At 44.4% G+C, this 71,071-nt stretch overlaps 5 protein-coding genes and 1 long non-coding RNA gene across 9 annotated transcripts; 2 read left to right on the forward strand and 4 right to left on the reverse strand.

Moving 5' to 3' along the window:
- Positions 5,465-7,319, forward strand: LOC110430514. Of its 2 annotated transcripts, none has more exons than XR_002447857.1 (2): positions 5,465-5,860; positions 6,425-7,319. It is a non-coding gene; the product is annotated as an uncharacterized LOC110430514 (long non-coding RNA). The 2 variants fall into 2 exon arrangements; XR_002447858.1 differs by having other exon boundaries at positions 5,465-5,749.
- On the reverse strand, positions 15,227-19,342 carry LOC110430171 (BI1-like protein). Its single transcript, XM_021447294.1, has 4 exons — positions 18,918-19,342; positions 16,033-16,146; positions 15,787-15,944; positions 15,227-15,662 (listed from the first exon to the last, which is right to left on the reverse strand). Exons 1-4 carry the CDS (start codon positions 19,225-19,227, stop codon positions 15,450-15,452), a joined length of 795 nt encoding a protein of 264 aa, XP_021302969.1. The 5' UTR covers positions 19,228-19,342; the 3' UTR covers positions 15,227-15,449.
- LOC8085104 lies at positions 24,414-28,640 on the reverse strand. Of its 2 annotated transcripts, none has more exons than XM_021447175.1 (6): positions 28,396-28,640; positions 27,478-27,575; positions 26,971-27,393; positions 26,798-26,883; positions 24,976-25,366; positions 24,414-24,858 (listed from the first exon to the last, which is right to left on the reverse strand). In XM_021447175.1, the coding sequence occupies exons 2-6, from the start codon at positions 27,533-27,535 to the stop codon at positions 24,704-24,706; spliced, it is 1,113 nt and encodes a 370-aa protein (XP_021302850.1). In that variant the 5' UTR covers positions 27,536-27,575; positions 28,396-28,640; the 3' UTR covers positions 24,414-24,703. The 2 variants fall into 2 exon arrangements, with proteins under 2 accessions (XP_021302850.1, XP_021302849.1); XM_021447174.1 differs by having other exon boundaries at positions 27,478-27,579.
- LOC8085105 (probable manganese-transporting ATPase PDR2) lies at positions 30,584-47,049 on the reverse strand. 2 transcript variants are annotated; one of them, XM_021447255.1, is made up of 22 exons: positions 46,862-47,049; positions 46,499-46,779; positions 46,297-46,389; positions 46,001-46,203; positions 44,406-44,478; positions 44,164-44,336; positions 43,922-44,087; positions 43,307-43,411; positions 43,136-43,246; positions 42,967-43,053; positions 42,673-42,855; positions 42,550-42,600; positions 42,352-42,477; positions 42,163-42,242; positions 41,845-41,953; positions 40,510-40,638; positions 33,869-33,934; positions 33,686-33,757; positions 33,339-33,487; positions 32,807-32,918; positions 32,594-32,710; positions 30,584-31,915 (listed from the first exon to the last, which is right to left on the reverse strand). In XM_021447255.1, the coding sequence occupies exons 2-22, from the start codon at positions 46,745-46,747 to the stop codon at positions 30,872-30,874; spliced, it is 3,498 nt and encodes a 1,165-aa protein (XP_021302930.1). In that variant the 5' UTR covers positions 46,748-46,779; positions 46,862-47,049; the 3' UTR covers positions 30,584-30,871. The 2 variants fall into 2 exon arrangements, with proteins under 2 accessions (XP_021302930.1, XP_021302929.1); XM_021447254.1 differs by having other exon boundaries at positions 46,499-46,787.
- LOC8085106 (basic 7S globulin) lies at positions 50,203-51,969 on the forward strand. The gene has a single exon (XM_002439723.2). It carries the CDS (start codon positions 50,220-50,222, stop codon positions 51,801-51,803), a length of 1,584 nt encoding a protein of 527 aa, XP_002439768.2. The 5' UTR covers positions 50,203-50,219; the 3' UTR covers positions 51,804-51,969.
- Positions 52,923-56,836, reverse strand: LOC8076878 (aquaporin SIP1-2). Its single transcript, XM_002441023.2, has 3 exons — positions 56,381-56,836; positions 56,018-56,290; positions 52,923-53,340 (listed from the first exon to the last, which is right to left on the reverse strand). Exons 1-3 carry the CDS (start codon positions 56,681-56,683, stop codon positions 53,185-53,187), a joined length of 732 nt encoding a protein of 243 aa, XP_002441068.1. The 5' UTR covers positions 56,684-56,836; the 3' UTR covers positions 52,923-53,184.

Raw genomic sequence — 71,071 nt, forward strand, 5'->3', positions numbered from 1 at the left:
TCGAAGGTTTTTTGTTTGCGTACCGTAGTATTTTTGTTTTTATTTGATAATTATTATCTAATTATGGACTAATTAGGCTCAAAAAATTCATCTCATGAATTACAGGTAAACTGTGCAAATATATTTTGTTTTCGTCTATATTTAATACTTTATGCATATGCCGCAAGATTCGATGTGATAGAAATCTTGAAAAGTTTTTGGTTTATGGGTGAACTAAACAAGGCCTTAGCTTTTTTTATGATAATAACTATGACAATATATTTCATCTAGCCCTTGTTTAGTTCCAGAATTTTTTAGAAAATCGACACTGTAGCACTTTCGTTTGTATTTGACAAATATTGTTCAATCATGGACTAACTAGGCTCAAAAGATTCGTCTCGTCAATTCTGACCAAACTGTGCAATTAGTTTTTATGTTCGTCTATATTTAATACTCCATGCATGCGTCTAAAGATTCGATGTGACAGTGAATCTGATAAAAACCCTCGTTTCGTGGGCATATTTGAATGCACCAACTAAACTTCAGCTAGCTAAATCTAACTGCTAGGTATCCAAATAACTCAGCTAAAAGATCAGCTTAAGTTTAACCGAGTTTAGCTATTTTAATCCAACTAAGCCAACTAAAATTTAGCTGAGTCTATTAGCTGGAGCATCAAACATCTAGCTAAAATTTAGATGGGAGAACTTTTAGCTGTTTAGCTTTGAAATTTTTTACCTAGCTAAAATTTAGTTGGGTGCATCCAAACAGGCCTTTAATCTGCCATGTAATCAAATCTGCTAATGTATTATAATATTAAATACAAATGAAACTCGCAGTAAGGCTTCTCAGAACTGACCCAAATCACTAATTATAGCAAGTTTACTGAGATCCCAGAACTGTCCCTTGGAACTAGTTGTAGCGTTGGATTGGTGTAGGAGTACATATCAAAACGGGAAGTAAAGAAAGAAAAGAAGGAAGGAAGAAGAAAAAGAAAGAGAGTGCCCACCAGACAATCTCCCTCGAAATTTTAACCCAATCTTGCTACAAACTGCAGATGACCAAACTGAAAATGACACTTGCACATTTTCGTACCATCACACAGACAGAATTTGGATTTTTCATTTAATTCGTGTCGAAGTCTCAAATTGAGTTTCAGTCCAAATTTCTCTTCCACAGAACGTGCCAAAGCGTCTCAAGAAAAATCCAAGCCGTGTGGGGGTCACCTGAAGATTGTCCGTCACCCAGCCATCACCTCCTGAAGGCAGCAATTGGGAAATGAAGTCCAGATTTTAGCCCTCACATTATGCCCAGTTCCTACCATTGATTCTGCCATGATCGAGATGATGATTATTTTCCAGAAGATGATTATAACGATGCTGATGATGCCATGCTAACATTGGCGATTGGTAAATTATAAGACTAACATATGTGTTCCCGCTTGTGATTTTTTATTTTACACCATCACACTTTGACTTCACCCTTGAATTACAAAACATCACTACTAAAAAAATTATTTTGCAAGACCTTTTGAAATAGGCCTCCGAGGCGGTCATTTTTTTATTAACCAAGGCGGTTAGAAAAACCGCCTCGCAAAATCGATTAACCAAGGCGGGCAGCTTAGAATGCCCGCCTCGGTTAATATCGATTAACCGAGGCGGTTGTTCTAATGCAAACGTCTCGGTTAATACATTAACCGAGGCGGGCATCTTATAAGGCCCACCTCGGATAATAGTGGCCCATTTCAGAGCCCAAACAGTCCATCTTGATCCGTTTGGGCCCGATATTTCGCTCTGAGTATATATTAGCGACTTAGTTTCTCCACTCCTCACTCTTCCCTCACTCGACCTCTTCCCTCACCCGACCCCTCCCCTCCCTTCTCCCGGCCGAAGCCCCTCTCCTTCTCGACCGAAGCTCCTCTCCTCCCGGCGCTCAGGCGAGATCCACCCGACACCCTCCCCTCCCATCCCCGTCCCTTCCCTCCCGACGACGCACGAAGCACCCCTCTCCTTCCCTCCCGACGGCGCGCGCAACACCCCTTCCATCCCTCGGTCTGGACAAGGCCAGATCCGACGTAGTGACCCACCCCTCCGTCGGGCATGGCGGGTGGCGTGCCCCTCCATCCCCTCACGGCCAAGCTCGCAGCGACCCCCTACTCGTCCTCCACCACCTCCGGCGTCCTCCACCTTGCGGGCTCGTCCCGACGGATCCGGAGTGGTGGCGCCCCTAGCGGCGGATCACGGGCACCACGTCCTCCAGCGGAGGATCTATGGTGGTGGCGCCCCTCGACGGCGGCGGATCCAGGGGTTGCCATCCTCCAACGAAGGATCTAGGGCACCACTGTCCCCTGATGGGCTTTGGCGGGCTTTGTCGATGGACTCAGCAGGCCCTATCGATGGGCCTAGATTTTTTTTTATTTTTTTATTTTATCAACCGAGGCGGGCATCCTAACCGTCTCGGAAAAGGTCTGATTTACCGTGACCTTTCGTCCGAGGCGTTTTGGATGCCCGCCTCGGTTAATCCAAAATGCCCGCCTCCGTTAAAATTATATGTAGTAGTGCATCGAGCACTCCTCAACCAAACAATCCTTGTTTGTTTTTGCTGATATGGCATCAATGGTCCCACAAGTCAACACCCCACCATTCTCCTCTCTCATTGTCCTACTTTTCAATCACTACCTATCATGGTAGTTCATTCTTTACTCTTAAATTATAAAACTATATGCGGAACACTTGCCTACTATCGAAACCAAATAACTCTTGTTCGTTTTTGCTAATGTAGCATCATGGGCCCCATATGTCAACACCCCACTGTCCCTCTCTCGTCGCCTTATGGCCCCCTACTCAGCCATCCTCGGTGCTCGCGCCACTATAAGGCCTTGTTTGGATGTTGTTGGATTCACCTCAATCCACATGTGTTGGAGTGGATCGGGGTGGAATTTAGTTCAAGTTCCACTCCAATCCACCCCAACACATGTGGATTGATGCGAATCCAACTACATCCAAACAAGGCCTAAAGGATGTCAAGGAACTCTCGACAATGACAACCTTAAATGCTGAATGAGGTTATAGATTGCCACATTAACAAAATCACCTCTGGAATACACTTTGAACCGGTTCAGAGGAGAGGTATTTGGTGTGGTTTTGGTTGTTGTGAAGCGTTGGGTGTTTGATTTTATATTTCAAGAGTTTAAAACCATACTATCACGGTAGGTAGAGGTAAGATGTATTTTATCCAATTTTAGTAAAAAAAAAATGTTTCATGTTAGTATGCATCGACAAGTTCACCTAAATGCAAAGCAATCATCTCTGACCACTTATTAGCCATTTAAACCTTATTCGCTTGAGCTTATCAACTGCTACTTTTCAGCTATGGAACAATATTTTCTATTTCTTAGAACAAATCAGTATCAACATGAACCGCATAAACGACCAGCCGCTACTAAGCCGCGTGTAGCGCGTTTAAACAGGCCCAATGGGCAGTTTAGGTGGACAATAACGCAGTGCACGGCCACGGGTGAGAAAGTTGCATTGTTTTCATCCAAATGTGTACTTGGACGAAGGTTCTTTCAGCTCAGAAATCGACATGCACTGATTGCAACCCTAGAAGAAAAAGCTAGTAGTGATTAATTGTACACACAACAGTGTCTAGCTAGGTAGTTAGCTAGATGCTTCTCTTGTTTCTGTCACAAGCACGCCGCATGACTATTCCATTGCCTGCCGGTCGATCAAGCTTGCTCACCCACCCAAAGATTGCGCGCTTTGAGGGGCTCTTCACGTGGCATGGATCCACGATCCGCATTGAAAGCGAGAACAAACTGCATGCTCAAGTGGGGGAGAGAGGCTTCAGCTTCACCATCACTCTCTCTGAGCCTCAGGGAAGAAGGCCGCTCGTCTTTAAGCGTGGTGGCTCTAGCTACTTTAGTTTTTTTGAACTGCTGGTGGTAGTTTCCCTAAAAGATGTTCTGGTTCTTTGCTAAATTAGTTTTTGATTGTGCTGTTCTGTATTTAATCGCAAGATAAGTCTGTGGCCAATTAACCCGGTGTTGCATGTTTCTGTCGAAGTAACAGTAAAATTATTCTTCAGCGTCGTTTAGACGTGAGATTGTGAGAGTGAGGGTAGTATATCCGTGCATTTAGATTTGTATATTGGCCCGATAAGAATCGAACATATATAATACATACGATCTTGCTGTGGTTCTTCAGTGATAAGCAGGTGAAAATGTTTGCCGAAAGATTTACCGTGGTGACCACAAATCTAAGCCCACTTATTTCTGTTGCAAATTCAGTAACCCCCTTTTTTTTCACGTTTCAGTTCCACGTATAACATGAAGAATCCATAGGTGGTGGTGCCCCTCCTTGTCTTAAAACTTTGTGTAGGATGTATCTGATTCGGTTTTTAGTTGCTAGCTGCTCACTCTACAGACATGATAATTTACTCTAGTTTCCTCATAAAAAGATAATTTAATCTAGCCACAAGAATTGCATCGATGTAACCGTAAGATTTAACAGCGAACTAATTCGCCCAATTCAACCTCGACAAACAGGCATTACTTTATGCGGTGCCTGCATAAATCAGCTCCTGCTAGCTTTTGTGTAATCATCGGAGCGAATCAACTACAGTATACGATCTGCCCGCGATTATTATGATAACAGTAGTTTAATACCGAATTACTGAAATATAAAGTGTTTAACCAGTGTTGAAATATAAAATTTTTTTCTAAGAAAGTACGACAAAAGCTTTACCGTAACTTTTATTAGAAGAAGAACTAAAAAAAAAGATGACAGTCCAGTTTTTTGAATGGGAATTAGACCAACAAATAACTGAAGCACGAAGACCGACTCCTACAACTTAAACCAACTTCTAGTGCACGAGACAGCACTAAAACACAATTCGGTCATTAACGACAAAACAAAACTACCAGAGCTTCTTTTTCCCTATAGCAGTTTTAGCTTGTGGATTGAGCTTCTTCACCACCCTAGTATAGCCTGAAATCGGTCGGTCCTGCATCATGGGGGGCATCGTCGTCTGCCTACATTATCACGGTTCACGGATCCGTGGGCAGGCACTGGATGGACGCCGAGACAGCAGACAGTACACCAGGCGGCTGCCCTACTACCCCCTACGGACAGGATCGGACTACGTACAGTGGCCGCGGAATGCGCGCGGGCACCCGGAATCCGATGCGTTTTTTCTTTCCATCTGCGCCGCCCGTGCAAAGAGAATGGATGGATTGCCCGGCCGGCCCCCAGCCTGGTGGTGATATCGGCTAGCTGATGAGTGCACGCACACGGGACTGCTGACAGCCGGGCGCTAGTGGGATCCCGTTCCCCATCGCATTCGCATTATTCATCCAGTGTGATGATGATGACTGCTACGACGACGCCCTCGCAGTGCACAAGGACAAGGCTCCTCCTGCCTCCAGGTACTCGAAGACGATCGCGACGCCGGGCGAGCAGCGTACGTACGTGTCCTGCTGGAGGCGGCAGCGCAGTGCAAGCGAGCGAGATCGAGCTCTTCCATGATCGAGTTTGGCGTAGAAATGTCCCAAGGAAAATGACATGCAAGGTTGGAGTGACTGCAATCGATCGGCAGATCAATTCGCTTCCAATCAGTTACTGAACTACTGATTTATATATCACAGCTTACCAATCAGTACTGGTATTAGTCATGGGAGACGATGAGATTGTCCTCGATGGATCGATATGATCATTGTTGTACAGTATGTATAGCGCATCTCTGCTAGCTGCAGGTCGCAGCAAGAAGATACGAGGTAAATTTCCCGAGAAAAGCCATAGCAATCAATCAATCAATCAATCAGTGGAGGGCGAGGCGCGTGTGTGTATACATATACATATACTTTATGATATATATTCTTGCTAAGGTACGCATCGGATACACACACAAATGCCATATATTCCCCCCTCGTCTTTAATCTGTACTCGACCCAATCCAAAGCCTACTACGATCGAGCTCGATCAGCTTTATACTATACCGGTGGTGGCCCGTAGGTAGCAGCACTATCAGATAGTTCTGCCTGCCTGTCTACTTTTTTTCCCCCATCTTTTTTTGCATCTTCAAATATCTTGGGCTGCCACTTACGCTCACCCGTTCGTGAAAAGTGGACGCCCTGTATGATGCTGCTCATATAGCCCGTCGAAGGGTATGGGTCGTCGCGGATAGAATAATCTCTGGGGGGAAAAAGTGTGGCAAATTGGTGATGGTGCAATCTTTCAACCACGCTTTGGGCATCCTCAACCTGAATAAGTTCACGACAGTACTTGTTCGACTATATATGATAGTCACCGAGGAGCTCAACTCTCATCAGCTCATCAAGTGTAGCCTGCCATTTTCATCACCTCTAGCAGCAATGGTCATGTCTCAGCTAGCTTTGCGTCGTCGACCATCATTAGCAGCAATTGATCGATCCTTTGCCTTCTCCGAACAGGTCTTAAGGGGGGAGAGACAAGACAAGGCTCTCCTACAAGCTACAATGCAAGTACTACGACGACACATGAGCTGACATTTGCTTTCGGGGCTGATTGTAAAGTAGGATGTCCATTTGCTTGCAGGGGCATGGCATGATTGGGAACATGCGCAATTGTGACCACCAATGGCAATGGGCTTTTTTAGAGTTATGAAATAAAAAAAGTTGCCACCTTTTCCCTGGTATCTTCTTTATTCTTCTTTTTTTTTGTGTGTGAAATATACAGTACCTTTTCCTGATGATGTCGCAAAGAGGCTCTCTGCCTCGGCTATATACGAAAGTAAGGCCATATATATTAGGATAACGACGATGAATTAACAGGATCCATGTGTACTACGTACGCTGCAAAGGATAATAGTGATGCTATGCTATTGGTTTGTTTATAGAAGGAAAAAAAAAACAGCTAAAGATCAGGGTTGATGAAATTTATAAGAGCTCTTTTACAGTGGTTGGGAGTACCTCTTAGTTCCTCCTGATTCCTAAGTAATTAATTAGTGATAATTATTTTTATGAGTGGAAGGTTAACATGGTAATTGCGGCTCCTCCTCCACCCCTTCTCCACGCACGCCTCGCCCACACGCACCTGAAGGACACAATCTCGTGTCTCCGCCTGACAACAAGCCGGTTACTCCGATCAAGGAATCAGCTAGGTGGTTGAGTATACGTGATATTGGAGGGACCGGCTATAGAGGACAGGTAATTATGGATCAAATTTGCGTCTCCCTATGAGCTGTTGCTGTGGTTGAGGTCACACATTAAGTTCACAAAAATTTCTCTCTGGTTGTATGGACTATATCTTAGTGAGTTCGAGTTGCTGAATTGCAGAAGGGAGTTATATATGGTTGCCCACGTATTACAGGAATGTGGTCGCATTTTTTATGTCAAAATCATAAGCATGAGAATTGTTTCTGGACCTGAGACATGATAGACTTGAACAATTTGTTTTTGCATTCATTTCACATTACCTCAAACATTGGTAGATTGGGGAGTAACTCAGCAAAAATTACAAGCAGACATCAACTTAAACTGAAGGTATACACAACTAAGAGGAATGGTTCGCCTGATGATCTGAACCTTTTGCTCATTTGCTGCCCATCGTATATCAATGAGTAGAGTTCCTATATCAATGACTAAAGTTAAAGAAGAGACTGAAATATTAATTTCCAGTTGAAGGCCAGCAGCCACCTGCAGACATCTGATATGCAAGTTCCTTAGAGGCTACACGATGCCCCTGTTCCTTAGAGGCTAGTGAGAAGCAATCGCATTCTCTGTCCGCTGTGGCAGAACCTCCTGAATTAAGTGGCCCACATGCACACATCATTGTCCCAAAGACTTCTGATCGACGTGCACGAGTTCCAAATGACTCAAGAAGTCTGTCGGGTGTCCTCGGGAAACCCGAATCATCCACGTAACAATCTTTTCAGGAATTCCCTCATCAAGCATCACAGTATTACAACATTTCATAGATAAGAGAAATCAGAGTAAAAGCGGAAAGGTTACATAACATATATTGAAACTTAAGTTCATAGTTTACAAACTATAAGTATTTGATACATAAAAGCTTCGGAACTTTATATTACATAAACCATAGATCACACAACAAGTTTTTACTTGCCCAAGGTCACACATCAGGTTCATCATCATCACTCTCCTCCACAAGAGTAAAATAACCATGACCAACAAAAGGATTCTCAAGAGGTTCACCTGCAACAGGGGTTAATAAACCCTGAGTACAAAAGTACTCAACAAGACTTAACCGACTAATAAAGAGGTGGAGACTCAGGTATGCAGGCTATAGGGTTTCAAGGTAAAGCTTTATCAAGATCAAGTATTTCTTTTGCATAAAAGCTTACTAAGAGTAAAGCCTACTTTCAAGTTTTAACTCAAGATTATCACTTATAACTAGCCAAGATCATTATCAGACTTTCATAAGCCAAAAATCTCTTTCTTACACCAAAGATTCACTTATTACTACGATGATGGTACGAGGATTGAGGCTCCATATCCGAGGAAACACGGCGATTCGAATCGATTAAACCCAGCTGGGGATTCAGTACCACACGACATATGTAGAACTTAATCTTGCATATGTCAACCTTTTCTATAGATCCTCCCATACAAGAACGGGTCCAGCGTCACCCGAGAGTACAGTACACCACCATCCTACAGCCAATCTAGATGTTTTCCGGTCATCTCAGATCCGTAAGGTGGGTACACGCTACTCTCGCCATCTCTCCACTCCCAGTACGCGGTTAGCCGTTCTCAAGTATCGGAATAGCTATAGGTAAGGCTTACCGCCGCATGTGGGCTGTACTCAAAGGTCTCAATCACAACAGGCCAATCAACGGTACGGTCCTTAACCGACACAGTTGGAGACACTACTTTAAGACTCCATTCTTAAAGCAAGTCCACCGACCGGTCTCAAGTTGAACATTATTGACCTTAAAAGTATTCCACAACAACTCTTCAAACTTTTCTCATTTGAAAACTTATCTAATAAGCAGGACTAAGCATATTAAGTATTTTCATAAAACAGGTATCAAGGTTAATATGGAAATCATCAAGGTAGATAATGCAGCAAATAGGATTCACTCAACTCCTATTCACCTAATGCATCATATTAACTCAAGTGATATAAATAACTTTATGAAAATACAAGGATAGGGTTTAATGTCCGGGGCTTGCCTTGGCCGGAAGGGAAGTTCGGCAACTCAACAACACTCGAAGGATCCACAAACTCGGAAGAAACCCACCGAGGATCAGATTCTTCCGGAGCGTATTCTATACGTAAAAGTGCATATGCATGATTATGATATACTTATGGCATGATAAAGACAGGTTACATGTTCTTGGATGACAACCATAAGCATGACTATCTCAAGTACAATTTACCTTCATGATAGAGAAACAAACTAAACTATCTATCAAAGCATGGATTATTACTAAATCAATTTTATTATCTTTATTAAGCAATGTTGTGGACCTATCATATCATAAGGATCATGTACATGAATTAAACCATAACCAGGGAGCATATTATGCTAAGTAACCACTGGTTGCCAATCAATCCAAAATATCACACAAAGCCTAAAGGAATAATTATTTCTATTTCTTTTATAATTATTTTAAATAGCTTTATTAAGAGACAGAGCATACTTTATCAAACAGAGCTGAAATTATTCATGAAGCTAGATAACAGTTACACAAAATCACATATTAAATTTCATGATTTTTGGATATACCCATAATTGATTAAAAATCATGGATTATTTATTTATTATTAAATAGAGGCAATTTTTGCATACATGCAAACTACCAGAAAATATAACCAAATATTTTTCATGTGTTCTACTCATTTTAAGGAAGCCATACAAAAATTCTCATAATTTTTGGATCAGCACAAAATTTACTACACAAATTCAAATATAAATCAAAAACTGCATAAAAAGAAAAAGAAAACAACACTGTACCCCTGCGGCCCAGAAGCTTGGCCCAGGCTCGCGTGAAACTTGGCCCAGCCGGCCTTCCCCCGCGCGCGCTGACGGTTTTGCAGAAAAGCCCTCGGCTTTCTTTGAAACCAACCCGCAGACCAGGCTACTATTCATATGAGTCTACGGCTTTGCAAACAAACCCCTCCCCTTTCTCATCTTTACAACCACGAGGTCCTCGACGCCCCGGCCGTCCAGAGCGCGACACCGCGCGGCGGCGCCGCTTACGCCGGCCAACTCCGGCCACCCCGAACCAAACGGAGGCGAGCACAAGCACCAGCAAGCAACCCGCAACCGAACAAGCTAGCAAACCCGCACTCTACTGCTCAAGCGAGCTCTGGCCACGAGCGGCGGCGGACATGGCCGCGGCGGTGCTTTCGCCGGTGGCTCTAGACCGGTAGAGATAGGAATACGAGGTCAGGAAGCATCGGCGTCTCACCCTGGGTGTGCTGACGCAGAGAGAAGGAGCGAAGAACAGCCGGGTGTTGCTCGTCCACGCGACCAGTGACTCCGGCGGCGAGCTCCGACGAAGAAGAAGATGTCCCGGTGACAGCTGCGAAGCAACGGAGAAAAGAGCGAGCCGATGAGCACCACAAGGTCATGACGAAGCAAAGACGAGAGAAAGAGAGAGCAGAAAGTTGCCCGGATGGGCTGACCACGACGAGCTTGACCACGGTGGCGCTCTGTCGCCGGCGGGAAGGAGAATGGTGAAATCCGGTGCTCTGGTGCGAATGAGGAAAGAAGGGTGGGTTCTGGAGATGCGCAAGGAAGTGACGGACGTAGAGGACAGCTCAATTTGATACGAGGAGGATCGAGCACGGCCAATTTGGATGGGGACGGGGTACTGCGCTTCGGTGCCCCGGTGGCGGGAATGGAGTCGACGAGCGCAGCAGAGAAGGGCACGTCGCGCCTCTGGTTGCCAGCAGCTGCTCCACATCGTCACAGACGTGAACACGCGCGTGGACGAGGTAAAACGGTGGCCATGCGCTGGCATTCACCGATCCAGACTCGGGTGTCCACCGCCATGAACAGGAGCCAAAGCTTATCCCCCCCCTTTTTGTCTGGTTTTGCAAAAATCGACCAAAGAGTGAACTGCAGTCAACTTTTCACCAAAAAGAAACTTGTGCAAAATTTTGTGAGCTACAAAACATCTTTTGGTGGCCAGAGCTTATTCTGGGTGGAAAATAGCTAAATTGGCCAAACAGTTTGAAATTCAAGCTCAATTCCAAATTTTTGAATTGGGGTAAAACAGAATTTCTAAAATTACTTTTGATTTTGTATAACAACTTGAAAAACTCCCAACATGAAAGTTGTTCAACTTTTCAAGCCCTTCAACTTTCATGTTGACCATTTTTCAAAATTCCAAACAGATTTTGAATTGGAGATTTAAGTTTGAAAAGGGGACACTTTCCGGAAATCTGTATTTTCAAAATTACTTTGAATTTTGTACTGAATCTTCAAAAACTCAAAACACCAAAGTTGTACATCTTGACAAGATCTACAACTTTGCTTTTAAACTCAACTTCAAATTTTGCTTGGTTTTTGAATTGCACAAAAGGGGGCAAATCTAAGGTTTTGAAAACTAGGGTTCCCCCCTAAGCTTTTCGGAAAAACTATCACCCAAGGTTTTTAAACTCCAAAACAAGCATCCATACATAAAATAAATACACTTTAAATTCCTAAACACATTCAACCAAATTTAAACTTATTTTAAGTTAATGCATCAGGGTTTACTTAACAATAAACTATGCAATGCTCATGATGACATGTCATGTTTTAGTTCGCTTAACACGAGAGTGTTACATCCGCTCTCGCCCTCGCCCTGGTAGCCGGCACCGCCGCAGCCCTACCTCACCCTCGCCCTCGCCTTGGCAGCCGGCACCGCCGCAACACACACTCTTTGTGAGAAGGAAGAACATACAGACGAGAGAGTGGATAAGATTGAATTTGAGAAATAAACATGTCACAAACTATACTACTTCAATCGTTTCTATACTACTCAAACATTATTTTTTATTATAAATTTTACTATTGTAACCTTAATTGCATAAAATAATTTCATAAATAGAATTATCTCAATTTTTTTAAAGGGTTGATCCCATCAATTTTAGTATACACTTGGTGCATATGGTCCCACCATTTAATATGCACTAGGTGCATCTCTAATTAGTTGCTCTTGGTTCCTATGTATTTTTAGCCGTCGGATTGGTCCTCTTAAGCCGTCCATTTTTTAACAACCATTGTAAAAATTCTCAATTTATAAAACCAAACTGACGTGGGATTCTGCTTGATATCCAGAACTGAAAAAAAAGAATAATTTGTTTTTCTGATCATTGCATAAACTAATGTGGCTTTACAGCGTAGCACATGGAGCCAGCCAAATGAAAGTACGTTTACGTTGTTTTTTGTTTGTCCTTACCACGTTTGACATTTCCCCCCCCCATTCTCCGTCGTCTTCCCTTCTCCTTTGTCCCCTCCTTCAATCCCATACCGCAAGTGACCTAGACTTGCTTTCCTCTGTGATTTGGGTAGGTTAGTTCAAATCCTTCACATATCATGGGTCTCCAAAGGTTCTTAATTTGGAAACACGACACGACAAGCTATGATTGATGTGTACTAATAAGATCTTAGAATGCTACAGCAGTAGAACAAGCTCGAGTTGCTTGCGTAAATCGAGCAACTTATAGCGACGCAACCTCCATGATCCATGCCCATCAACTAGAGAGAGATTCGGTGCAATCCTTAGGTAAAATCCATGACTTTTGTCCCGGAACCTTACCACATTTGACATTCTTTTTTCCCCATTCTTCGTGGCCTACTCCCCCTTCTCCTTTCTCTCCCCCCCCCCCCCCCCCTCAATCACATCCTGCTTTCCTTTGTGATTTGGGCAGGCTAGTTATAAACCTTACCATATCATGGGTCTCGAAAGGTTCTTAATTCGGAAAGCACAACAAAACGAGCTATGATTGTTGTATACCTCTGTGCCCATCAAGCAGAATGCCAATTTGTTTGCTTGAGCTTATTAGCCGAATCTACCAGCTATTCAACAGTGTTTTTCTCTCACAACAAATTAGCTAACGGTACTTTCTACCATGGCTTATCAGTCAAACGAATAAGACCATGCAACAAAATGAGCGCTTAGAATGCAACAGCAGGTCAGCAGCAGGACAAGCTCGAGCTGCGTGCCTAGCTAGGTGAACCGAGCAACATACAGCGATGATGCAATTAACCTCTCTCTCTGTTCTGTGCCCCATCAAGCAGAGATTGCGACCCATGCCGTGCAATCGTCTTTTAGACTTTTCTCTCTGAACTGAACCTGCCTTGCCTACCCGCCATACCCGGCCACATGTGATGAGGCGGGCATCAGCGCGCACAGTAACAACAGTGTGGCTTCGGCGCGAGTGGCAGGCAGCCCGGCCGGCACATGGCACACGGGAGGGGTGGGTCGACGCGCACGCTCCACCCGCCGACTAGACTACCTATCCAGCCATGATCCATCCATCCATCCGTGATCGACAGACAGCTCGAGACGCTTTGCACGAGTGGCTGCGAATCCTCGCCCGCGCCGGGCGCCGGCACACGAGAGGAGGGGAGGCGACGGGCGGCCACTCTGCACCTGCATGCATGCCTTTTGCCGCTGGCCGAGCGAGCACGGGGCCCATGCCGCCTGAAAAAAGGCCGATCGCAACGATCGGCGCGGGGTGGCTCGCGGTCACGGGAAAAAGCCGGGGAAAGTTGCCGGCCGTTTCGGCGCGCGGGCGTATCATTTCATTCGGGGATTGGCCAGGTCCCGACGCCGGCGCGCAATTTCCCGCGGGGGGGATGGAGTGGATCATCCGGTGCCTGATGACGCGGGCGACGGCCGGCGCCCAGACAAGTTGTGGGATTTCGCTTCTCGAGGGAACGGAATTACGGGAAGCCAGCGTGGGGATGGGATGGGATGGGATGGGATGGCCGTGTGCCCCGTCACATGGCACTAGCGTCGAGTCTAGCTTTGATTTGGCCGTAACATCCTATAGGTTTCGTCTGGATCTCAGGCAATCGGGCGGGGTGTCCCCTCACCTGACGGAATATTGTTTTGTTTGATAAGTGAGGAGAGGAAATTGGTGATGGTTTCTTTCGGCGAAGTTCTCGAATCTCGAGCTCTTGCGAAGTGTAGACCGAGCCTAGACGAGCCCACAAGGCCACGACCGAGATGAGCGAAAGTTTGTTCTGTCCTCATTCAGTCCAATCGTTCTTCAGTGTGGTTGCAGCATCAGTACCGTGTGCAAGGCGGATGCACACGTCGGTGGGCCGGTAGCCCAGCACAAGTCTTTGGCATGATGAATGTGCCCATTTTCAGAGCCAGGGGATCCACAGCGAACACTGGAGATATGTGCACAACGAATATAATAACTCACTGTTTCTGTTGTTACTGTTAGCTTCAGGGATGTTTGACCTCTGTACACTCTCCTTCAGTTTGGAAGTTGAGAATGCCACCTCGTGTTCAGATTTCTATGTGGCTTTTAAGTAACAACAGAACTCTAACTAGAGATAATTTTAGCAAAAGAAGCATGCGGAGAACAAATCCTGCCTTTTTTTTTGTTCAGAGTTTGAATCAGTGAGTCATCTTTTCTTCTGAGTTGTTGTGTAGCTTCAAATATTTGGCAAGTTATCGTAAGGATTTGTGGTAAACGGATAGGTTCAGATTTTGTATCTGTTGCAAGATGGTGATTATAATTAACAAAAATATTGATGTTCTGAATATGTGCACCTCTGTAGTTAATAAGTGGAGTTCTATGTTTTTAGAGTCACGTGTGGTCGAGTATGAAGCCGGTGTGACAAAAAAAAAAAAACTAAAGCTGTATTGCTGGAAGAAACTTTGAAAGAAATTTGGATCATTACATTGTAACTGGTGGAGAACGCAAGGTTTACATGGATCCAACGGGACGGAACAAGGGGGCGATGATGCTTATAGGAGCGCCATGAGGCCTCTTGGGCAGTATAGAATCATTGTTGGTTTTAGCGCGGATACATTTACATACACTAAATAACGACCTAAGATACGCTTACGCTAAACAATATTGGATGTTATCATGTTTTTTTTAGTTCATTCAGGTTGTTCAGCACAAGCGTAACGTATACTTCCGTATCTCAAATTTCTGCAACGAGCGACGACCAACACGTACGACAATTGAACTGTAAATAAACGCCATTTCCGGCTACGAATGAAATGCTGTGCACCTTTTCCCAAAGCAAAATGAAGAGTGCAAATAACACGCGCAAGCACAAGCACAAGCACAAACGATACAAGGTACTAACAATTATTGGCAGTATCGCAGAACATATTAGGTAACAGGTACGAGACAGTGTGAAATTGGCAGACAAACTATACATTACGTTGCACTTTGATCCCAACCTCTAACTAGAGTACAGGACCACATTACCAGGGGTATACTGTGTTCAAAACATCACGACGCTCTGACAAGGTTGGCACAGGGTACATCTTGTTTGACCCACTAGTTATCGGATTGCATGCTCCTGAGCATGTTTAGGATGGAAAGGAATAGGTTCAGGATGTCAAGGTATAGCCCAACTGATGCCCAGATGTACTCATCATAGGTGTGGCGCCTGATCAGGTTCTCGGTGTCATACAGAATGAAGCCTGCGAAGACCAACGCTCCTAGCCCACCGAACAAACCAACAGACACTGGTCCCAATGGGAAGAAAATCTGCAACACACAATGCCACGGAACAAAACGTTAACGCAAACAGTGGATTGCTCATCTGGTAACAAAAACAAAGACAGCATTTGCAAGTAGAGCCCATTCTTTCAGAGTTTATCATAGGCATTACCTGAAGAAAGCTAGTTAGGACAAGGATAGTAAGCGCAGAAGACAGAATAGGCCCCAGATACCCGAATTCCTTGCCCTTCTTTGAGGCCCAGAAAGCATAGGCAGTCAAAGAAACCACCACACCAGCTGTCAATACTAAAGCCTCCAGAACAATTTTCCCTGCAATAAGTAAATGATTGTTAATAAAAAACTAAAAGGAAGCATCTGCAAGAAACAAATCAAACTATTTGAAGAAAAAAAAACAGACCTTGAGTGTTAGCACAAGCCACACCAATGCTGAAGCTCAAGCACAAAGTGAACAGACCCAGGAAAACGAAATTGTGTGGGTGCTTGTGCTGATAATGATACAATGGGATCATCACTGCAGCAAATATCATAACAGAAGTTAGTGAACAAAAACCAACCTACTAATAGAAACTAACAGCAACGAAGTCCCTCATACTCAGATTTTAAGCAAAAGAGAAGGGTATATTTTGGTGTTACAACCAAAGGATACAATTACAGTGGACAGCTTCTGATTAAACCCAAAAAAAAAAATTCTTGCACTCTCAATCTAATAACTGAGACTGTTAATACACAGAAAGATAAATTTATTGCTTTCATTATCAAAGCTTTATCCTATGCCTATATGCCTGGTAACAGCACACCAAAAACTCTATATTGAGCTAGATAACCAAAACTCTCCAGGGAAGTTTGGATGTCTCGCCATGTTGCCTTGCTTTACATGACTCAGCAAAGCCAGCCTTGCCAACACAGGCGAGCCGGATTGGCTCTCTCCAAGGGAAGGAGAAACCTTGACAGCGCGAGAACGAGGTAGGTGGTAAAGAAACCAAACAGTCTAAACTTTGCTCAACATGGCAAAGCGAGCATCGGCGAGGAATACAAACGGGCCCTCAATTTGGTCAAACTCAAACCATATATTAAAGTACCTACATTTTCATTTACTTGACATCATTGTCTTTGACTGTTATACTTTTTTATTAACCACCAGATAAACTAGTAGATTCAAATGCAGATTGGTAGCAAGTACCTTTGATTACATGTCTACTATACCCACTTTTATGCTGATACTTCAAACAAATTATTACTGGCCAAAAACCTTGATCAGTTAAATATGGATGGGAGTATGCATACAACTGATTCAAAAAGGCTGTCCCCCTACCTCCCTCTCCGAACTCCACAGTCCCACTTCTACTCTTTTGTATGAACGATGGAGAGGGTAAGATACTAGGGATAACTCCGTGAAACTGAAAAATAACAACTCAGTTTCATGCCTCCTTAAGGAGATGTCATTATTTTCTATTTTTCATGTTCTCAAATCATTTCTCAACTCAAATCACACTATCAACCACATGGCAGTAGAAATACTGAATCAACCTTCTTTGTAAGCCTTCATTATGCAATTATCTTTTATGTTGTATATGGATTTCTTGTGTGGGCAAGCAACTAAACTCAGGTCAATTAGAATTTAGGAGCAACTCCTATTGCTAATTCTAATTGGACAGGGAAGCAGGAGGTCTCACTGTTGACAAATAAAATATAACAATAATAACAACATTGAGATAAAGCACAGCACTACATCACATATCTCCTGTTCAAGTTTGACATTAGTATTTCTTCATCAGCAACATGATCACAATACAACAGATTATCAGCACAATAACACACAACTAAGTTTCCTGTTAACTTGATACAGCATGTGTTAAATCAAGGCAACTTGCTGTGATGCTCGCGTGAGCCCTTCATCATGTTACTAACGTGCTGCAACATCATTAATGAGCAGCTGACAATCAAGCACTCAATCACATAAATATTAAACAAAACAAGAGACAAAGGAAGTAGTCTGCAATTGGCATTGTCTTAATACTGCAATATGTTTTTTCCTGGGTAAACAGTTTAGCTAAACTAAGGCCCATTAGAGGCAACCGGCTACAAACTGCTTCTTCTATTGCAAAGGGAACCTCTACATCTCCTTATAGTTTTCATAGCAACCCCTTGTACAGAGGCAGGGGATCTCATCTACATGCAATATCAAGAGCATAAACAAAGTTGAGATAAAGCTTGGGACAACAACGCTTCTCTCTTATTTCAATTTATATTTTCATTGAGTCATCAGCAACATGACCATATCATCACAACACGTTATCAGCACGATAACAATCTCATATCAACTTACAAGTAGTAAGTCAAACATGTTAGATGGAGGCAGACACCAGGAGGCCTATGTGAGACCATTATCATGTTGTAACGTGTTGCAACATTATGGTCAGGTTGAAGATGGTCAAGGAAAATATTAAATTGGAACAAGAGAAAAGGGTAGCAATCCAATCTCAACTTTGTTGTGCAATTTTCCAATTTTAATGTTGTACCAAGGGTTTAACTGCACTAAAGCTCATGAGAAGCAAATGGTTCCCATATACTGCTTATTCATTTAATATTGCTGAATGGCTGAAAGATTCGGTAGATAAGCTCAAGCGAACAGGGTAAAAAATATAGTTGAGAGACATTTTTGGACTACAACACGTTTCTCTTCTCCCAATTTAATATACATTTGATCATTGGTAATACAACCATGAGTTGAACAACACGTCTTCAGCACAATAATGCTCATGTAGGCTTGTTGGTAACTTGACACAAAACATGTTAGACCAAGGCAGGTTACCATGAAGCCTGCATGAGATCATCTACTCATCCCGTGTTGCAATATCATGATTGAGTTGCCAAGGATCAGTTGTACACAATCATATAAATATTAAACTGGAACAAGAGATTAAAAAAAAAAGATAAGTGCAAAATAGCATCCTTTAGAATCCATAAATAACATGTGACTAAACTAAAGTACTAGACCTAGCATCTTTCAGGCTCAAGCTTAGATCGGCTATATCCAAGATCTACATGCCAAAGTCCTGATCCAAACAGTTATTCATCATAAATAACGAGAGAACCTAATAGGAACAGCATCGATCTGTCTAGAATCTGGATCCAACCAACTCATCTAACTTATCGACAATTTGTGCAGTTTCAGCAACACATCTCCCTAACCAAGTGATGACGATGACCAGAAAAGAGTAGATTTTCCCCACCCAGCACATCAAACCCCGACACCGGCAGATGGAGAACAGGGGCGCTTACGGATGAAGGGCAGGACGGCGAGCACGAGCGCGAGGCCCGCGGAGTCGGAGAGCGTGGCGTTGAGGGTGGGGTGGAGGACGGTGAGGGCGGAGACGGCGGTGGTGAGGAGCAGCTGCGCGGCGAGGATGCCGTAGACCTTGCGGACGAAGCCCCAGCGGAGGGCGCTCTCCCCGCGCGAGATCCCCGGGTACAGCGTCTCCCCGGTCCCGGCCTCCAGGTCCACCTCCGACGCCTCCACCTTCTCCTTCATCTCCGGCGAACGGCGGTACCCCGCTGGCGCGAGGGGCTGCATCTCCGCCACCGACGCCATCTCCCTCTCCCTCTCTCTGTCTCGCACTCCGACGGGGATGGGATTGGGTGCGGTGCGGGGAAAGGGAAATGCGGATTCTTCGCACGAGACGCGGGTTGCGCGTCGCGGTGTAGACTTTGTTGGGGGCGGTTGGGGATTTTTGTAGATTTGATTTGCTACGAGCACTCGTGAATCCTGCCAAACTTGTCCTCGGCCACTGAAAAGTAGGGCCAAATCGGGAGGAGGGGGTGGGCGGAGCACTCAAAAACTCGTGTGCACTAGGCCAGCTTATTACAAATTCATTATTTTTCTGATGGCGAGAGAATCAAAATATCGACATGCAAATGCTCCTGTAGTTTGACTTTTTTTTAGGAACCTGTAGTTGACCTTTGCACAAGTACTACACCCTTTTTGATTGAAGAAAGATGCGTCGCTTTGATTTCCTCCGTAGAGTTTAGATTAGATTGAGCTTTGATTGATTTGATCATGATCAATATTTTTTCTATCAGTCATCAGTGTTTTTCTCTCATAATATATTAGTGAACAGTATTTTCAACCACGCATCAGCGAACAGGCTATAGATTGACAATAGTTATCAATGTTTTTCTCTCATAATATATTAGTAAATAGTATTTTCAACCGTGCATCAGCGAACAGGCTATAAGATTGGCGATATGTGGATGCCGCATTACCACTAGAATAGTAAAGTACTTTTAAAATATTTATTAATTACATTTGGCTGAAATGTTTTATATTTCCATCAATAAATCGTTGACCAAATCAGTTCTTTGATATGTTATATTATACTCCCTCCATCCTAAATTATAAGTCACTCCAAAAATCTTAAAGAGTCAAAACATTTTAAGTTTAACCAAAATTATATAAATAATTACAAAAAATTATAAAATCAAATAGATATACTATAAAAATATAATTAATGAAGAATTTAATGATACTTTATTGATATCATAAATATTATTATCTTATCAAATAAATTTGGTTAAACTTTGGATGTTTTGACTCTCCAAGAATTTTAGAATGACTTGTAATTTGAGATGGAGGGAGTATTAGGTAGCGTACTCGTGCTTTGCTATAGGATAACTAATTTTTATACTAAAAATACTGATCGCATGATAACATAACAATACTGTAAAAAAATCAATGTTAAAGTTAATCTAAAATACAAAGTTTATGGACACAATCACCGAGAGTGCGGCATCGCAGGCTCATAGACTCTACTGTAGAAACCCTTCCATGATGCGGTTAAGATTTTATATTAGCAGAAAAAATCTTCGATATTTATTTCTTTCGTGCGCTAATAAATTCACAAATAAATTTCGCTGCATCTTCGTACCATTATGTACACAGCTTTGAGTATATATATGTAAATATTAGTGTCTGTCACATGAATAAACTATGCTCTTGGAGTTTAGTACATTTAATAACGGAAGAGAGCATTATGGCAAGAGCACATATGAATCACTTCGTCAAAATTTAAGTTAAGTTTCTTTTGCCATTTTCTCTTTTCCTTGAGCCGGTTTCCGTACAGAAAAAGAGGAACTACAGTTGCAAATAATGTATCACATAGAACAATCCTAGGCAATAAAAATAAAATTATTTACCCAATAAATTCTAACAAATTACTCACCCAATATATTTTAGGCAAGAAAAAAATTATCCAAGAGTAATGCTTGTGTAATTGCTTCAACAACTCATCCAAGAGCTTCAAAGCCTGACTTATGGTCTCTACGTTAATCATGACTTGAGCACTCTTCAAAACCTGAAGGTACTTCGAGATAAAAGAAAACTTTAAAGTTAACTCGGTCAAACCTACGTCAACAGAAAACAGGTCTCGCCATCCCCGCACGACTCAAGTTGCATCCTATCACTGCACCACCAATTAAATTTCATTTCATACAATATTCAATAAGTGAGGGCTCATTCAGCCATTCACTGTCAAAATGCAGTACTGAAATGTTCTGGAATATTGTATAATATTTGGAGTCATACTGAAACTAATTAGTCACTTACCACTGCTAAGCAATCTTTTTTGAACTCTATAAAATAATGAGCCGCAATCACAAATGTACCACCTAGTGGTAGTTGGACATCAGTTACATGGGTTGGATTAAAATCCATTCAGGCTTTGTTTGGATGTTGTTGGATTTACTTCAATCCATGTGTGTTGGTGTGGATTGGGATGTAATTTAGTTCAAGTTCCACTCCAATCCACCTCAACACATGTGGATTGATGTGAATTCGACTACATCCAAACAAGGCCTCAGTGAATCCAGGACTGGACATGATAGATATAGCCTACAAAAATACAGTGAAATACAGAATGGGACCAACAAGATCATTTTGATAAGAAAAAGTATTTCGATTTACTTGAATATAATGAACACCCTACACATTTTAACAAGAAATTTCTGGATTGCATTACCTGACCCAATGCCTCCAGACTATGCTCAAATGTGGAGTTTAGAAGACAAGTGAATTGAACAACTTTTATAAGTCCAATGTAACATGCAGTATTCTTCATTAATTTAATTTTATAAGCATGCAAGTATAGCATGTACCTCAAAATGTTAGTGTCATCTGGTTCTTGGTAGAATAAAGCAGTATACTAAAATATGGCAAGGTCAGATTGCAGATAATGTATGGAAAATTGATAATACCTCTATCTCTGTAACTAATATAAAAAACACAATTTTAGGTTATATTAAGGATAAATGGATCTAAATTGTGATATATAAGTTTTTCTCCCTTCCAAGTTGATAACATTTATGAGAACATTACTGATAGTTCTCAGTGCTTATATTATAGAGTTTGAAACTCATTCTGATTGCTTCACCTCATCCTCATTTTTCTTAATCCAAATAGGGTGAATTCATCCTATGCCCTTCATTCCTAAATAAATTAATTTCTAAAATTTTCTTAAATCAATTTTTATAAATTTAACTAAATTTATAGGAAAAGTATAAAAATTTGTGACACTAAATGAGTATATTATGAAGTATTGTTTATAGTGTATCTGATAATACTAATTTGGTGTCTTAAATCTTGGTGCTCTTTTTTTTATAAATTTAGTCAAACTTAGTTATTGTGAGTTGTGTGGATTGTGAAAAAGCTGTTGTAAATTGTGGGCTATAAAAAGTTGTAATTTATTTGGTTCAAACAAGTATAAAACTTACCTCTTATCTCTGTTTTCCGTGAAACAACTCTCTATTTTTACCATTTCAAAAGGCAGAAGCCAAGTAGTATCTAAGGTGCTTTCAAAACTGTATTGCTCAAAGTTGTACTGTCAAAAAGTGACTATTTCTGAAAAACCAACTTCTGGTTTCCACCCTTTGTTTGACTTTTGTTTTTTTTAAAGAAAAGGCAACCTCAAAAGACCAACCAAAGGCACCCATAAACACCATATTCACCTATATAAAAGCATGTATACATCTCGTCCCTACGAAAACATCTAAGAGGTTGTGTTGATACATCTTGAGATTGATATCTGAAAGAATAATTAACCCTAATAGTGTCTAGACTGAGTTGACTTCATCGTAAAGAACCTAAAAAGCTAATATGGTGTTTGGTTCAGTGAATGGTAACACAAAGGAAATGAAATCGGATACCACGGTAGTCGTCGAGGTTCAATCTTTATCTAGAAATAGTAATAGGATCTCTGATAATACCGATTACAAAGTACAAACAGTGGGAAGCAAACATATGTAACGGTAACACATAAGGGCAAGTACATAGCTCGAGTGTTGTGGAGCTGGTCGAGGGCAGTGGTGGACTTTTGGGCCGAATCACGTAGCTCCGTTCTCTTGTACTCCTAAAAGCGTACGCGCATTGCGGTTGGGGTCTCCTGTTGTTTGTGTTTGGTTTTGGCCGTGAGCACGACGATACGCCCAGTGGATGACTCACGAAGAGCAATATGAATCTGATCCAAATGGGTCTCCAGTATTTCTTTGCAGCTCACCGAATCAAGCAATCAACCGAAACATCTGGCTTCACAATCTCTCACTCCAAATGGATCTTGACTATAGGTCTGTTTGATACAAATGTTAATTACTAGCTAGCTAAAATTAGTCAAAATTAGCTCCAGTGCCTGTAAACAGGAGGGATAATATATAGGTTTTTTTGGGGGTCTAGTGTTCAACTAGTTGGTAGCCAACCATAGTTAGTTTGGACTAACTTTTAGCCCCATCAGTTAGTAACTAGCCAATTAGCCATGTGTATCCAAAAAGACCACATATGAATATGTCCATGTGTAGTACATATAAATATATGACTGCAGAGAAATACTCTTAGGGCCTATTTGGATACTATGGGCTAGCTTAAATTTTTTTGAAGAAACTGGAGGGGCCTAGGCCCCTACAGAGATTTATTACTAATTAAAAAAACAGAGTTAAAATTACAAATTACAGAAGGAGGGCAGTCCATGAACTGCTAAAGGGGGGTAGAGGAGACATCTAGGAAACATAGAAGGAGAGAAAGAAAATTAACTCTAAAACAGCAACTAAAGAGGAAGAGGAGGAACTAAGTTCTGAATCCATTGGTCAAACTGAACAGATAGGCTGGGCTTGACTCTCCACCGAACAAGCTTGATTTCTTTTAGCAAAAAAACTTTGCAATCCAAGAGGGTCATCTGAGTATTATTGAAGATCATACTGTTCCTTGCTGTCCAAATTGTCCAAGCCACCAGGATGAAAGCAATCATAAAAAACTGTGAGTTCAGCTGGGTTTTGAAAGCATCACATCCTTGAAAGATTGAGTCTGTATCTGGTGTAATTAAATTAATCATACCCCAGCACTGAAGTGCAAAGGGGCAACTGAGAAAGAGATGGTTGCTGGTTTCCTCAATACCTTGACCACAGAACTCACAGCTTAAATTAGCTCTAGTTCATCTGTTTGGGTGGGTTAATGTTTTAGTCTTCAACTAGTTGTTAGCTGACTAGCTAGCCAATGACGGCTAATTTAAATTAATTTTTAGCCCTAACTTAAATAGCCATGTACATCCGAACTGGCCTTTAGATACGACCTCATTTTCAAATCTGAGCATCTTGCCCCTGCAATTACGAGGTCAAACTTCTTTCATGTGCACAATTGCACTTGAAAGAAGCCTGCATAACACGGACAGATAACTAATGGATATTTTACTTTTTAAAAAATATATAACCCCCAAAACTCCAAAAGGCTAGTAAAAAACATTTGCTCTGAACTGCAAAAGATTAGCATAACTAATCTGTACTTTCTATTGTGCATCAACGGATACTCATGCAATTATTAGCTGATTCAGGACATCAACCAGACAATATCACTTGCGGAGGATGTTTCAGGAGACCTGTTGGGGGCACTGACTCATCTTTCAGCTCAAACTACATAGTTTGCTACAGAACAAGCAACACGTACTAAACTTCATACTACATAGATTGCTACAGAACTAGCAGCATAAACGATAGCACAGGCAGAGCTTTCAGTTTCGTTGGGCATAGATTCTTCACTTTGCTCCAATATCTGAAATCACTGGCTCATCTTTCAGCTCAAACTTAACAGGATTGTTGTCCAGAAATGGGTAGTCGTCAAGCTCCAGAAATGGGTAGTCGTCAAGCTCATCATCAGTAGGAGAATCTTCAACCAGCTGTGCTTTGTCACCTGCATGGGGAAGTGTATGTTACATTACTGCAAGTAAACTGAAACATCTCGAAGAGAAGAAGAAACCATGTGCTTACTGAAGAAACCAAAGAGGAATCACAAGACTTAGATTCTTACGTTTGTCTTGCACATCCTTATCCAGCTTCTGAGGATCATTTCCTGTGAAGTGAGCGCCCTCCGACATATCATTAGCCCATTCATGACATTTTTTGGTCTCTTCAACAGTGAATATTTTCACTGGGTTCTTCACAGCTTCATGGCTGCGCAGAGCAGGTTTCCCTTTGACAGTGTTGGACAAATCCTGAAGACCCTTCCGCTCTTTTAGGGTGTTAGATAAATCCTGAAGAGCCTTCCGTCCTTGAAGCTTAGGCTTCAGTAAGGACTTCAGTGGTTTGGCCCTTGGTGCATCATCCCTCTTGCCTGAGGTAGAGAGACACCAAGTGATGTCTGGAAGAATCTCTGGTTCCAGCTCCAGCTCTTTTGGTTCTTCAGAAAGCTTGGGACCCTCCTAAATCATAAAGAGAGAGATTATAGCACATTTTTTGTTTAAGTGTGAGTAGAGAAAAATGGAGAAGTCAAGAAATGCTGTTTTGTGGGATATTATGCTTCCACTTGTGCTGATCACTTGCTTAAAAGTTTAGAATTCAAATGAATCAGACAGCGTATAAACAAATGGAGCTATATACAGCAAGAATAAATCATATGATTTATACAGAAGTTTAAACTTTAAACAGTTACTGATCATTTTGTATGTGTCAACACAACCACAAAAATACACTGAGGACATAGAGGTCATCATTGGTCATAAATAAAAAACAAAAAAGGTAAAGAAACATAGTACAACCAGTGCGACAATTGTTTCAATGCTCTTAGAGAAAGAAAATAAACCAGAAATGTTGTTGACATGTGACATGATTATAGACACAATTGAACTTCTATTGATGGTACCTATCACTATATCAGCGTGGCCATTGAGCTGATGGAGGACAGGGTTTTCCCTTACAGGGCAACATTTAGAGAAAACAGACCAGGACCCCAAAAAACAAAATTATACCAACTGTAGTAGGTACTAGCAGCACTGTCATACCAAATAACCAAATGACAAGTCAGATGTGCAGGACTTCTTCTGATGCCACAAGATATTATTTGGTGACATAAAATGAAAAATCTAAACCGGGACAAGATGTCCATATCTTGTGATGCAATACATATCCATAGATAAGCAGTATGTTTTAGTACTACTACTGGCAACGAAAAAATTCCAACATCTAGAAATAGGGTAATTACATTCAAAGACATTATACAGTTCAGAATATGCTTCTTGATAAACAAATGCTGCAAGTGCCCATTTCTGAATCTCACAAGCTATATTGTCAAAATAAATATTACCGGCAACAATATCAAGCTTGTCAGTCCATGCAATATATAACCTTACATGACAAAATACATGATATAGCTCATGGTAGACATGGATGAACCATCAAAATTAAGCTCTTCTAATCAATTTATCAACCAACGTAAGCTAGCATAAGTGCGGAACAAGTGAAATTTATCGCCACAAGTTCTTCTTCGTTGCTTATGGCTAACGGAACATATTAGGCCAAAGTATTATATAACACACTATGTTGGCACTGGAAAGCTACATGATAAATGATTTTACTGGCTAACCTACAACTCTAGCCGTCTAAGAACCATTGCATATCTGCATCACTTAGGCAAACTAAGCAACCAAATAGCAAGAAGATATACTTTTCCAATTTCCTATTTAAGAATAATAAGTTTTGTTTGCCTGGTTTGAATTTGAACGTCATGGTCTTATAGAAAAAGACATGACTATTTCAAAAGTAATACCGATTTATCGTCTAAATCTCTGGAAAAGTACTTGGACCTTACAGACAGCCTGAATTAACTGTGAATTACTGTACTGTGGGTCACATACCGCAGCTGGAAACATCACAGGATCAAATACCTCATGCGACCAGCCATGCAATGCTGATATAACTTTCGCCACTTTCTTCTTGACACCTATATCAAATGCATGATTAGCCATACGCAGCTAAAAAATATACCACCCACATATTAAAGAAGTAATTGTCAGACTTTGACTCTTACGTTTGTCTTGCGCATCTTTATCCAACTTCTGAATATCATTTCCAGTGAAGTGAGTGCCCTCAATCCCATCCTTAGCCCATTCATGACACCTTTTGGTCTCTTCATCATCAGCAAAAATATTCACTGGGTTCTTAATCGTTTCATGGCTACGCAGAGCAGACTTCTCTTTCAGGATGGACCTCTCGTAGTGGGTGTTAGACACATCCCGAAGAGGATGCCTCTCTTTCAGGATGGACCTCTCTTTGAGGTTGTTAGACACATCGTGAAGTGCAGGCCTTTCTTTCAAGGTGGACCTCTCTTTGATGGTGGATCTGTTCTTTAAAGCAGTGCCTTTACGAATGTTAGACACATCCTGAAGAGCCTTCCTCTCAGGTTTTGCTGATGATTTCAGTGGTTTGGCACTTGGTGCATCAACCCTGTTTTCTGAACATGTGGATCGAACACGTTGGTTATATTTTTCATGAAACTTACTAGTCACAAAACAGTTTCCAGGGAAAACAATCTCACCTTTATGTATCTGCATGTTCTCATCAAGAAAAACAGCTGCTGCAGCTGGCAAAGCCATGACCGGACAGAAAGGTATCTTTCTCTACCTCGATGAAAACCTGACTGGAGATCAATTGATTGGTAAGGGGGAGATACTCAGAATATAGAAATACTAAACAACAACGTCCCTACACTATTAAGATGTACAGAAACTGAAAAGGATTTCGAAATGTGCTAAGCAGATGCTAATTTAAGACAGACTAAACATTTCAACCGAATTAACTAACGGGAAAAGCACAAATGCTGCAGAGTTGCATTACGTCTTACAGAGATAGATTCTGAAATTCTTACAGAGATAGATTCTGAAATTCTTATAGAGATAGATTCTAAAATTTGATGCAGCAAAGTTATACAGCTGGTGGCAGAGCAATCTTAAGACTATATAATAGCAATTCTCATGGGGAAGCCTTGAGGGTTATCATCAAAGCGCTTGGACCAGCGCCAGCCTCTAGTCTAGATTAGTTGAAACTCTAGCCCAAGAACATCAAAACGCACATCTCGTCTAGAAATCAGGCAATATCACCCTGAAACTTTGCATAAACAGCCTATAACAAACTAACAACGGAAGGATTTCCTTTTGGCTTCCCTAACTGTCATAGGATTAGAAGATACAGGACGCAACTAGAATCCTTCAGCAAAACAAGAAACGAGATAAATGGACGGAATATCTACCACGTAGCAACAGTGAATAAGAGCGAACGGATCCCCAAACGAGGCATCCCAATCCCTAAAGTGCGCGGTTACATGAATTAAGAACGAGACGGGACATCGCGGCAGCCTTAGGGTTTCGATTTGGTTGCGCACATCATAGCAAGGGGAGGGCGAAAAGAAATCAGTGCAAAGTCGAATCGATGCAAGCCAAGAAACGGTAGGGTTTACCAACGCAGGAGAGAAATCAATCGGCCGGTTGTATCTCGACTCAACTCCGCTCCGGGACGCAGCAGCAAGGAGGACGCGGACTGGAAGAGAAGGGACGACCTCTCGGTGGCGGTTGCGCTCGCTATTTCGCCAGGGATCGGCACGCGCGGGAGTTGTCGGCCGGGAGTATCTCTGAGGAAGGATTTTGGGGCGGCGAGAGAGAGAAGACGCAAAAAGGCAGGCAACGGTCGGATTTTGGGTCAGTGAATGTTTTGTCTACGGAGCCATGAGGCGGCAAAAGGCCTTTTACGGTGAATCTGTCACGGTGGCACTTTCTTTTGCATTCGATAAATATGGTCAAATTAGAACAGCAAGACTTATGACAGAGTTCAAAACAATTAATTACATACTATTATTTATGGTATTTTGTTGATGTAGCAGCATATATTTATTGAAGAAAGAGGTAGAAAAAATAAGACTCCAAATCTTATTTAGGGCACTTCTAATGCTAGAAACGTATTAATTTTTATAGACACTATATATAGAAACTATGATCCTAATGGATAGTTTCTATAGAATATTTTTTTATCCAATCACATTCATTCTCTCTTCATTCTTAACCAATTATATTACTTCATGTCTTGGATTTTTAGACATGGTTTCTAACTTAGACCCAGTTTTTATGATTTTTTCTCTCTCTTTTCAATAACTCTCTTGCCATATCAGCAAAATGCTTAGGTGGCACTATAATTAATGTCTATAGAAACCACGATGATTTCTGCATTGGGAGTGCCCTTAGACTGTTAAGTCCATATTGTTCGAGGTAATAAATAACTTTAGACTCTATGATAGAGTCTGTATTGTGAGTGCCCTTATAAACTAACTAGGCTAAATAAATTCGTCTCGTAAATTATAGAAAAATTATACAATTAGTTATTTTTCAATTTATATTTAATGCCACATACATGTGCCGCAAGATTCGATATAATTTGGAATTTAAAAAATTCTGCAAATTTTTTTAGGAACTAAATAAGACCACGGTGGTCAGATTGTGTGTATATAAATAACTAAAATATTGCTTTTCTTGCCAACCGTTTCGTTTTATGTCATGCAATATTAATAGAGTAAAGTCCATCAGCGGTCCCTAAACTTGTTCGTATGTGTCATCCCGGTCTTTAAACTCGCAAAATGACCGTTTAGGTACCTAAACTTGTTCGGTTGTGTCATCCTGGTCCCTAAACTTAAAAATATCTCATATAGGTCCTCAAACTTGTTCAGTTGTGTCATCCCGGTCCCTAAACTTGTTTTTAAGTCTTATCTGGGTCAAAACAGGATGAATCTAAAAACTTTATATTGAAAAATAATTCATAACTTTTTCATATGAACTCAAATGAAGATAAACTTTATATCAAAATTGTAGGTAGCAACATGATCTACAACTTTGCAGTTGAGAAGTTTTTAAATTAAAATCGTTTAGGTTCCCAAAATATTTTTTATAAGTTTATAGATTTTAAAATTTAAAATTTAAAATTAAATTTTATAATACTAAACGACTTCAAATAAAAAACTTTTCAACTACAAAGTTGTAGATTGTGCTGAGGACTATAACTTTGGTATAAAATTTGTCTTCATTTGAGTTCATATGAAAAAGTTATGAATTATTTTTTGATATAGAGTTGTTAGATCGCTTTGTTTTGACCCAGATGAGATTCAAAACCAAGCTTAGAGACCAAGATGACACAACTGAAGTTGATCTAAACGGATGATTTCTAAGTTTAGAGACCGGAATGACACAATTAAACAAGTTTAGAGACCGAGATGACACAGATGAATAAGTTTAAGGACCTAAACAATCGATTTGTGAGTTTAGAGACCTGGATGACACGACAGCACAAGTTTTACTTTTCTGTTATTGTCATCATCAATCGTCAATCCACTAAACCGAATAGAATACTGAAGAACGGACCATAACAGTCGATCGAGCTCAGTGATTATTTAAGCACGATCAGAAGCTTCTTTGTAGTCTGTATGACTGTTACCAAGGTTAATCTGTACTGGATCAAGTTATCAATCAAAGCTTTCACTAAATTATATATATACAATAAGGTGCCGCAATGCCAGGTTTGACGACTCAGGGAGCCGTACAGCGATTCCATATCCGCAACAGATCAACTATAATTTTAGTCAAGAAAGTCGGAATAACTTATAATTTGTGAAACAGAGAGAATCTATCAAACTATATTGATGCCATCTAATATCAACCGATATTCATGCCAACTTATATCAGCTTACATATGGTAACTGAAAATTTTAATAATCCTGACAAGTATGTAAAGTGCCGACCCTGTAACCTCCTATCATTTAGGGCCTACACTCCCAAAATTCCCCTAGGCTACAGATTAGATTGCAACTATGCCAAAACATGATCAGTATGTACTGCCAAGTAACCAATGGGCAGCAAAGGGTAAAGAATAAAGTGCAGACAGCAAAAATGATTTTAATCTCGCTTTTTCTCCAAGTTTGCAACTGCCTGTTTCTGGCGCTTCTCCCACGCAGGCATCTTTCCTGGAAACATCCATCGCAGAAGCCGCTCCCATCCGTAGCAACCACAAAACATTAGAATAGCCCACAACATCAATTTGCCACGCATTCCCTCTGGCAAGGGTTCAAGCTTCATGTAGTCATTCAAATCCCTGAACATATCTGATGTAATCACTGTGAAGAAAGCAACCGCTCCATACAATGCATACTTGAAGGGCTTGTTCTCGGATATGCTCTGATTAAATGGGTGGCCCATGTAGTTTACAGCAAAGGTTGCCACCTGGATCATCATGTTCACCATGTATGAAACTGTATTCACAAGGTTTGGATGGAAATTTGAGTCGGGCTCAATGCATTCTTCTGGCATATGTTTTGATGCTTCATTGACAGCTGTGACAAGGAAGAATATGTGCATGGCGAACTGGCCAAGAATGGAGAGCAGGACGTATGCACAGAATATGTTAGGGTGAGGCCGCTCTGCAGAGAGTGTTTGGAGCGGCCGAGCATGGGAGATGAAGAGGAAGAAGGCTGCAGTAAAGACACCACTGATTGTAGCTTGAACATCACCCAGTTTGACACCATCCAAGTACATGACACTGAGAACGTAAGCCGTTGCAAGGCAATTGAGCCCAAGAATCTTGAACATTTGAAGTGTAGTGACTAGCGTGCTTCTCCCCTGACGGATGATGTCAAGAGTAGGGGCAACAGAGGCATGCTTTGCTGTGAAAGGTGAAGCCATAGAAGCATCACCAAGCTTAACAATTGGTGCTGAACGGCCATCAGTTTCATCATTCATTTCATCCAACATTTTCTGCAGCTTTTCTCGCTGCCTCTCAGCAGCAGTCATGGGGCGGCTGCTCGATGCTTTAGCAGAACTATTAGCTGCTGCAGTCACTTGTGATGATGCTTCATTAACAGGCTTCTGTTTTTTCAACTTCCCAGATTTTGAGTCGACTTTCTGAACTGGTTGAGCATTCAAAAGAGCTATGCCAACATGTGCCTGAAATATTTTAAAAGATCATGAAATGAATTGCAAAAACAATGATATGATAAGGTGGTTAACAAGAGTCCTACATTTCAGTAAACAAATTCAAAGTGTCAGTAGAAAAATAATAGGCCTAACAAAGGCAATGTAGAATATACAGTTGCCTGAGGTCCAGAAATGTTGAAATTACTATCATTTAAGTGGTTCACTCTATCACCGTACTACAGTTATGACTTATCAAACAGGTAATGGAAAGAACAAAACACCAGGCTAATATTGGTCAATTTGCATATGAGTATTCAGTAGCATGGACCTCTGCCACTGCCACTCAGTTACTGGCTCAAACTTCTTCCATGCCATACTTCTAGCATAGTATAAGCCACCTCTTAAGAAAGTGTAAAGACTAAAGAATGTCCAGTTACATTCTATTATATATTACATAATAGGTGAGAAGTATTTACCATGATGCCCTCAACTAATAAAACAAGAAAAATGAATATAAGGCACAAATTGTAGAGGAAAGTCTCTACACAATCAGTGTCAGTAAACATTTCCAGGATCAATGCAATAATTGTTATGGTAACAAATAAAATGCATGTGTGGAATAAGGTCATAGAAATAGAAACCAGAGTAATAGAGTAGTTTTCTATGTAAATTGAGCAAAACTAAGTGGGATACAGGACAGGTAATCACCTGCTTCAGTGCACCAACATCATTGGTTCCATCTCCACACATCAGTGTCACCCTCCCAACACTTTTGAATGTAGTCAGTACAAGTTCTTTTTGTTCTGGGGCAACACGTGAAAAAACCTAAAAAAATGACAATATAAAAAATATAATAACCACTTAGCATACAAATGAAAGCTTTCATATTTTGTACAGGGGATGTAATCTGTTCACGCATACCTTCACATAAGGGATAACCTGGAGAACAGCCTCAGTACTTTGTAGCATTTCAAAACAGTCCCCATTAATACAAAGGTCATGAGATTCTGATAACACTGCAACCTCCACAGCACTGAAAAACAGCATATACACAATATTAAATCGAAAGGACTCAAACAAGCCACAAACTGTATGTGATAACAATGCCAGAAGAGATGCTAAACGACAGACTTAATATATCAACACTAAGTCTGAGAGATTAACAAAAGAAAAGAAATTATATTGTTTGTTAACTAGAAGAAATGCTTGTAATAATAATCGTTTTCCTGGACAAATGGGACATAATTATAATCTTTATAAAAACTTAGTCTCTGAAACACAATGCTTTGGCATAGACCAGATGATAAAACAAGCAACATAATATGTGTTGTGAAGAGAGAGATCAGACTACTCTCAGTCTCTCACACTGGAACAGGGTAAAGATTTGCCAGGAAAGAAAACGAGGTATGAGCTCAACACAAAAGAATCAGCGAAACTGTATATAGACAGTTACCTGTACGGAGCTCTATCAGTTTCATCTGGCGAAACCCACTCAAAACCGCCAGTCTTTATCCGTGTCAAGATCAAAACAGGTTTGGAAGATATATGTACTTGGCTAGCAACATGGCAGGCAGTCAATGCTTGGTCTCCGGTGATCATGACCTAATAACACCAGCGAGCCAATAAGCACATTAGTCAAACAAAACAGAAATAGCATTACAAATTTTCTAAGGTACATGTTTGCTAGCCTTGGGCAATGTACTTGTATATGTATCACATTACTGGCACGAAAACAAGTTTCCGGCACAGCTGAATTTATTACCAATAATAAATGGTTACAAGATAAATAGGAGGATATACCAAGTCATGGGAAGATTGTCCCAGTTCTTTTAAGACAGCACCAGAGTCGCTCCTTATAGGACAGTTGAAGACCTGAGTCCACCAAATCCAACACAGCCACATAATTAAGATAAACATGTCATCCAACATAACTAAGATAATGTTGAGAGAGAAAAAAAGATGCATAAGAGGAAGATTACATACTGCAAAACCAGCAAATGTTAGGTCGCTCTCTACTTGATCCCGTTCCAAACTTCTAGCCTCACTAACCTGTTATTTAAACACCAAGAGGTCAGACAAATCTAATCAGATACACTTTTCGTAGAAAAAACAAACAAAAAGATATGAACAAAATGCAATAGCTGTAAAATTTGAAGGATAATAAGTTATGCAGATAATAAACTCTGTTCGAAAGTTTGAGTAAATAAATAAGTTAATGAAATATGTTTCACGAAATCTCACTTCTAGACCCCCAAGCCAGTGAATAAAATCAAGGGAAATGTATTTTATTTCAAAATACATCATCATCTGACCTTTCGAGAATAAATTAGCTCAGTGTGACAGATATCATGGCACGGATCAAAACATATCAAGTAGGACATAAACAGTACAATTATGAAACTCGTATAATGATTGATTTCCTAGTATTAACTTATATCCCATTTTCGTACAGCAACATTTTTTGAACAGCAACCTTTCAACTAGCACATCAGCACTGTCAAAGTTAATAAAAAACACAGGATTCCAATTTCCAGTAAATATTCCATCAGAGTATCACATCAGCATGTGAAGTATCATTGGGGATTCCAATTTCCAGTAAATATTCCATCAGAGTATCACATCAGCATGTGAAGTATCATTGGATTATCACAAAATCACAATGTTGGTACAGTTGGAATTTGGATGGTCCCTTTGCATTAATCAAAAAGTTTTGTGCTTTGTGTTCTGGCTCGGGGAATTTATAATTCCATCAGATCATGGCACAAGCTGCATGCATGTGGAGTATCATTGGATTATCACAACCACAATGCTAGGACAGTTAGAATTTGGATGGTCCTGTTATGACCGGCGTCTCTTATCAGAGGAAAAAGCCCATTAGTGGCTAATGAAGGAGCCGGCAGTAGACAGGGCTTAAGGCCCAAGTTATTATTATTTCCTAGTTGAGAGATAGTTGTTTCCTAATATAGGGAGAGGAGAGTTATATATACTTGGCTGTAAAGACTTTTTGGATTTTAAGCAAGAGCAATCTATTATTGCTCGGCTTCCTGTAGGGAGCCGGGAGACCTAATTGTGCCCTAACCGCCACCTCCCTTCCCTCATCTCGCTCAGCCACGGCGCCCAGGCGCCGACCTCCTTCCCCTCCGGCAGTTCACCACTACAATCTCAGGTCCCTCGCCGGTAGACCCCGAAGTTCTACCAATCTGGTATCAGAGACCTCAGGATCGATGTCTCAGCCGCCTGTCTTCCCCACGCAGCCGCCGGCTACCTCCCAGCCGCCGGTGCTGCCCACCACCACGCAGCAGCCGCAGATCACAGCCACCACCACGCAGCCGCCAGCGCCTCCTTCCTCAACATCAGGCTTGGTGCTCGCCGGCACGTCTGGGTCCCCATCAGCACCACCAGCGCAGTCCCCCGTCAGGCCCCTAACGTTCGAGCAACTGACCATGGCCGTCCTGGACTTGGGGCAGGCAGTGGCTGGTATTCGCTCCTTCCTGGCGGGATCCTATGCGCCGCAGCCGCCCCAATTCCCGCATCCGCCGCTACTGTCGCCGCCATACTCACAGCCGGCTGTCACCAACGCCTATGCATATGGGATGCCCTATGAGGGATCGTCCTCCTACTACCCGCCGGTGTCTGCCCCAGCGTCGCAGGGAGTCCCGATCACTCAGCTCAGGTTTCCTGCGTCCCCCTCGCCGCTTCCGGCTTGGCTTCTCGACTCTTCGGCACCGCCCGTCTACACGCAGGCGACCACGGTCCATGAACCGCTGCCTGCGTCAACATCCAGCGTCATGCATGGTGGCGTCCCTGCACCGGACGTCCTCTACGGCAGTGTCGACGGGAGCCTCTTCCATGGGGGTACGCTACTGCCGGCATCAGCACCAGCAGGGGGCGCCCCATACGCTGCTGCCCCTGCGCACGGGCCGCCCTTCGCCGCTGCACCATCTGCTGCGGGGACAGCAGCCTACGCCGCCGCTCCGGAGCCTCCACCGCCGAAGTTCTACAAGCTGGAGTTCATGACCTATGATGGCTCCGTCGATCCCCTGAATTGGCTCAACCATTGTGAGCAATTCTTCAGGGGACAGCGCACCTTGGCGTCTGACCGCACCTGGCTCGCCTCCTACCACCTCAGGGGAGAAGCACAGACGTGGTACTACGCCCTGGAACAAGATGAAGGCATGCCGTCATGGGAGCGTTTCCGTGACCTATGTCGTCTTCGCTTTGGTCCACCGCTGCGGGGTAGTCGCTTGGCCGAGCTGGGCCGGTTACCCTTTCAGTCTACTGTGCAGGAGTTTGCAGGCCGTTTCCAAGCAGTGGCCTGTCATGCCCAAGGGGTGTCGCCCCGCCAGCGCGCCGAACTCTTCGTTGGGGGGCTGCCTGAACACCTTCGGGTGGACGTGGAGATGCGCGACCCCCCGGACCTGCAGACAGCAATGTACTACGCTCGGGCCTTCGAGCGCCGGGCGGCTGCCATGCAAGCGCTCCCTCCGGCGCGTGCTGCTCGGCCGCCTCCGCGCCCTGCAGGCCGCGCACCTGCAGCGCTGCCAGCACAGGACGCCCACGGGGCTGCTGCGGGCAATGCAGCCCCGGCACGTCCTTTCCGCCGCCTCACACCAGCTGAGCAGGCGGAGCGTCGTCGCCAGGGCCTCTGCTACAACTGTGATGAGCCTTATGTGCCCGGGCACGTGTGCCAGCGGCTGTTCTACCTCGACGTCGACGACTATGTAGTGGAGGACGCCGTACCGGTCGGCGACGCGGCAGCAGCTGCTGCACTGAGGGAGGAACCTGCCGCCCCGGAGCTACCTAACGCTAATGCTTTTGTCGTCTCGCTCCATGCTGTGGCAGGTATCCGGACAGAGAACACCATGCTGCTCCCTGTTTTGGTGAAAGGGGAGCGCCTGCTGGCCTTGCTGGACACAGGCTCCACCCATAATTTCCTCCGGGGCACGACAATGCGCCGCCTCGGTCTCTCTCCGGCGGGAGGGGAGCAGCTCCGTGTCACTGTCGCCAACGGCGACCGGCTGCCCTGCGAGGGGATTGCCCACGACGTCCCTATCAGCATCGCGGGCGAGGTCTTCTCCATCACCTGCGTCGGTCTGGACCTCGGCAGTTTCGACCTTATCCTTGGGGTGGACTACCTCAGGACGTTGGGTCCCATCCTCTGGGACTTTGGGGCCATGACGATGGCCTTCTCGCGACAAGGCCGGCGCATCCTGTGGAGGGGTGTAGGCGGCTCTGCTGGACCAGCACACACAGCTGCTGTCACCACCGACATCCAGCAGCCGCTGCTGGACCGTCTTCTCCACCAGCACGCTGCCATCTTCGAGGAGCCGCAAGGTCTGCCACCAGCCCGGCCGTACGACCACCGGATTCACCTGCTGCCAGGCACGCCGCCGGTGGCGGTCCGGCCATACCGCTATCCCCAGCTGCAGAAGGACGAGCTGGAACGGCAGTGCGAAGCCATGTTGACCCAGGGTATCATCCGGCCTAGCACTTCGCCGTTCTCTGCGCCGGTGCTCCTGGTCCGCAAGGCGGACAAGTCGTGGCGTTTCTGCATCGACTACCGCGCCCTTAACGCCAAGACTTCCAAGGACAAGTTCCCCATCCCGGTGGTGGACGAGCTGCTCGATGAACTTCACGGAGCGCGCTTCTTCACCAAGCTCGACTTGCGTTCGGGCTATCACCAGGTGCGCATGCACCCTGAGGACGTGGCCAAGACGGCGTTCCGCACCCACCACGGCCACTACGAGTTTCTGGTGATGCCGTTCGGTCTCTCCAACGCCCCCGCGACGTTCCAAGCATTGATGAACGACGTCCTGCGCCCATACCTGCGCAGGTTTGTGTTGGTGTTTTTCGATGACATTTTGATCTACAGTGCCACGTGGGCGGAGCACCTTCAGCACATCGCCATCGTCCTCAACGAGCTTCGGGCGCACCAGCTCCACCTTAAGCGCTCGAAGTGCTCGTTCGGGGCGACGTCCGTGGCCTACCTAGGCCATGTCATCTCCGCCGCCGGCGTCGCCATGGATGCTGACAAGGTGGCAGCCGTGGCTGCTTGGCCGGCGCCTCGCTCTCCTCGGGGCCTCCGTGGTTTCCTCGGGCTGGCGGGATACTACCGGAAGTTCATCCGGGAATTCGGCCTCATCGCGGCGCCCCTCACACGCCTCCTGCGCCGCGACGCTTTCGCCTGGGATGACGATGCAGAGGGGGCCTTCCAGGCGCTCAAACGCGCCCTCACCACCGGGCCCGTGCTCCAGATGCCCGACTTCGACAAGCTGTTCATGGTGGACTGCGATGCATCCGGTGCGGGATTCGGTGCCGTCCTACACCAAGGTGCCGGGCCCCTCGCTTTCTTCAGCCGACCGTTCGCCGCGCGCCACCTCAAGCTTGCGGCATACGAACGGGAGCTTATTGGACTGGTGCAGGCTGTCCGCCATTGGCGCCCGTACTTGTGGGGGCGCCACTTCTTGATCCGCACTGACCACTACAGCTTGAAGTTTCTCTTGGATCAGCGTCTCTCCACCGTTCCGCAACATCAGTGGATCAGCAAGCTGTTTGGCTTCGACTTCACCGTGGAGTACCGCCCCGGCCGCCTTAATACCGTGGCGGATGCTCTTTCCCGCCGTGACGCCGAGTTGGACGGCCCACAGGAGGGCGGGGGCGCTGTGGTGAGCACCCTCTCCGGGCCTTCCTTCGTGTTCATCGCCGACATCCGCCAAGCCACGACGGTTGCTGCTGATGCGCTGCAGCTCCTGGAGCGCCTTGCTGCTGGTGAGCTGCAGGGCCCCTGGCGCCATGAAGATGGGCTGCTCCTGCACGGGCGCCGCATCTTTGTTCCTGACCATGGTGATTTGCGCCATCAGGCCCTCCTACTGGCACACTCTGCTGGCCACGAGGGGGTACAAAAGACCCTTCACCGACTCCGGGCTGAGTTCTATATACCCGGTGACCGCTCCTTGGTGCAGGATTGGGTGCGCTCATGCAGCACTTGTCAACGTAACAAGACACAAGCCTTGCAGCCGGCAGGACTGCTACAGCCCCTAGACGTTCCGTCTCAGGTGTGGGCCGACATCTCGATTGACTTCATCGAGGGGCTGCCCAAAGTGGGCGGCAAGTCCGTTATCCTCACGGTGGTCGACCGTTTCTCCAAGTATGCGCATTTCATTGCGCTCGGCCACCCCTACACGGCTGCCTCCGTCGCGCGCGCTTTCTTCGACGGCGTCGTCCGGCTACACGGGTTCCCTTCTTCCATTGTCAGCGACAGGGACCCCGTGTTCACCGGCCATGTTTGGCGCGATCTCTTCAAGATGGCGGGCGTATCGCTGCGCATGAGCACTGCGTTCCACCCGCAGACTGACGGCCAATCTGAGGTGGTGAATAAGGTGATCGCCATGTATCTTCGTTGTGTCACAGGTGACAGACCTCGCGCGTGGGTGGACTGGTTGTCGTGGGCGGAGTACTGCTACAACACATCCTTCCACACAGCCCTGCGCGCCACACCTTTCGAGGTGGTCTATGGGCGTTCCCCACCGCCCATGCTGCCGTACAGCCCGGGGACGGCCCGTACAGATACTGCTGATGCCCTTCTACGCAGCCGGGACGAGATGCTGGCTGAGGTGCGCCAACGCTTACTCCAGGCGCAGCAACTCTCCAAGAAGTACTACGACGCCGGCCACCGCGACGTTGAGTTCCAAGTCGGTGACTGGGTCTGGCTGAGGCTGCTGCACAGGACTACTCAGTCCCTGGACCCTCGTGCGCAGCGCAAGCTGGGGCCTCGTTATGCTGGTCCCTTTCAGGTGCTGGAGCGCATTGGGCAGGTTGCTTATCGGCTACAGCTTCCGGAGAGCGCCCGCATCCACGACGTCTTCCATGTCGGGCTGCTCAAACCACATCGTGGCGATCCGCCGACTGCTCCTTCCACGCTGCCTCCAGTGGCTGATGGTCGCGTCCTGCCGGAGCCGGAGACAGTGCTGCGTGCCCAGCTTCGTAGGGGCGAGTGGCGCGTGTTGATCAAGTGGCGCGGGCTCTCCGCTGACGACGCCACATGGGAGCTGCTTGAGGAGTTTCGCCAGCACTACCCCGACTTCCAGCTCGAGGACGAGCTGTTTGCGCAGGCGGGGAGAGATGTTATGACCGGCGTCTCTTATCAGAGGAAAAAGCCCATTAGTGGCTAATGAAGGAGCCGGCAGTAGACAGGGCTTAAGGCCCAAGTTATTATTATTTCCTAGTTGAGAGATAGTTGTTTCCTAATATAGGGAGAGGAGAGTTATATATACTTGGCTGTAAAGACTTTTTGGATTTTAAGCAAGAGCAATCTATTATTGCTCGGCTTCCTGTAGGGAGCCGGGAGACCTAATTGTGCCCTAACCGCCACCTCCCTTCCCTCATCTCGCTCAGCCACGGCGCCCAGGCGCCGACCTCCTTCCCCTCCGGCAGTTCACCACTACAATCTCAGGTCCCTCGCCGGTAGACCCCGAGGTTCTACCAGGTCCCTTCACATCAAAGAATCAAGAAGTTTTTTGCTTTGCTCTGACAGGATTTTTATGGAAGTACACTGACAACAGAATAACAGAACAGAAGAGAATGGCTATAGACAAATGACACGATTAATATCAACAGAAACTTACAGGCATCTCAGGAAGCAATTTGTATGCAAGAGCCAAGACCCGAGAACCTTGTCGTGTGTATTTCTTATATGTCTCCACATATGCAGCAGGTAAATCAACTAATCTCTCTTGGATGGTCTCCGGTGCACCCTGAAGATCACAAAATATAAGACACATGGATATAACTAGAAAAATAAGATCAAATTAAACAAGATCTTGGAAAAAGAATTAGAAGTAATCTCACAGGACCATCAACCAGAGAAACAATTTGACTCACAAGTTCCTATGGACTGAAAAAAAAAATTATGCCTTCTTGTTTTCCAAATTATGAAACTCAACAGATATAGTGATTTTACTTTTATTTTTGCCAGCTACAATATTCCCCCTTTTAATTGTGGTAGAAAGGAAGATACTGCACATGACTACTGAATAACAGCTTTTTTTTTAGTGAGAATACAGCAGGGGAAGCCCCCACTGTAAGAAAAATTTATTAAATAAAAAGAGGAAAAAAAGAACAAGCCTGTACAACTAAACAACAGACACCAAAACCGAAAGAAGCAACAGGTCTAAGGAAGACGGAAGAAAAAGAAACTAAGCTAGGGAGTCTATACAAAGAGAGAAAGCCGGTCATTTAGCATCACTGAATCTCAAATGTAGATTGATCCAACCATAGTTTCAAATGGAGCGTTGGTTGCATCATTAGTTCACTGAGGTCCCAATGTTATTGACATCTTTTTTCTGAAGACTTGACATTGCCGTTTTGGGAAAATTCTAGAAAATGATTTCCTTTAGTTAGTAGAAACAGAAAGTGGGGCTCCCATGGCGATTTCATTGAACAAATTTAGTTTATATACAGGAAAAAAAGATAATAAGTATACCCAAAAAATAGTCACGCTAATAGACAGTACACAGACAATTTGAGATAAGACTTTTCAAATATTTTCTCAAACTGCAGATGACCAAGATGAACTCAGCTTTCAACTTTAAATAGATCATGTGGATGAATGTTAGGGAGCATAGAAGATATATCTGCTGTCAAAGCAATGGTATGGACTACAGAGAATTGTCTTGTGATTTGCTCCAACCTCCAGCGGTAAATATTCAATGTATCAAAACCCTATGAAGATCATTTGGTTCCTCCAAGGAATAGATGTCTTGGAACAAGAGAAAATACTATGTTTCATTGTGTTACAAACCAAATACTATGTTTCATTATGTTACAACTATGATCACATTTACATCCAAGGCCAAAAGAGACTGTGAAGTGTGAACTACCCCAAATAGTAACCCTATATTAACAAGGACAGAGTAACAACTTGTCGACCCAAATTTCATTGGATCTCTCAGAATTCTTACCTTAATGAAAGCGTAAAATTTCTCCTGGATACGGACGATAACAGACATTCTCTTCAAGTGGGAAGCAAAATGGTACCTGTGCACGATCTGTACAGGTTGACCACCAGGCCTGCAATAAAAGAGAACATGAATTAACACATACAATTTAATACCTTATGCTCGCAATGGAGCGGGAAAAGCAGTAATAACTAATAACCACCCAAGTTATTCTTTCCTGGTGACAACAATAACATTGAATTTTATGATTTCATCAGGTTGACTTAATCATAAGCTCACTTGCTTACATATTTATGCAGGTCAATACATATGACAGCTTACCTTTTAGACATGGCCTTCTCATCAGATGTGTAGATCCAGTCTATGCCCTTTATAGCAGCCTTTTCGAGGGGATCACCAACCTTTATTAAGATGAAATGAAAGACACCATCAAACTTTTTCACAGTTACTAGGTTATACGTCAGACCTTCTAAAAAGCAGTTAGTTATTAGATAATTGCACACGACATACCAGCTTGTTGTCGACAAATACCAATGCATGGCAACTAGAAAGCACTTCTTGAGTTCGGAGGGGCAGCTTATTTGCATCAGATATTAAGTCATCATCGCCTTCCAAAGTAACAATACCTTGGAATTCCTGAAACAAAAGGGTTTGTCATCCCCCGCACCCTCTTATCGAATAAGGAAATAAACTAAGCATATAACTTACCATATCATCTGATGTCAGAGTCCCTGTCTTATCGAAGCAGCATATGTCAACCTGATCAAAGAAAACTCTTAAAAAGCTTGAAAAGAAAGGAGAAACATGGACTCATAAGGTTTCCTTACTAACCTTCCCAGCAAACGGTATTCTGAATGGCTCTGTGCAGAAAATACCACGCCGAGCCAATGCAATTAAAGATGTGTTGACTGCTATGGAGAGCTCCATTGGCAATTCCGGGGGTATCACAGAAGTAATAATCAATGAACAACTCAATAAAAGTTTATATCTACTCCTTGTTGGGTCCTCTAGTCCCTATATACACAGATAAAACAACAGTTCAATAGAAGACAAGAGGCAAAAGAACTAAAGAATAGGATAAAAAATAATGGTTCACTCTATAGATAATGTAGTTTCTGGTGTTACCTTCATAAGCACATAACCGGATGCAATAATTGCAAAGAAGAGCAAAAAGAGTATAAACAGGCCACTTTCCTTGTTATTTGCAGTAACCTGTTATTTTCATTAAAATGCAGGCATCAGATTTTCATGACTTTGGATAATTTACTTTCATTACTGAAGAAACAGATGTTACCCTCTCAGTTGAAAATAAGATAGTCCTCATCAATTTCCCTTGGCTAGTCTCAAATCCAGTCCTCAATACAAAAGCTATACAGCCACCATCAGGTGCTCGAAGATTTACAGACTATAAAAATAAACACGTCAGCAACGGAATTGGGCACAGAAGCTCAGGAGATGTATCTACCTTATCTGCAGTGTGTTGCAATACTTTAGTGCCACCAAATAGGATATGGTTCTTATCCCGCTTTATAGATAGCATATCCTCAGGACCACGTCCAGCAATTGAAACCTATCAGTAGATGTAGTCAGAGCCTTTGAAAAAACAAATAATTATGCAGTTACAGCATAAGAATAGGAACAAGGAAGTTAGTCTATAGAGTTATGGCTACGACAAAAACACAGATGCTATTGAAGCATACTGTTAATTTCCTCCACTTCTAGCCATAATGATTGAACTATTAATAGCTATACAAAATGAACTGAATTTTAAGCTTGGTTTTTCTATGGAACGATGCCCTCTGGTAACTTGGTTGCAAATTTTAGTAGTTTCATGTAAAGCCAGTTTTTTGTTTAATATTTAAGCATAGTTGACTGTTGTAAATTGTAATGGGTTCAAACAGAATGTGCAACACAAGAATGGCATACTGTAATAGTCCAGTAAATGACTCTTCAGTTCCAATTGACAAACTAGAATGGCAACCGGAATGCGTTTTTTTAAAATATAGGATTGAAAGCACAAACTGTCACAATGGAACTATTTTTTCTAATTAAAAACATCCAAGGGAAAACAAAAGAAAACCTTCCACTGTGGAGTAGATTCTCCTGTAAGAATAGCTTCATTTACTATTGCAGACCCAGCTAACAATAGCATATCTGCTGGTACAGATCTATCTTCACCACTAGTTGAGCGCCCTATTGACACAATATCTCCTGGTAGTAGTTCAGTTCCAGGGATTTTAACCCATCTGAACAAAGAACACGCAATTAGGATGGGATATATGCTGAAACAGAAAAAACTTAAATAAAATGGAGGATCCATACTTTCCACATCTATAGGTCAACACAATCTGGCTATCAACTTTCACACGTCTTAGCTCAGTCAATGTCTTCAGCCTATTCTTTGCCATAGTAGACTCAAACAGGAAAAGCATGAAAAGTGTAAACAAACTGTAGTACCAATACTCATCCAGGCACCAAAGAGCAACACAAAAAACCTGCATAAAGAAGCCCTCATTAAACATATATAAGTGAGTTTAGTAAGTATCGAGATAAAAGAAAGTAACCTGGAAAACAAAAAATGGTTCCATGATTTGCTCCTTCATTAATTTCTGAAATGTGGGCTGTGGATACTCGAATCTGGAGAGAACAATAAATATTGTCAGACACTGTTGCTAGACAGATTAATATGGTAAAAGATATCTATTTTGTTCAATTTGATGCAAAAATCAGTAGTACATTGGTTATTTGATTTATGACATACAGATTCAGATGCACCCATGCCCACTGTCCATAATTGAAATTCCCTAGGCACGTACTATGCTCTTACTTTAGTTCTACTAATAGATCATCCCTGCAGCATATATTCCTCTATTTAGTATTCATAATATGGAATTAAAGAAGTTGCATGTTGCAGATATTACTGCATCCTCCCACCAGTGGTCACAAATACATGTCGTTTTGGACGGTAGCATGGTCTCCAAAATGCAGTGATCACTAAAATGTATTAACTCCGGTCACAAAAAACATGTCGTTTAGGACAAGAATTGGTCAAACCTAAACCAGATACATTAATAAATACCTTATCCATTCCAATTTCCAAATTGTAAGACGTTTTGGACACAGTCTATATCTAAGTACATAGCAAAAGCTATGTATCTAGTAAAAGCCAAAATGTCTTACAATTTGGAATGGAGGGAGTAATACATTATTTTATTTGGTAGCATCTAAGTTATATGTGCCCATTTGTAATCAAAATGCTTGTCAATCTCTTATATTTGAAGGATTTTAAGAATATACTATGGTCAAATATACGCAATGAAGACCATGTAAAGTCAAACGTGTCAAGTATTTGTGATCAGAGGGGGTATCAAATTACATGTCCAAAAACCAAAATTATAATTATTGCTAATATCCTTTCCCTACACAGATCCGGTAGTCCAATCTGAACACTTAGAATATTTATAGCCAAAAGTTGGATAGCAAGTATGTCCAAAATGACAAGGGTTTGTGATCAGACGACGGGCTTGTTTGGATACACATGGATAGTTACTAGTTGGAGCTAAAAATTAGCCCAAATTAGCTGTGGTTGGCTAGCTAGTTGCTAAAAACTAGTTGAAGACTTGGCCAAAAAAAATTAGCCCACATATTAGCCCTCCTGTTTGGATTCAATAGCACTGATTTGGGCTATTTTTTAGGTAGCTAGCAATTAGACCTTGTATCCAAACAGCCCCTAAGTACAAAGGGAATCCACTATAGCAACAAGTTATGTATGCACAAATCCCTTCAGCTACTCACCTACTCTTTTAAATCTAATCCACAATTGAATCACCTGTTATAGTACAAGTCTATTTTGGATAACATGTCCAATAAACATGCATCACAGATCAGGAACACTCATCCACTCTCATAGTGCGTTCCCCATAAGTTGAATTGTGAATCTCCTTCAGGTAGTGCTGGATGGAGCAAATTTTAATATCCAATTGTGCATTGTTAGACATTAACCTTAAATTAAGTTCAGCCTTACCCTCTTAAACTACATTTGTGTTTCTCGTGTTTGATCTACGCAATTCTGGATTATACAGCTATCAATTAAAAGTTCTGTAGCTCAACAACTGAAAGCTCAGTACAAAATAGAGAGGGGAGCAGCGACGCAGCTTACACGTTTCTACCCCACTTATCCACAGCGGTGCTAATCTTGGCCTCAGTTCCATAACCAGTGCCCTTGGTATAATAACCGATCAACTCCTTCGTCGGGTACCGAAGTTTTAAAAAGTTATCTTTCTCCGCCGAGTAGATGAACCTCTGCTTCCGGAAATCAAAGTAAATCTCCTCTGTCTCACCTGCAGCCGAAGTTGATGCCACCTGAACAAACACTCAACAACACACTCAGTAACCCCCCAAAGAGAGCTGAAGGCGCAACAAGCTCTCGGGAAAAAAAAAGGATTTTGAACTCACAACTCTCTGTATATGCAGGGGTACAATCTCCTTTGACCCTGAGAACTTAGCCGGGGTCACCTTACACGCGTTAGCGGCACGGATGTCCTTGACCTGCAATATCACCAAGCTCAAGCCGTTCAGCCCTAAAATCTAAATGGTTCAAACAGATATGGATAATGCTGACTAGATTATATGAGTTAAGAATTGAGAGGGAACTCGCCTTGGAGTACCCGACAAAGGCCCGGAAATCGACGGACCAGGCCGTGAAGAGGAAGGCGAGGATGTGAGCAGCGGAGAGCGCGGCAAGGACGATGAGAGCGTCGGTGAAGTCGAGCGCCGGAACGGCGAGCAGCAGCCAGAGCGCATAGAGCGCAAGGAAGGGCCAGAAGTCGAGGCGCGACGCCCAGTGGCGCCGCCACAGCAGGTCCACGCCTTGCACCGACTTGCCGTTCACCTCGAACCGCGCCATGCCGGCGCCGCGGCCACCCGGATCGGGGAGCGCTGCGGAGCTACCCAGAGTCTCAGATCGGGTCCTGATGTGGACCAAAGAGGTGAGACAAGTGGAGATTTGAAGAGGGTTTACCGATTCGGCTCGACGGGACTCGACCGGCAGCGGCGACCGGCGATGGGGGGCGGCGGCCGCGACCGACGCGAGGGCTTTCGTCGCCGCTGCTGCTTCGCTGCGTGGTTCTACTCTCCGTCTGGTCCTCCGGCCTCGTCTTCAGTGGTTTTACGATGTGGAATCCCCACGACGATCTGAATTCTCCCGAGACTTTTCCTTTTCGTTTTCCTTTCGTAATTTAAGCAAAGTTTGTGCCAAGCAAAAAAAAAAAGGTGGACCCGAGAGAAACTGAACTGTTTGGAAGAAGATGCTAAAGTATATATATATATATATATATATATATATATATATATATATATATATAATAGCACTGTTATTTTAAATTTAAATTAATATATATACATATGTATACAATAAAAAAAACATGATGCATGTTTAGGGTTCGAAATACATTCAAATCATTGTGTCGTACGCTCCAATTCACTTTGTAATCGAATTTCTTGACGTACTAGATGAGGACTTCTTTGGTTAACTACGTGCCATAAGTTAGGTGTGCTACAGTTTTTTTTTAAGTCTATGTTTAGTTTAAGTTTATTGCTGTAACTATGATATGTCATACTTTCTTGCACCCCTTCTCACATGTCATAAATTTATCTTCTTGCTTCAAATTTGTTTTGCCGTGTTTTTTTGGCATCCAAAGTTTCTCTAAGATTCGTCGGTGTCAATCTTAAGTATGAAGCAAACAGTTCCCTGCTTATACTCACATGAGCATCGGAGCCTAAAGGGGTATTTGGTTGATCTGCTCCATCTATCGCGCACCTATGGAGTCGTATAAAGCTGAATGAATAGTATGTTTAGTTGGTTGCATACATTTATAGATAAAATTAGGCTTGTGGTACACGCTCAAATTGAGCTTTTCTCCCGAGACTAAGCTGATGGATACAAGATAAGGACGGTGGACCCCACATTTCATTCTCATAGATAGGTTGCATCTGCTTATGCAGGTAATATCATGTCATTTTTTTATCCGTTCATACAACCATACCAAATGCCATATTTTTCTAAAATATGTGGCAGCTTATGGTTGTTGTTAGTGGGATGGTAATGTAGGCCTTATGGAGGTGGCGCAAGGAAGCCAGGTGAGGGTCATAGCAGCTCAGGCAAAGTCCTGCCAATGACACATGTGAGTTAGGCCTCCTTTGCCATTGTCTATTATGGAATTCTCGCTGCTAAAGGTAGAGAGGATTTAGAGAGTGGATTTACGAAATACTCTAGGAGCCTCTCCAATAAACCAGTCAGTTTTTGAACTTAAGTTATGAACATATTTGTTTGATTTTGCCAACCGTTTTTAATATCTTGTTACTAAAAGAGTCGGTCTCACATGAAGGATCCTGCACCCTAGCTTATCTCTACATCCTCCAACTGCCACAACCAAGTGGTAGCCACCCCTAGTCATTAGTGACTAACCTACAACCATTCAACCAGCCACAACCAGCTATAGTCAGACAGGGCCACAGTCAACGGGGCCTAGACAAGGCTAGGCTAGTGGTGCTTTGTAGTTGAACGATGGTGGGCAGGAGTAGCCAAAGGACTCTATAAAAGGCTAGGCTTGCAAAGAGAAGGCTAGGGCAAAAGCAGGGCGACACCAATCGATTTTACTTTTCCTAGGGTGGTAGAGCCAGTAACCAGCTCCCCAATGGTCAGTCTCCTAGTGTATAGAAGGGGTAGTGACAAAGAGACATGACACAAAAGTCGCAACTTTTTTATGATTGGATCAGAAAGTTGCTCCCATGTTTTATCTTTCTACGTGTATCGATTGAATTTCTTATACCAAAAAAGTGTGCAAAGATTAGGAGTTAAAATTAGAAGTTATTGGAGAGATTTTTTTTAATATATCAAAAACAAAGATTAACATTGGGTTCGAACTATTGGAGATGCATGTACATTCTAAATTATAAGTGGCTTTTTATTTATATCTTTTGACCCTGTTTAGTTCCCCATAAAATACAAAATGCAAAATGTCAACTATTTTGGAATGATGAATTATAAAATGCCAAATTTTTCAGGGTTATATTTAGTTCCATCTAAAATGCTAAAAAATTCAAGGTTAGGTGGGGGCAGTGAAGGCTCTTTTGGGTTTTTTGCCTCTTGATACCGAAATCCAAAATGTAAAATGGTAACTATTTTGCCAAAAATTTTGGATAGTGTTTAGTTTCGTTCTATAAAATGGTGAGCCAAAATCCATTTTTTTGGCTCAAATAAGGAACTAAACAGCTCCTTTATTATGTATGTAGACCTAAGGTACATTTAGATATATAAGTAAAAGAATATATTAAAAAATCAAAATGATTTATAATTTAAATCGGGTGTAGTTGTTAACCCCTTAGACCTAAGAGAGTCTTTGTAACGAGCGTGCTAATTTACTTTGAATTGAATAAAGCGAAGCTATCCTTTTCGCCTAGAAAGAAGAGAAGAGTGATTCTTTTTTTAAAAGAAGAAGAAGAAGAGAAGAGTGATGAAGCAAAGAGTTCAGCCAATCTCGCAAACGATTTGGGCTACGCTAGGTGCAGTCGAATCCGATAGCCCAAACCACGCACGTAGAAACTAGAGTCCGGTCCGGCCAGGCCCGATCGCCCGGGTGACAGAAATTGGCTGCGATGGCCCAGACATTTGCGATCTGCACACGGCCGGTTCTCCTGCTGACTGCTGAGGGCCACTCTCGAGTCAAGATGCGGAGATGCCCATTGCCGCCTGCCGGCACCCATCATCCCTGCCGGCGTGCGCAAAAGCTGAACATGGGGCGGGCACCGCTCCCGCGTGCCGCGAACGCTGAGCCGCGCCGTCCTTTTTTTGGTCGCTGCGCTTCCAATCCAAAAACCAAAAAATACACTTCCTCCCATGGTTTTCACGTTGGCCCGACTCATCGATGGTTTGCCCCGATCTGCGCCCCACGACTCGTCAGCTCAGCCGCACTAGTAGAGTAGTAGTAGACTAGTATTAGGCCTTGTTTAGTTCCCAAAATTTTTTTTAGATTCCCCGTCACATCGAATCTTTAGACACATGCATGGAGTATTAAATATAGACGAAAATAAAAACTAATTGCACAGTTTGATCGGAATTGACGAGACGAATCTTTTAAGCCTAGTTAGTCCATGATTGGATAATATTTATCAAATACAAACGAAAATGTTACAGTACCCATTTTGTAAAAAATTTTGCAACTAAACAAGGCCTTAGCATGTAGCACTAGAAAAAAAGGGTCCCAAGTAGGCGGCGACACCCCGCGTCACGTGCCGTCGGTGCGGCACCCGGCAGGAATGATAAGCCTTCGTGGCGCCTAGATCTCCCCCCATCCAAAATTCGCTCGCGCCATGCGCCCATGCAGACGCACGCGCAGTCTGCCGAGCCGCCGTGGACTTGCTGCCTCGCTCAGCCCAAAAGATACCGCCTGCCGGCACCACCAACCGCGACGACTGGGTCCATTTCGGCGTCACGCCCCGCCGCTTTCCCCTTCCGGCCTTATTCCCCACCTCCCTATAAAGATCGCTCCATGCATGCCGATATCATCACTTCACATCGCCATCACGTCCCACACGCTCACACTCACATCATGGCACGCCACCCTGCTAGCAGTGCTAGCCCTCTCGCTCTCGCGGCGGCTGCCCTCCTCTTCCTCTGCCTGCTGTCGGCCTGCCGCGCGGCCGCCGCCGGCAGCAAACAACCGATCACCGCCGTGGTGCTGCCGGTGAGCAAGGACGACGCCACGCAGCAGTACGTGACGGGGTTCCGGCAGCGCACGCCGCTGGTGCCGGTGAAGGCCGTGCTGGACCTGGCAGGAGCCACGCTGTGGGTGGACTGCGACGGGTACGCGTCCTCCACCTACACCCGCGTGCCGTGCGGGTCCACCCTCTGCCGCGGCCTCTCGCGGTCGCCGGCCTGCGCCACCACCTGCTCGGGCGCCCCGAGCCCGTCCTGCCTCAACGACACCTGCGGCGGGTTCCCCGAGAACACGGTCACGCGGCTCAGCACGGGCGGCAACGTCATCACCGACGTGCTGGCGCTGCCCACCACGTTCCGCCCGGCCCCGGCCCCCGGACCGCTCGCCACGGCGCCCGCGTTCCTCTTCGCCTGCGGGTCCACGTCCCTGACGCGGGGCCTGGCCGCGGGCGCCGCCGGGATGGCGTCGCTCAGCCGCGCCCGCTTCGCGCTGCCCACGCAGCTCGCGTCCACGTTCCGCTTCTCCAGGAAGTTCGCGCTCTGCCTGCCGCCCGCGGCCGCGGCGGGCGTCGTCGTCTTCGGCGACGCGCCTGCCTACGCGTTCCAGCCCGGGGTGGCGCTGTCCGCCACGGACCTCACCTACACCCGGCTCCTCGTCAACCCGGTGAGCACGGCGGGCGTGTCCGCCAGGGGCGACAAGTCGGACGAGTACTTCGTCGGCGTCACGGGCATCAAGGTGAACGGCCGCGCCGTGCCGCTGAACGCCACGCTGCTGGCCATCGACAGGAAGCGCGGCGGCGTGGGCGGGACCAAGCTCAGCACGGTGGCGCCCTACACCGTGCTGGAGTCCTCGATCTACAAGGCCGTCACCGACGCGTTCGCGGCCGAGACGGCCATGATCCCGCGGGCGCCGGCGCCGCCCGTGCCGCCGTTCAAGCTGTGCTACGACGGGAGCAAGGTGGGGAGCACGCGCGTGGGCCCGGCGGTGCCCACCATCGAGCTGGTCCTTGGGGACGAGGCCACGTCGTGGGTGGTGTTCGGGGCGAACTCGATGGTGGCCACCCAGGGCGGGGCGCTGTGCCTCGGCGTGGTCGACGGCGGCAAGGCGCCGCGGACGTCGGTGGTGATCGGCGGGCACATGATGGAGGACAACCTGCTGCAGTTCGACCTGGAGGCGTCGCGGCTTGGGTTCAGCTCCTCGCTGCTGTTCAGGCAGACCAACTGTAACAACTTCCACCTCGGCTAGCGGACGGTGGGTGCCACCAGCTGCTTCTTGACGGTGTCATGTCCGGTCTGTATGTCCGTCTGAGACCAGAAGAAGATGATGGTCTTGGTGATTTGGGCAGTCGCTGTCTCAATAAATTGTCCCCCGCTAGTACGGTGGTACCGTACCAAACACATGTTCAACTCTAGTTTTACGCCTGTTTGTCTCCTCTGGTGGCAGTGGCACCGTACCAACTACCAAACAGCAATGTTCAACTCTAGAAAACGGCGGATAGGCTCAGCACCGACGGCCCGGCACAGCTTGAAGCTCGCTCTGAGTATGGTTGTTCTTGCCGGTTCGTGCGGATAGGCTATAATGATATTGCTATCTGATCTGACCGATGAATAAGAGTGCTCAAGTTCAAAAAACTGTGAATGACAGTGGGCTGAGATCCAAACCAAACCCACGCCAATCCAAAACATATATATATAAAAGTCAAATCCAAACCAAATTAGACCATGACTTCAATCATCCACACCAAACCATACCACTTATGCGCTAAACCCATTAAAATACATTTCCAACCCACCATTTCACCGGCACCCCATGCTATTGTTTATATTTAGCCATAAACAAAAGCAAAAAAATAAATAGATAGAATAAAAAATCATTGTAAACTCTATTATTTACAGCCAAACCAGTTCGGCAACGGATCTAGTGCAAACTCATCTCACGTGCAAACTGTGCAAACTCTAATCTGGACCGCAGGATGTTGATCCAAGGGCGCGGAGAGATTGGGTCATTTTGCACTTAACCGCCCGCTCTTAATCACACTTTTACAAATCCCTCCTTCCACCTCTCTCATGCGCCCCCTTGGATTAACATCATGCGGTCCAGATTAGAGTTTGCATAGTTTGTACGGGAGATGAGTTTGCACTAGATCTGTTGCCAACCAGTTCAGCCCACTTTAATAGAGCTCAAACCAAACTGGCCCAACAACCTTTTCAGACTGTTTCAATCCAAACCAATACAGCCGTAAAACCAAACAAAAAAAATCGGTTTTAACCCAAACATCGTCAGGTTTAACTGTGATTTAGGTTCGTGTGGATAGGCTACACAGGCTGATCCATACAGAACCTTTTTGACCATTCGTACATGACATTTTTGGTCCACAGGTAAGGACGCAACAGCCAACATTAAAAATGTACCAGTACTGTATATATACAGGTAGACATTTCATGTTCGCATGGGGAACCTTACAATAAATGATATGAGTAACAGAGTATCACATTAATCAATCTAATTCAACATGCTGGTAAATTGAGGTAATTAAATACACCAGGAACTTATTCTTGGCGTTCCTCTAATTCTAGCAATTCATGCTGATTTATCAAATCCAGCATCCGTGACCACATGATGTTCATCATGCTTTCTTGGCCTTGGGCTTAGGTGGCGGTGCTAGGAACAAAGCCCTGAAGATCCACGCAGCAAGAATGGCACCAATGAAGGGGCATATCCAGTACACATAGAACTGCTCCCAAGTATTATGGCGATTGTTAACATACGCCCAGCCAAATGCCTGTAGATAATATTTGATCAAGATTCATGTTAAAGAAAACAGGAAACTAGAATCCTTATTTTAGCAAAGAGCGCTAAACTGAAAGTAGCCAGGAACGGAGAAATGGTTAAATGCTACAAAAACAGTAATCCAAAATCAGCTCTTATCAGATAATTACCAAAGTATTCAAAATTCAGCAATGATCTACACCACTATTCCTAGGGCAGCATTCCACTGAGGGTAGCAATGGCATATGGAACCACTCTCAGGATCCAATAGTTGTGGCCATCGCCATGTCTCATCACTCTTGTGAGGAGCGGGATCGTTCCTGTCCTTGCCTCTGTCGATCTTCTTGTCAACTTCTCAGACGCCATCCTATACACCACTCTTTAGGGCTTGTTTGGAAAATAGCAACGCCCTTCAATCCATACATATTGAAAGAGGTGGATTAGTTTCATTTCCACTCCAATCCATATGGATTGGGAGGGATTGAGTTTATCCAAACAAGCTCTTAGGTTTCCATCATGGCATTACCGGAGGTCAATTTCTCAGCTTATTGCTTGCTTTTGCAGAGCAATACCTGCACTCAGACATTGCTGCAATCTGTCTCAGCAAACATGGCATGGAAGTTACTCAACTAAACAAAGTAGAACCATTTCTAATCAGCACAAACAGTTTGAGATATTCTGCCAACATTACTCTGAATTGTAGTCTGCCAAGTTTCTTTGAAAGAGATTGTAGTCTGCCAACATTACTCTGCATTGTAGTATGCCGACCTTACTCTGTGTTTTTCCTTCTATTCGGTAATTAACTTTGTTTAGTTCACCTTAAACACATAGACAATCTTTGTCACTTATTTTCACGATGTATTGTTGTGCTCCTTTAAAATGCAGGGTTGTATCTGCAGCTATTCATTTGGAGTCTGATTAAAAAAAGGTGAAGTATGCAAAATTTTCAAAGGTTTGAGACTTCGGCAAAACAGAAACTCAGGCTCCTTTCAGGCAAGTCCGCAAGTATGTGCTCCATGTCATGCTCCAAGCAATGGTGTCCAAGCCTGGTTCCTTATATGAGATAACATCTACTCCCTCTGTTCCAAATTATAGTTCACTTTGTCTTTGTACTAAGTCAAACTTTTCTAACTTTGACTAAGTTTTTACAAAAATGTGTTAACATCTACAAGTTCAAATAAATGCAACATCAAAACATATTTCATGAAGAATATACCGAAACTAGGACAAAGCAAAGTGAGCTATAATTTGTAACAAAGTAGAATTCAGTTTGAAGGCTATATAAAATATTCTAGAAAGAAAGAAAATAAAACATTTCATTACAATATGCTAGTAATGATTAGTGGTCTACAATTTGTTAGTTTTCTAACTTTTCCATTTCAATTTATTTCAGTGCCCAGTAACTTTAATTTTTAGATGAGTGTTCCAATTATACTTTTTGGCCATAGAACAAACTGTATGAAGAATACAAATGTGTGTTCAGATTTAGACATGGAGATAAGGTGGTTGCATGATGCATATGCGTGCCTTCTCTATAGTCAGCAAACACCTATCCTATATCTCTAGAGTTCTTCTGGAATAATTTTTGTTTTCCACTTCCTATCACCATGCTGACTCCGTTAGTTGAGTTAAAAAAAAAATGAATCGCAATGTTGTGCTCTTGACTTGCAAAATAGCACATACAGGACCTTCAGGCAAAGAGACAAGAAGATGCTTCTAAAGATCAAGTATGATGATTTGGTGGTCAAATGATTCTATTCACCTTTTTCTTCTCATTGTAACATTCTGGCAGTTTCGTACAATTATTTTAGAAATAGGAAATCATGTGTTCTGTTTATTTAAACATAGTACCCAAAGAACTGAAATCCTTTCATTCAGACAACTGATTTTGCATCATTCAAGTGATATAACACTTGCTAGCAAAATAAATAATTTAATTCCATGTATGGTCTGGTGGATAATATCACACGTAATAATCCTGTGTCTGATTTAGTGGATAATACATTTTGAATAGCTGCATGTAATAATCCTGTGTCCGATTTATTATTTGCTAGTGCACATAGAATAAAAGAGGGAAACATAGCTAATGTGTATTGTTTTAAAAGAGATTGATGTTACTGGTACTATTCATCGAATTAAGGAATAAACAATTCAACTTTATTTGTTATTCTTCTAACAAAGATGATGGTTACAACAAGCATAAATCTAATTGCTTCCAGACGCCAATTTATCTCCACTGCCAATTTCTATTTTCATCAGAACATAATGCATGGGAGTCCCCTGATTTACATTTATTATAAATTATAAATTATAAATTTTCAGCTTGCTCCTACAACAGAGTTATCACACCACGCCGTCTAGCCATGTGTGGTCTCTCAAAATACGACATCCGCACATACAGTGCCAAAGCACACCACTAAATGGTATAGATCAGACTAACCACATATGTAACATTCCTGAAAGCCATCGAACATCTACAGATAGGCAATCAAGCTGCTAAAGTTCCCTGTGACGGACCAAAAGGCACAGTTATTTTCTAGTTGGGTGTTGAAATTTGCTCGCTGTATGTATAGATGGTGACAGGAAACTACCAATTGGAGTAAAAAGTATATACAAGTAATGAGCTAGCTGGTCAAACAACAGACGACAGTAGAAGGAAAAGAGAGAAAAAAAGAAAGGAAGAGACTGACATTGGCTGGGTTCATGGAAGGGCCGGTGTATGCTGCGCCGGAGAGGACGAGGCACAGGGTGCAGATGGAGATCATCCATGTCTTGATGATGGGGTTCCGGGGCCCCTTGACTATGATCAAGAGCACGGCCAGGGTGATGACGAAAGTAAGCACTAATTCGGCGATGGCACCGGTGTGGGGATCCACCTTGAGCGAGGGTCCCCCAAGCATGTGCTTGTACTGCGCCGGCATCAGCTCCGAGATGGCAAGAGCGCCGCCCACAGCGCCGGCGGCCTGATCAGTTAGTAGTACCACATCAGTCTCTGAAGAAGACCATTTCTGAACCCTTGAATTGAACTGAATCCAAATCGAAGTGAAGACTACCTGTGCCGGTAACCGGAGCGCGACGGAGAAGAGGGAGGGGCTGGTGACTCCGGCGGCGTAGAAGGCGGCGATGCCGGTGGGGTTGAAGCTGGCGCCGCCGAGTGCGTCGCAGAGGATATTGAAGGTGAAGAGGAGCACGGAGAGGAGGGAGACGGTGACCAGGAGCGCGTAGTGGACGCCCTGCAAACTCAGGTAGGAGGTCACCGCCGCCGTCGAGGCCCCCAGCGTGGAGACGCACAGCACCCACAGGAACGTCACCACCGCGTCAGCGGCAGCCGCCCGCAGCGCCGGCCCCATCGCCATCAGCGCCCGTGCTGCCCTCTGCTCTGTTGTGTTGAGTTGAGGAGAAGCAGATCGGAACTGACGGAGGAGGGGGTAGGTATACAAACGCTCTTCCCGTGCTGCATCCTATCCCCCTTCCTTTTTTTTCGGCTCGTTTGGCTCCACGCCGCAGCACATTTTGCATGGTAGAACAACCAGGCTTGTAATTAGGCCCTGTTTAGTTTCCACCTAAAAAAATTTCATCCCATCAAATCTTTAAACACATGTATAGAACATTAAATATAGATAAAAAATAAACTAATTACACAGTTTGGTTGAAAATCACGAGATGAATCTTGTAAGTCTAGTTAGACCATGATTAGCCTTAAGTGCTACAGTAACCCACATGTGCTAATGAGTAATTTGTTTTTTTATTAGTTTCTAAAAACCTCTCCCGACGTCCTTAGAGCATCTCCAGCAGACTACCTAAACCCACTACCTATCTTATTTTGGGTAGTGGATGTCAAAAAACGCACTCCAACAGTCTACCTATTTTTGTTGGCCCAACAAATTTCTCCTTTCACTACCTACTTCTGTTGGGCCAACAAATCATCCTACCTATTTTCTTCCGCACCGTTTCCTACCCATCACGATGGTTTCTTCCCTGCGACTTCCGTCCGCCGCAATCAAGAAGCCGATGTGGCCTCCCCAGCGCCCCATCCCTCCCAAGCAGACCTCCCCGGCGGCGCCCCCACACCGGATTTGGCTGCCCCCGGCGCGGCGAGCCTCCTGTCTCTTCTCGGTGTGGGCGCAAGCGCTCTCCCCAAAGACTCTTTCTAGTGCGGGCGTTGCCGCTCTCCCCGGTGGGTCGTCCCGGCACGGCGGCGGCTAGCACGCGACGGCCTTCCTTGTCCCCAATGGCGACCTGCCCTGCCCATGGCGCGGTGGCTAGCTCCGGCGTGGCAGCCAGCACCGTCATGGCGGCCTTCCCTCCTGGCGGTGAACTCTACTCTGTGCAGTGTGCGCCTCCTCCTCCTCCTCCTCCTCACCGGACCTCCTCCGCTCCAGCGTGACCTGTCCACGATGGCCTTCCTGGCACACAGGCACACGACGAGGGCGTGGGCGCCTCCCCGGCACGGGCGCATCTCCTCACCGGCGTAGAGAACAAGAGGGAGAGGATGACAGCGTGGCCCCACATGTCATTTACTCCGCAAATGAATTTTGGTAGTCTATTTTAGGTAGTGCTGCTGGAGTTTGAGGTAAAATATGAGTAGTAGAAAATTAGCTGGCTACCTAAATAAACATTTAGGTAGTCTGATTTAGGTAGCACTGCTGGAGATGCTCTTACGACACATCCGATGTGACACCCAAAAAATTTTTATCTCCAATCTAAACAGGACCTTATTATAAAAAAAACAGGCTTGTAATTATTCGATCTGGGGACCATTTGTCCTTTTATCTTGAAAGGGATTTTTTTTATGGGGGGAGCCTTTTGTTTTTTGGGGTAGCTAATTCTAGGCACAATGATACTTAAAATAAAAGAAGTTAAGATAGTACTACTGCAAAGTTCAGTAATAAAAGTTTATAAAGATGCACATTAAGGCCTTGTTCAGTTACCAAAATTTTCTAAGATTCCCTATTAGATCGAATCTTTAGATGCATGCATGAAGCATTAAATATAGATGAAAACAAAATCTAATTGCATAGTGTTGATGCAAAATTGATCTGCAAACACAAAGGGCTAATACCCGATTCAAACGTTAAGGCGTGCCAGCCGATTTGACCTTGCTATCGGCAAAGGTGATAACTCGAATACTTTAGTCCTGACAACAGCGATGCGCCCGGATGTCACGGCTAAGAGGTACTCACGCGGAACTCGAGAACACGCCGAGCTTAAGTCGACGAATTCCTAAGAACTCGTAGTAAGAAGAAAAAAGGGTGACGAAGTCGTCGAAAAGTAGATGCTGGAATATGAGTAAAAACGTATGTTTGATTGATTTCTTGATATCTGATTACAAGGTCTTAGGGCTTATATTTATACCCTGCTCAAAGAGCTACGACCAGACACGATTAGAATTCGAATTCCAAATTACACGGAACCCGTATATAAAACGATACGAATAACATAAGGAAATAATAAAACCATCCTTCGTGACAAACCGAAACTCCTCCACATGACAACTGGCAACTTCCGGACTCCTCCTTCGCGTCATCGGCAATCCCCTTGCCATAGTCATCGGCAGACCCTTTTACTTGGTCATCGGTACCATGTTACTGTCTGAGGACTTAGTCACATTCAACCCTTCCCTCATCGGCAACCATCCTTACCAGCAACCCGTATCGTACTGCCACCCTGTCCTGCCATCCTGGACACGTGCCCAAAAATGGTGTCAACACATGCCCCCCAGTTTCGGAGTATAAAACTATTAATGCTCCGAAATTCTCTGCAGTAATGATGTCTTTTCCGCAATCAATGCTCCTAATCTGGTAACCGACAACCTCAATCTGGGCAACTCTGATCCTAATCCTCCGCAGATCCCTCGAAATCCACAACTTCCCAAACGGGCATCCCTATTAGTCGTACATCGGCAACAATACCGTTACAAAGATCTGCCGATGCTCTGCCCAGGATATTCGCAAAAACGGTTACTTCCCCTCTATCCGCCCATCGGCAGGACGACCGTTATAGAATATCACCGATGGACCGACCAAAAGATCGTGCACAGTGAAATATCTTTAGATAATGACCGCTTCCTGTCAAATCACCTGCACAATCCCTGGATTATCGTGCGAACAGTTACCATATCCACTTGAGTACCCTCGGGTTTCTCGGATGTGGCAAAGAAATAAGTCAGATTTGCCCTTGTCCGTCTTGCCCTATAAATAGTTCCTTCTTGGGTACTCCTCCCCCATTACATCATTCTGCCATCCAACTTCACTTTTCCAGCGGCGGCGCCATTCTCAATCCCCAAGATCTCCGACAAGCATTCTTCTTCATCAACTCCGGCGTCTTCCAGCGTCCCCCTCACGACAAGATGGCCGTTGGCTTCGTCGTCCCTGAGGTCAGACTTTCATCTCATCCGCTGTACCTTTTTCCTGCATTCCTGTTCATCTGCGATTTACCTTACCGAATATTTTCCCTCTCCCTTTTCTTTGTATCTTTATTCCCCAAAACACCAGGAGTTATCCAACAAAATTGTCATTCCTACCGATCAACCACATCTTCAATGCCTCGGCCCCCTAGGGGATCCAGATCCAACCGACCTTATCAACGCAGAAACCAACAGGATTCCCTTTAGAGCCGAAAACTTTGCTCTAGATCTATGGAAAGACACCTTTCGCTCTTGGCCTAGCCCTACTGTAGGGTGGAAAGACTGGTTCTTGAGGGTCAGCAACTCTTATGAAGTTCAATGGGGTGAGAGGAAATTAGCTCAATGCATTAGGCTGTCCATTGCCGATATGCACAGGAACGAGTCATTGCTGATAGCCGCATCTTACTTTTGGTCAGATACTCTCAACGCTTTTGTTTTTGGCCACGGCCCTGCTTCTCCTACCCTTGCCGATGTAGCCATGCTCACTGGGTTAGACATATCTTCTGCCGATAGCACCCACTTTTTTGATACCGCCCCCAGCGCCAAAGTGGAGACTCGCGCTATCGGCGGCTGGTCAGGGTACATCCAGAAGTACCGCGGGAGAGGGCCTGTCACCATAAAGGAACAAACCACTTTTCTGAACATGTGGCTAGACAAATTTGTATTCTGTGGTCGATCGGCAGGACCGACTTCTGTCTACCTATCGGCAGCAGAAAGACTGGCTAGCGGTGGTCAATTTCCTCTCGGCCGTTATCTGCTCGGCGCTGTTTATCACCTCCTTCATCAGGTAGTCCAGAAACTCCTGCTCGGCCAACCTATCGGCAACTTGGGAGGTCCTTGGTGGTTTATTAATATGTGGCTCAACCTGCACCTGCACAAGCGCCTTGACCTCAACTTATTCTCTCAGCACTTCCCAAGAGATATAGCCGAGAACCATGTGTTGGGCGAAGAGGAATCGGCAACACGTGTCCCCCTGAACTTTGGCGAAGCTGTTATAGTTTTACCCGGTTCAGGGAACACTCCGGATCAGATCGGCCGATTCTTCGAAACGCTGTATGAGGGTCTGGCCAGAGATGAACGACCATGGCTGGCTTATGACGACCCAGACAGCATGCTCCCTCTGACCTTCAATCCGTTCGACGACGCTCTTGACAGGGACAATGAGGTGATGATGGCAATCGTGACTCCCAGAGCCATACCAGTGAACTTCTTCGGCAGCACGAAAACCTCTCCCCAAACCTATGAATTTTATAATCCATCGGCATTAGCTCGCCAGCTGGCTTTCGGCCAATTGCCGATCGCACTTCCTTATGCCGATGTAATAAAGCCCAGAGAACCCATCGCTAACCTCCTCGAGTGGACTCGAGTAGCCCAGTTACCACCAAATGCCGATACAGATGTAGATCTGTCAGAATGGGTTCCAGCTGCCTTTATTACTCAAGCATACAAGCTATGGTGGGCAGAATGGAAGGAGAATCTATTCTGCAGATCGGCTCTCTCATACCGCGGCATGATCGACCCCGAATACGAAGTCCCTGACGACACTGTAAGTGTTTTAAACCGATGTCTCATTTTCCAATACTATTCCCATCGATAATTTACCCCTGTATTCTTTTTGCAGATTGACAACACCCCCCCATCGGTTAGCAGGAGTGGCAAGTCGATCGACTTATTCCCACCAGGCCCGATCTCCTCAATCGGCCACAATGCTCCCACTCTGGCTTCCATTGTGCACCGGGGTGCGCGTCTCAAGAAAGTTACCACCAGGAAAACTCAGACATCACCAACGGTAACTGCTTCCACTCTGGCGCAAGCTTTCAAGGCAATCTGTTAAAACCCCTTTTCATTTATACTGACTATCTTTATATCGGTTATCTGTGCTCATAAACTCTTTATCGTTGTTGCAGCAAACTGGTGCATCGGCAAAAGCCAAACGTCAAGGTGCCGATCCCCCCCAGTCTAGCCAGCCAAAGAGGAAAGGCGTCCAAGGTGTTAAGACTGGAACAAAGCGTCAGAAAGTGGCAACTCCTCCTCCTCCTCCGGTGTTTCCAATCCCGGTGGAATCTTCTCCTTCTCCTCCAGGAGTCCAAGCACAGCAAGGAACAACTCCTCAATCAATACAGGAAGCACTACAGACTGAAGAACCTCAGCAAGAAGAACCTCAAACGGCGGGTGCGTTATCTGATGTAGGCGAACAAACAACTGGCCTGGCAGGTCCAGTTATGTCATCGGCGGTTTCCTCAACTCAAAGAACTGTTGTTCCTCTTCCGGGTAACATATCCCAACAATACTCCTACCGATAAACTTATTTTCATTTCTTCTTATAATGCTTCCTGTCTTCTTTCAGGCGATATCATTCTATCGGCAACATCTGCCGATCAACCTGCAGCTCCATCGGCCTCTCTGAGTCAAAGGCAAGAAATTGCCCTGAAGCAAGTAAGTCATCCACTTTTCCATCGGTATCATCTGTCGACGTTTTAACCATAAAATTGACCTATTTCATTTTCATTTTCAGGAACAAGATTCTCCCGACAGCTTATTCTCCTTCGCTATTGATATCTTTGAAGAAGAAGGCGAGGAAGCAAGCTCTTCTCGGGCAGTTGGAATTGTATCGGCAGAAACCAAAGCTAGGCTGGAGGAGCTATCGGCCATACTTCATCAAGACACAACTCAACTGGTCGACGATTCTGACCCAGCCAAGGCCCTGTTCAAGACTCTTAGAGGCCAAATTCCTGCCGATGCCGAAGAAGCACTCTTCCACGCTGCACATCTAGAAAGCCGTCAGCTACAGTACCAGAGAGCTACCCGACGCCTTGCCGACAGAGCTGCTCAAATCCAGCTCTCTGAGGAGATGATAAAAGAAAAACTCTTAGCCGATGAGAAACATAAGAGCATCGGCATCTTAAAGTCCTCAGGTGATGCACTGAAGCAGAAAATGTCCGATCTATCGGCAAAAAGAGAAGCTCTGCTGGCTGAACTCGAGCAAGTAGAAGACGCCCTGTCCCAAGCCCAACAAGAAGATAGTCAACTGCCGGAGACCATCAAGCATCTTGAACAGGAACGAAACATCCATGGTCGTAAAGCGCTGCAACTGAAGAGGAAATTGAAGCCGATTGAAGGTTCTGCCGATGACGATATCAAAGAGATAGAGACAGCCAACCAGATTCGGCTGCGCGCCATATCTGCAATCTAGGCACTGCTGAACATCTGAAGCTTTCATCGGCGACACACCTTTGTTTCTCCGTTTTTAGCTTTTAGTCTAGCCGATAAGACTGTTATCGGCATCTTTTGAAACATTAAGTCTGCCCTCGAACATTTAAATTCAGCCGATAGGAATGTTATCGGCACTTAACCTTTTATGCATCGATCCATATGCTGGGGTAGTACTTCTTCAAATATTTGCCATTTAATGCTCTGGGAAATTCAACTCCTTCGAGAGTTTCTAGAATATAGGCATTACCAGGAGCTGAGCGTTTTATCCGATAAGGACCTTCCCAATTAGGAGACCACTTCCCAAACTTTGAACTTTTAGTCCCGACTGGCAAAATCAACTTCCATACCAAATCCTTATCGGCAAACTCCTTAGCCTTCACCTTTTTATCATACCATCTGGCAACTCTCTTCTTATTTTCTTCTATACTCATTAAAGTCGTTAACCGATGCCCTGCTAAATCATCTAACTCATCGGTCATTAAAGCGGCATAATCATCGGCAGCCAATTGATCTTGAAAAGATAATTGCCTAGATCCAGCCTTAATCTCCCAAGGCAAAACTGCATCATGTCCATACACCAATTGATAAGGCGACACCTTGGTTGATCCATGACAAGCCATCCAATAAGACCACAGTGCTTCATTCAACAATGTATGCCACCGCCTAGGATTTTCTTCAATCTTTCGTTTAATAAGCTTGATAATTCCCTTGTTAGACGCTTCGGCCTGCCCATTGGCTTGAGCATAGTAAGGAGAAGAATTCAATACTTTAATTCCCATACCGATTGCAAATTCATCGAACTCCCCCGACGTGAACATGGTGCCCTGATCGGTAGTAATCGTTTGGGGAATCCCAAATCGGTAAATAATATGCTCCTTCACAAAATCAATCATATTGGCCGATGTGACTTTCTTCAAGGGAATAGCTTCGACCCATTTGGTGAAATAGTCAGTGGCAACCAGAATGAATTTATGCCCTTTGCTAGATGGTGGATGAATCTGGCCGATCAGATCGATGGCCCACCCCCGGAACGGCCAAGGTTTTATTATAGGATTCATAGCCGATGCGGGTGCTCTCTGGATATTACCGAACTTTTGACAACCTTGACATCCCTTGAAATATTTAAAACAATCTTCGAGTATGGTCGGCCAAAAATATCCATTCCTTCGAATCATCCACTTCATCTTAAAAGCTGACTGATGCGCTCCACACACTCCTTCATGGATTTCTCCCATTAAACTTCTGGCTTCATCATCACCCAGGCATCGGAGAAGAATTCCGTCGATAGTTCGATAATACAATTCATTTTCAAGGATCACATACTTGGTTGCTTGAAATCGAACCCGTCTTTCAACTTTTTTGGACGGATCTTTTAGATAATCAATAATTTCTTCCCTCCAATCACCGGCAGTGACTACCGATGTCGCATTAATCATTGGCTGATATCCCGAGGCATGCTGGGCTAACCGATTAGCGTCTTCATTATGCAATCGGGGAATATGCTCCAATCGGAAGTTCTTGAATTCCTTCAACAGTTGTATACTTCTCTCGAAATAGGTTATGAGAACTTCACTTCGGCACTCATAGCTCCCAGCCAATTGATTTATAACCAACATGGAATCTCCGAATACTTCAACAGCATCAGCACGAACTTCTCTTAACAACTCCAATCCCTTGATCAGAGCTTGATACTCAGCCTGATTATTTGTTGATGTAGCAACGATCGGCAAGGAAAATTCATACTTCCTCCCCTTAGGAGAAACTAATATAATGCCGATTCCTGCTCCCCGGTCACAGGTAGATCCATCAAAGAAGAGTGTCCAGGGTGCAATTTCCCAGGTTTCCACTAGACCGCAATGCTGAGTCACGAAATCGGCCATAACCTGCCCTTTGACCGCCTTAGCCGATTCGTAACGCAAATCGAATTCCGACAGCGCCAAAATCCATTTACCGATCCTACCACTCATAATCGGCATAGATAGCATGTATCGGACCACGTCATCTTTGCAAACAACAACACATTCGGCTGACAACAGGTAATGTCTTAGCTTGATACATGAAAAATATAAGCATAAGCACAGCTTCTCAATGGCCGAATACCTGATTTCAGCATCAATTAACCTCCTACTCAAATAATAAATTACCCTTTCTTTCCCTTCAAATTCTTGAACTAAAGCTGAACCGATAACCGATCCATCGGTAGATAAATATAATTTGAAGGGTTTCCCTTGTCGAGGTGGAACTAAAACTGGAGGGTTTACTAGATACCTTTTGATTTCATCTAGAGCCAACTGCTGTTCTTTTCCCCAAACAAACTCCTGATCGGCTTTCAATTTAAGAAGAGGACTGAAAGCACGAATTCTCCCAGATAAATTCGATATAAATCTTCTGATAAAATTCACCTTGCCGATCAACGATTGGAGCTCGGTTTTATTGGTAGGGGCCACTATTTTATTGATAGCATCAATAGACCTTCGACTAATTTCAATACCCCTCTGATGTACCATGAAACCAAGAAACTGCCCTGCCGATACACCAAATGCACACTTGTTGGGATTCATCTTCAATCCATGCTTCCTCGTGCATTCCAACACTCTTCGTAAATCGGCAAGATGCTTTGAGAAATCTCCAGACTTAACCACCACATCATCAATATAAATTTCTACGATCTTGCCGATGAACTCATGAAATATAAAATTCATAGCCCTTTGATAGGTAGCACCGGCATTCCTTAACCCAAAAGTCATGACTATCCATTCAAATAGTCCAACATGACCAGGACACCTGAATGCGGTTTTTGGAATATCCTCTTCTGCCATGAATATTTGATTGTAACCCGCATTACCATCCATGAAGCTGATGACCCGATGGCCAGCCGCAGCATCAACCAGTAGATCGGCGACAGGCATTGGATATCCATCCATCGGCGTAGCTTTATTGAGATTCCTGAAATCAATGCACACCCGAAGTTTCCCGTTCTTCTTGTAAACCGGGACGACATTGGAAATCCATTCAGCATACCGACACTGCCGAATAAACTTAGCTTCAATAAGTTTAGTGATTTCGGCCTTAATATCAGGTAGAATGTTAGGATTACATCGGCGGGCTGGTTGCTGATGTGGCCGAAATCCAGACTTAATGGGTAACCGATGTTCAACAATTGATCGGTCTAAACCAGGCATCTCTGTATAATCCCAAGCAAAGCAATCTTTATATTCCTTTAACAAACCAGTTAATTGCCGTCTACATTCAGGATCTAGTTTAGCGCTGATAAAAGTAGGCCTAGGCCTATCACCACTACCTATATCTACTTCTACCAAATCATCGGCCGATGTGAATCCCTGGCCTAATTTTCCATCATCGGCAAATCTATCCATTAAAAACCGTCATCAGAACCGACTGCTTGGATCGGTGGAATCTCATAATCGGCAACCTTGAGAAAATCTTTCTCCCAAACTTCTCCTGAAATGCACCTAGTCTTTTCATAAGTGTCCGCTTCTGCCGATGCGATAACATAAGAAGAATCCCCTAGGACGATCTCAATCTTGTCGCCTACCCACTGAACCAAGCACTGATGCATTGTAGATGGGACACAACAATTGGCATGAATCCAATCTCTCCCCAATAATAAATTGTAAGCACCTTTTCCGCTGATCACGAAAAAAGTTGTCGGCAAGGTTTTGCTGCCGATAGTCAGCTCTGCACATATCGCCCCCTTGACTGGAGACACGTTTCCTTCAAAATCTTTTAGCATCATATCGGTCTTGGTCAAATCTTGATCCCCTTTTCCAAGCTTCCGATATACTGCATACGGCATAATATTAATAGCGGCTCCACCATCAACCAGGATCTTGGTCATTGGCTGCCCATCGACCCTTCCTTTGAGGAACAAAGCTTTGAGATGCTGCCTCTCGTCATCGGCAGGTTTCTCAAAGATAGCCGTCATCGGATCCAGAGCCAACTGAGCTATCTGATCAGAAAATTCCAACTCATCATCACTGGCTGGTGCCAGAAACTCCATCGGCAACATGAAGACCATGTTGACGCCTGCCGATGGACCTTCCTTCTTAGTGTCTGATGGCTGCCGACTTCCAGAGTTCTCTCCTTTATTTAGCTCTTCCTGCCTTTCACGTTGCAATCTCCTTTTGTGTCTTAGTTAATCCTTGAGGGCACCATGGAGGAAGTGGCCTTTGCCTTGCCGTCGGGCGTTGGTTCTCTCTTAACTCCATGCGATGCGTATTAGCATCCCTGCAAAATATGAATTCATCGGGAACCCGCGCATCAGCCATTCTTTCAAGCTCCTCTTGGTTCCTGGGAAAATACTGGACACGGTCACCAAGCCGATCGTGAACGCTAAGCCTGCCCCCCAGCCGATCATGAACTGACGCCCTTCCTCTGATCGGCCCATTAAATCGTCGTTCATCATCATGATAACGCCGATCGTTCCTGTCGTACCGATCATAACCGTTGCATTCAGGGCAGTCTCTGACAGTAGGAAGCTTGATATTTTCCTCCCAACAATGGATGAAGAATGGGCAATTCCAATGATCCCTGTGCCGATTCCACTCCTGTCGGCGTCTCTCTTCTTCCCGTTGATAATCTTCCTGCTGGCGCCGGTACCGATCTTTCCGTTGTTGCCAACTCTCTCGAGGCCTTCTATGAGTTATGACAATACCAGATCGAGGAATTCTTCCTGAGCTAGTTCCTTCCTGGACCAAGCCCTTACTTCTTGCATCAGCGGTAGTAACTTGATGCTGAGGATCTACCGATGCACTCTTCTCAGCTGTCTCCGACGTCAAGACCTTAGCCTTCCCCTTAGCATCCAACATGTTCGTCGGGAAAGGATGTTGGTCTATCTTCATCGGCTTCTGGGCTTTGGAACTATCAAACTTGATTCTCCCTGACTCTATAGCCGATTGCAGCTGTTGTCTGAATACTTTGCACTCATTGGTATCATGTGAAGTTGCATTATGCCACTTGCAATACCTCATCCTCTTCAACTCTTCTACCGACGGGATCACGTGGTTAGGTGACAATTTGATTTGACCTTCCTGAAGTAGAAAGTCAAATATCCTATCGGCCTTGGCGGTGTCAAATGCAAACTTCTCTGGTTCCTTTTGCCCAAAAGGACAAGACATCGGCTTCTTGTTTTTTACCCATTCTGCCAAACCGATTACTGGTTCTTCATCGGAATCTGAGCTTGTTGCCTCATCAACAAATGAGACTTTCTTATTCCATGCCCTCTTAGGCTCGAAAGGCTTGATGTCTTGATCAGATATCCTCTGCACCAAGTGGCTTAAACTTTCGAACTCCTGAGAGGCATACTTATCCCTGATGTGTGGCAACAGACCCTGGAAAGCCAAATCGGCTAGTTGCCGATCATCCAGAACCAGGCTATAGCATTTATTTTTGACTTCTCGTATCCTCTGCACAAATCCCTCAACCGACTCGTCATTACGTTGCCTCAGCTTGACCAAGTCGGTGATCTTCTTCTCATGAACCCCCGAGAAGAAGTATCTGTGGAATTGCTTCTCTAGATCGGCCCAAGTAATTACTGAATTGGGAGGCAATGATATGAACCAAGTAAAGGCCGATCCAGACAATGATGATGAAAATAGGCGAACCCTCAATTCGTCCCTGTTACCAGCCTCTCCACATTGAATAATGAACCTGTTGACATGCTCCATGGTTGACGTATCGTCCTGTCCGGAAAACTTTGTAAAATCCGGTACTTTGTACCGATGTGGAAGCGGGATCAAATCATACGCTGGAGGATACGGTGTCCGATAAGAATAAGTGTTGACTTTGGGTTTTATCCCAAATTGTTCCCTCATCACTTCGGCAATCTTATCGGCCCAATACGCATCGGCATCTTGCCGATGAGGCGGCTGCGGATCTGGCATTTGGTGGCGAACCTCCACGTGTCTGTTCGGGACGTGACCTGTATGGAACATCGTATTGGTCACCTGTCCTCCAATCTGCGGACTACCAAACTGTTGTCCACCGATTGGCTGTCCTCCGAGTTGCTGTCCAAAATTTATTGGCTGGTTGGGAATTCCCTGACCTTGGAACCCGGGATACACCTGCCCTTGCTGGAACCCTGTAGTCTGATAACCCTGCTGGGGCGACTGTGGAAAGGCTTGCTGTCCAAGCCATCCATTATTAGCGTTCATCGGCATAGGTGCTGCCGATGATTGGTAATTGGGTACCGTCGTTGAATTGACATACCCTGACTGGGCCATAGGCCTCTGTTGCATCAGCATTGACTCTGCCGATGCGTTAGGCATCTGGAACATTGAATCTTGAGGATTTCCAGTGTGAGGCCTTGCAGTAGTAGTTGTGGTATACCGAGGACTCTGGTTCACCGGCACGTTGGAGGGTGCCGATGTCATAGGAGTTTTGCCCCTCATGTCAGTTATCTGTGATGTTCCCGGCGTCAACTCTGGAGGCATACCATAACCCCACCAGTTAGGAGGAAGAGTTAACCCCGACATTGCCGATGCCAACATATCTGTTGTCAGTTTATGCTGCCCAACAGAAATTTGTGGGTTGGTTGCCATCGGCATAGATAGTGCACCAGTAGTCCCCAATGTACTCGGAGGAACGGCAGACTGTGCACTCGCACTTGTCAAGGCAGCCGATGGAGCCGTGACCTCTGGTGCCGTGGGTTGATGATGGGAGGGGCCCACATAATCCGGCGGGATTTGTCCTTCCTTGAAGGTTCTTGCCACGGCGTTGAAAACCGTATTAGATAGTACACCAGCTTGGTTAATCAACGCTCGATTGATGGCATTATCAACCATGTCTTGAAGCTTGCCAGGATTGGCGTCAAAGGTGACCTGCCGTGGTGCCGGCAGTGCATCTTTCTGGACCACTTCGCCGCTCCTGTTTATGCTGAAAGACTTCAGGCATTGCTGCTTGAACTCTTCCATAGCTTGGGCAATAGCTTGCTTCTGCTCATCCTTGAGGTTAGCTTCCGTCACGGGGATGACGTTGTCTTGATCGAGGTCAGAGATCGACATGGTCCCACTGGGCGTGCCAAAAGATGTGTTGATGCAAAATTGATCTGCAAACACAAAGGGCTAATACCCGATTCAAACGTTAAGGCGTGCCAGCCGATTTGACCTTGCTATCGGCAAAGGTGATAACTCGAATACTTTAGTCCTGACAACAGCGATGCGCCCGGATGTCACGGCTAAGAGGTACTCACGCGGAACTCGAGAACACGCCGAGCTTAAGTCGACGAATTCCTAAGAACTCGTAGTAAGAAGAAAAAAGGGTGACGAAGTCGTCGAAAAGTAGATGCTGGAATATGAGTAAAAACGTATGTTTGATTGATTTCTTGATATCTGATTACAAGGTCTTAGGGCTTATATTTATACCCTGCTCAAAGAGCTACGACCAGACACGATTAGAATTCGAATTCCAAATTACACGGAACCCGTATATAAAACGATACGAATAACATAAGGAAATAATAAAACCATCCTTCGTGACAAACCGAAACTCCTCCACATGACAACTGGCAACTTCCGGACTCCTCCTTCGCGTCATCGGCAATCCCCTTGCCATAGTCATCGGCAGACCCTTTTACTTGGTCATCGGTACCATGTTACTGTCTGAGGACTTAGTCACATTCAACCCTTCCCTCATCGGCAACCATCCTTACCAGCAACCCGTATCGTACTGCCACCCTGTCCTGCCATCCTGGACACGTGCCCAAAAATGGTGTCAACACATAGTTTGTCTGTAATTTACGAGATGAATATTTTAAGTCTAGTTAGTCTATGATTGGATAAAATTTATCAAATACAAATGAAAATGCTACAGAAGTCAAAACCAAATTTTTTTGTGAACTGAACAAGGCCTAAATGAAGTTGTATTTGAGTTTTGGTCCATATTTGAACAACCATAATAACTTGTGTTGGCTGAGATGATCTTCGTTTATAGAGAGCCCTTTTTTAAGATGTTCACATCTGTTAATCAATTTTAGAGTATCTATGAATCTGTCTCTTAAAACGCTCCGACCGTATTTACCGTCTCCTAATGCTTCTTTTGCTATACTGAACCTGGAGCTCCGGTGTAGCTTGTGGTTTAGCATTTGCTAATACACAATCATTTATTA

This window comes from Sorghum bicolor, chromosome 9 (genome assembly GCF_000003195.3).
Source record: "Sorghum bicolor cultivar BTx623 chromosome 9, Sorghum_bicolor_NCBIv3, whole genome shotgun sequence".
Lineage (NCBI taxonomy): Eukaryota > Viridiplantae > Streptophyta > Magnoliopsida > Poales > Poaceae > Sorghum > Sorghum bicolor.

Bases quoted from the DNA above. Each gene is read 5' to 3' on its own strand.
- LOC8085106 (XM_002439723.2), top strand. From the start codon at position 50,220: ATGCAGACGCACGCGCAGTCTGCCGAGCCGCCGTGGACTTGCTGCCTC.
- LOC8085105 (XM_021447255.1), bottom strand. From the start codon at position 46,747: ATGGCGCGGTTCGAGGTGAACGGCAAGTCGGTGCAAGGCGTGGACCTG. The intron at 33,935-40,509 runs GTAAGTTTCTGT...TTTAAATAACAG, and splicing joins AATTGCTTCCTGAGATGCCT to GTTAGTGAGGCTAGAAGTTT. The intron at 32,711-32,806 runs GTATGCGTGAAC...TCATTTTTTTAG, and splicing joins AGGTTATCCCTTATGTGAAG to GTTTTTTCACGTGTTGCCCC.
- LOC8085104 (XM_021447175.1), bottom strand. From the start codon at position 27,535: ATGGCTTTGCCAGCTGCAGCAGCTGTTTTTCTTGATGAGAACATGCAG. The intron at 26,884-26,970 runs GTAAGAGTCAAA...CATTTGATATAG, and splicing joins TAAAGATGCGCAAGACAAAC to GTGTCAAGAAGAAAGTGGCG. The intron at 25,367-26,797 runs GTATGTGACCCA...TTTATGATTTAG, and splicing joins CTGTGATGTTTCCAGCTGCG to GAGGGTCCCAAGCTTTCTGA.
- LOC8076878 (XM_002441023.2), bottom strand. From the start codon at position 56,683: ATGGCGATGGGGCCGGCGCTGCGGGCGGCTGCCGCTGACGCGGTGGTG. The intron at 56,291-56,380 runs GTAGTCTTCACT...CTAACTGATCAG, and splicing joins CGCTCCGGTTACCGGCACAG to GCCGCCGGCGCTGTGGGCGG. The intron at 53,341-56,017 runs GTCAGTCTCTTC...TATTATCTACAG, and splicing joins CTTCCATGAACCCAGCCAAT to GCATTTGGCTGGGCGTATGT.
- LOC110430171 (XM_021447294.1), bottom strand. From the start codon at position 19,227: ATGGCGTCGGTGGCGGAGATGCAGCCCCTCGCGCCAGCGGGGTACCGC. The intron at 15,945-16,032 runs GTCTGTTTTTTT...TACTTATTGCAG, and splicing joins GGCTTGTGCTAACACTCAAG to GGAAAATTGTTCTGGAGGCT. The intron at 15,663-15,786 runs GTAATGCCTATG...TGTGTGTTGCAG, and splicing joins TCCTAACTAGCTTTCTTCAG to ATTTTCTTCCCATTGGGACC.